Here is a 55,528-nt window from a genome sequence, read left to right on the forward strand (position 1 = left end):
CCGGGTTAACTGATAGAGCCAGGCCCAACATCGTCCGGGTTAACTGATAGAGCCAGGCCCAACATCGTCCGGGTTAACTGATAGAGCCAGGTCCAGCGTCGTCCGGGTCTGGCCGGTGTAGGCCGTCGTTGTAAATAACAATTTGTTCTTAACTGACTTGCCTAGTTAAATAAAAGGTAAAATTTAAAAATAATTTAAAAAAAGGCCCACCATAATAATAATAATAATATATAATAATATAATAATGTTAGAACTGTCTATCCTCAACAGCAAATGTCAGGTCTTTGATTATAAAGATGCCCTGAAAATGTATTTGATGTCATATTTCTTTACTTCCTGTAAAGCGGAATTAGGAATTTTGAAATATGATCTGGGTATATACCTGAGGTTGTGACCTCCATGTTATCCCTAACTGACACTATTCTGACATTCATTTGTTAGTATTTGTATACAATCAATTTAATTTATCATATCAAATGACTGTTATAGAACAAACATGTAAAAAATAAACACTGTACTGCACTCAAATAAGGGTTATACAGTTGAAGTCAGAAGTTTACATACACCTTAGCCAAATACATTTAAACTCAGTTTTTCACAATTCCTGACATTTAATCCTAGTAAAAATTCCCTGTCTTAGGTCAGTTAGGATCACCACTTTACTTTAAGAATGTGAAATGTCAGAATAATAGCAGAGAGAATGATTTATTTCAGCTTTTATTCCTTTCATCACATTCCCAGTGGGTCAGAAGTTTACATACACTCAATTAGTATTTGGTAGCATTGCCTTTAAATTGTTTAACTTGGGTCAAACGTTTTGGGTAGCCTTCCACAAGCTTCCCACAATAAGTTGGGTGAATTTTGGCCCATTCCTCCTGACAGAGCTGGTGTAACTGAGTCAGGTTTGTAGGCCTCCTTGCTCGCACACACTTTTTCAGTCCTGCCCACAAATGTTCTATAGGATTGAGGTCAGGGCTTTGTGATGGCCACTCCAATACCTTGACTTTGTTGTCCTTAAGCCATTGGTGTTCTTCGGCTTGCAAGCAACCCCCTTTTTCCTCCAAACATAACGATGGTCATTATGGCCAAACAGTTCTATTTTTATTTCATCAGACCAGAGGACATTTCTCCAAAAAGTACAATCTTTGTCCCCATGTGCAGTTGCAAACCGTAGTCTGGCTTTTTTATGGCAGTTTTGGAGCAGTGGCTTCTTCCTTGCTGAGCGGCCTTTTGGGTTATGTCGATATAGGACTCGTTTTACTGTGGATATAGATACTTTTGTACCTGTTTCCTCCAGCATCTTCACAATGTCCTTTGCTGTTGTTCTGGGATTGATTTGAACTTTTCGCACCAAAGTACGTTCATCTCTAGGAGACAGAACGCGTCTCCTTCCAGAGCGGTATGACGGCTGCGTGGTCCCATGGTATTTATACTTGCGTACTATTGTTTGTACAGATGAACGTGGTACCTTCAGGCGTTTGGAAATTGCTCCCAAGGATGAACCAGACTTGTGGAGGTCTACACATTTTTTTCCTGAGGTCTTGGCTGATTTCTTTTGATTTTCTCATGATGTCAAGCAAAGAGGCACTGAGTTTGAAGGTAGGCCTTGAAATTCATCCACAGGTACACCTCCAACTGACTCAAATGATGTCAATTAGCCTATCAGAAGCTTCTAAAGCCATGACATCATTTTCTGGAATTTTCCAAGCTGTTTAAAGGCACAGTCAACTTAGTGTATGTAAACTTCTGACCCACTGGAATTGTGATATAGTGAATTATAAGTGAAATAATCTGTCTGTAAACAATTGTTGGAAAAATGATTTGTGTCATGCACAAAGTAGATGTCCTAACCGACTTGCCAAAACTATAGTTTGTTAACAAGAAATTTGTGGAGTGGTTGAAAAACGAGTTTTAATGACTCCAAACTAAGTGTATGTAAACTTCCGACTTCAACTGTATCTCTTTCCCTTTAAAAGTGTTGTTTTCCTTTTAGACTTTCCAGACATCCTTAACACATCCTCATCATGGTAGACTTACTGTACTGTTGTAGTCTGCTGAAGAATGGTTATTCAACATCCTGGCACCCCAGTCAGTTACACTGTAGAGTTACGTCCCACGTGACACCCTATTCCCTATAAAGTGCACTACTTTTGACCAAACCCATATGGTCCCTGCTCAAAAGTAGTGAACTACTGTACATAGGGATTAGGGTGCAATTTGGAACGCAGACTGGAACTCCTCTCATAACCACCATCTGTGCTGCAGTGAGTTCAGGAGGTCATAGCGCTTTAATGAACTGAAGGGAATGTGTCTACAGTAACTTTAGGAAGGTAAACACCCTCATGGTTTATCTACATGTACATTATACATGAGTAACTCTATTCACGTATAGAGTAAAAACATGTTCAGAGTGCATGTGTTTTACTAATACAGTGTGATTATGAGATTTGGCACATACAATGTGAACAAACATGAGGTCATGTGGTTTTCCTATTCTGTGGTTTGCCTAGTCTGTGAAATATGCTAAACCAGTACCTGGCCAAAATAGCATAAACATTGATCGGGAAAATTTCAAAAATAGCACTATATACTGTAATTTTGATGTTTCCAAAATGGTATCACTATAGATCAAACATATTGAAGATGTGTCCTTAAAATTACACATAATTCTAGCACTCATAGAACCATTGAAATTGAAATATGTACCTAACTGCAGCTCCCAGATTATGTGCCATTCCAGTTTGTGCAATTTTCACAGTTACCAAATCAAACTATGTATGTGCAAAATGTATGTGTAAACATTCAACCGTAGTCAATGGACCAACAAATAAATCAAGGTGAATAATATCTATTGTAGTAGCTATAGTAAATATACTGAGAATAATATCTACTGTAGTATATATACAGTTGAAGTCGGAAGATTACATACACTTTAAAACTCGTTTTTCAACCACTCCACAAATGTCTTGTTAACAAACTATTGTTTTGGCAAGTCAGTTAGGACATCTACTTTGTACATGACACAAGTCATTTTTCCAACAATTGTTTACAGACAGATTATTTCACTTATAATTCACTGTATCACAATTCCAGTGGGTCAGAAGTTTACATACACTAAGTTGACTGTGCCTTTAAACAGCTTGGAAAATTCCAGAAAATGATGTCATGGCTTTAGAAGCTTCTGATAGGCTAATTGACATAATTTGAGTCAATTGGAGGTGTCCCTGTGGATGTATTTCAAGGCCTACCTTCAAACTCAGTGCCTCTTTGCTTGACATCATGGGAAAATCAAAAGAAATCAGCCAAGACCTCCGAAATCTTTTTTGTAGACCTCCACATGTCTGGTTCATCCTTGGGAGCAATTTCCAAATGCCTGAAGATACCACGTTCATCTGTACAAACAATAGTACGCAAGTATAAACACCATGGGACCACGCAGCCGTCATACCGCTCAGGAAGGAGACGCGTTCTGTCTCCTAGAGATGAACGTACTTTGGTGCGAAAAGTGCAAATCAATCCCAGAACAACAGCAAAGGACCTTGTGAAGATGCTAGAGGAAACAGGTACAAAAGTATCCATATCCACAGTAAAACTAGTCCTATATCGACGTAACCTGAAAGGCCGCTCAGCAAGGAAGAAGCCACTGCTCCAAAACCGCCATAAAAAAGCCAGACTACGGTTTGCAACTGCAAAGATCTTACTTTTTGGAGAAGTGTCCTCTGGTCTGATTAAACAAAAATAGAACTGTTTGGCCATAATGACCATTGTTATGTTTGGAGGAAAAAGGGGGTCCCTTGCAAGCCGAAGAACACCATCCCAACCGTGAAGCACGGGGGTGGCAGCATCATGCTGTGGGGGTGCTTTGCTGCAGGAGGGACTGGTGCACTTCACAAAATAGATGGCATCATGAGGAAGGAAAATTATGTGGATATATTGAAGCAATATCTCAAGACATCAGTCAGGAAGTTAAAACTTGGTCGCAAATGGGTCTTCCAAATGGACAGGGAACGTTTACTTGGATTAAATGTCAGGAATTGTGAAAAAAGTTTAAATGTATTTGGCTAAGGTGTATGTAAACTTCCGACTTCAACTGTAGAGTGGCTTGCGAAAGTATTCACCCCCCTTGGCATTTTTCCTATTTTGTTGCCTTACAACCTGGAATTAAAATGGATTTTTGGGGGGTTTGTATCATTTGATTTACACAACATGCCTACCACTTTGAAGATGCAAAATATTTTTTATTGTGAAACAAACAAGAAATAAGACAAAAAAAACAGAAACCCCCCCCCCCCCCCAAGTCAATACTTTGTAGGGCCACCTTTTGCAGCAATTACAGCTGCAAGTCTCTTGGGGTATGTCTCTATAAGCCTGGCACATCTAGCCACTGGGATTTTTGCCCATTCTTCAAGGCAAAACTGCTCCAGCTCCTTCAAGTTGGATGGGTTCCGGCTGGTGTACAGCAATCTTTAAGTCATACCACAGATTCTCAATTGGATTGAGGTCTGGGCTTTAACTAGGCCATTCCAAGACATTTAAATGTTTCCCCTTAAACCACTCGAGTGTTGCTTTAGCAGTATGCTTAGGGTCATTGTCCTGCTGGAAGGTTAACCTCCGTCCCAGTCTCAAATCTCTGGAAGACTGAAACAGGTTTCCCTCAAGAATTTCCCTGTATTTAGCACTTTCCATCATTCCTTCAATTCTGACCAGTTTCCCAGTCCCTGCAGATGAAAAACATCCCCACAGCATGATGCTGCCACCACCATGCTTCACTGTGGGGATGGTGTTCTCGGGTGATGAGAGGTGTTGGGTTTGCGCCAGACGTAGTGTTTTCCTTGATGGCCTAAAAGCTCAATTTTAGTCTCATCTGACCAGAGTACCTTCTTCCATATGTTTGGGGAGTCTCCCACATGCCTTTTGGCGAACACCAAACGTGTTTTATTAATTTTTTCTTTAAGCAATGGCTTTTTTCTGGCCACTCTTCCATAAAGCCCAGCTCTGTGGAGTGTACGCCTTAAAGTGGTCCTATGGACAGGTACTCCAATCTCCGCTGTGGAGCTTTGCAGCTCCTTCAGGGTTATCTTTGGTCTGTTTGTTGCCTCTCTGATTAATGCCTTCCTTGCCTGGTCTGTGAGTTTTGGTGGGAGGCCCTCTCTTGGCAGGTTTGTTGTGGTGCCATATTCTTTCAATTTTTTAATAATGGATTTAATGGCGCTCCGTGGGATTTTCAAAGTTTCTGATATTTTTTTATAACTCAACCCTGATCTGTTTGGAGAGCTCCTTGGTCTTCATTGTGCCGCTTGCTTGGTGGTGCCCCTTGCTTAGTGGTGTTGCAGACTCTGGGGCCTTTCAGAATAGGTGTATATATACTGAGATCATGTGGCACTTAGATTGCACACAGGTGGACTTTATTTAACTAATTATGTGACTTCTGAAGGTAATTGGTTGCACCAGATCTTATTTAGGGGCTTCATAGCAAAGGGGGTGAATACATACAGGGGCGGCAGGTAGCTTAGTGGTTAAGAGCATTGTGCCAGTAAACGAAAGGTCGCTGGTTCTAATCCCCGAGCCGACTAGGTGAAAAATCTGTTGATGTGCCCTTGAACAAGGCACTTAACCCTAATTGCTCCTGTAAGTCGCTCTGGATAAGAGCGTCTGCTAAATGACTAAAATGTAAAATGTAAATGTACATATTCACGCACCACTTTTCCGTTATTTATCTTTTAGAATTAAAAAAATATAAAAAATAATTTCACTTCACCAATTTGGACTATTTTATGTATGTCCATTACATGTTATCCAAATAAAAATCAATTTAAATTACAGGTTGTCATGCAACAAAATAGGAAAAACGCCAAGGGGGATGAATACTTTTACAAGGCACTGTAGTAAATATACTGAGAATAATATCTACTGTAGTATATATAGTAAATATACTGAGACACAGGGACACAACTCTCCTATTCCTATGCTGTAGCCAGCTCCTGCAGTCTCTCAGAGCACTCCTCCTCCCCAACCTCACTCTCCCTCGCTCTCTGAATGGCAAAGCAGTGATAAAGCATGCAGCCAGGCTCCTGCAGCTCTGGGTCTTCCCCGTGCCGTGCTTTGCTTTTTTTTCTTTCTGTCAGAGTTTGCGTGCCGTTTTATAATGTTTTCATTGATGTCAAGACCTTGGTATAAAACATGACTAGCACTGCACTAATTCCCCTCGTGGTCCCCTGTGTCCTACCCTACCTTCCTCCATCAGCAACTGACATAGCTGCAGGACTATTTACTCTACGCCTTATTTCCCCTTTATCTTAGATGTCCCAAGATGTCAAAGGCTGTGAATTTAATATTGATTTTATAAAGTACTTTTACTGTAACATGTCAGTTTGGATTAGGCTCAGAGGCAGCCAGGCTTACGCAGTGAGCTGGGTTTGCACGCAATGTGGCTCTGCCTGCTCTCATGGAGTGGCTAGCTGGAGCGAGCGCTTTATTTATTAAAGTGACAGTCTACTGTGAAAGCAGGGACAGCACACAGCTCCCAGCTATCTCTGTGTGTTGTGTACACAACGTCCGTGGTCTGTGTATACATTATGCCCCAAGACGAGAGTGGATTGGAGAGACATATCATTAGCTGCTATGTAAACAGACAGATGAGTTTATAGATTGTATTAAACCCCAGTGGCTTTATGTGGACTGGCGATGGAAACAGGGGGCATGCAGGGTGGCTTGCTGTGTGACCTGAGTTCCAGTGCCTCCCCCAATCTCCCCCTCGTCACCCCTCTCTTCCCCCCCACTCTTTCCCCCTCTTTTCCCCTCTCCCCCTCTGTGAGCTGTTGGGGTGGAGGATATTGTGTGTGGCAGCCATCACATCCCCACAGTCCTGATACACACTGATGATGTCTACTGGTGGGGAAGGCTGCTTGTTACAGCGCTGACCATATCAACACACCCTCATATCCAAAACAAACATGATATCCCCTGGGCTCACACATCAAAAGGTTATCTGGGATTCGGGTAAACACAATTTACATTCCTATTGCTACAGTACACTTCAAACCATATTGCATGCAGCTGTAATTGGAATAAAGCTAAATGATAACTACAAATATACATTACAAAAACATTGTCACAAATTCGCTATTTCAGATTTGGCAAATCTATGCGAAACAGTCAACAAAAAAAGACCCAAAAAAAAGACAAGCACCACTATGCTCATGTGACTGGCTGTTCGCTAATTGCTAGTTCTGCTGGTGGTGTCAGCCCACCCATCAAGTGAACTTTCCTCTGCCAAGTTCAAATATTTTTCTGGGAATCTGGGTTGAGGAAAAGGCGGTAGAAGGCAGCTTATTGAGCCATACTGCCACCAGCCAACACAGTTTTAATTATATTTCAGATGTAGTTAAGACAAACTGACATTTTCATAATTAACTAACATTATAAACCTGGATAGAAAAATAGAAGGTAATTTGTTTAGTTTTTCTATACTCTAAGATGCAGTGTTTTACATGGGTAGATACAAATGATAGAAGATAGAATAACATGTCAACATGCATAATGAGGTTGAGGATGAGGGGGCAGTGCTGCCAGCAAATCCTTCTTCAACCACCTCTGGCCCTGAACATAACCCCTCAGCACGCACGCTTATGAAATATGCAGCACATTGCATTTTAGATGCAGCCCAGTTTATACACAGCAGCTGTCCAAGGGACTCAGATCCTAGACAGAGACTGGAAGATGGATGACATCCTGCTCTCTTGTCTATCAGTGCACAAATCCCAAAATGCCAAAACTCAAATCAAATCAAATTTGATTTGTCACATGCGCCGAATACAACAGGTGTAGACCTTACAGTGAAATGCTTACTTAAAAGCCCTTAACCAACAATGCAGTTTTAAGAAAGTATACCAAAACAAATCACAAAAAAATACAATATCAAATAATACGAAATAAAAGTAACAAATCATTAAAGAGCAACAGTAAAAATAACAATAGCGAGGCTATATACAGTGGGTACCGGTACCGAGTCAATGTGCGGGGGCACCGGTTAGTCGAGGTAATTGGGGTAATTTGTACATGTAGGTAGAGTTATTAAAGTGACTATGCATATATAATAAACAGAGAGTAGCAGCAGCGTAAAAGAGGGGTGGGGGGGCAATGCAAATAGTCTTGGTAGCCATTTCATTAGATGTTCAGGAGTCTTATGGCTTGGGGTTAGAAGCTGTTTAGAAGCCTCTTGGACCTAGACTTGGCGCTCCGGTACCGCTTGCCATGCGGTAGCAGAGAGAACAGTCTATGACTAGGGTGGCTGGAGTCTTTGACAATTTTGAGGGCCTTCCTCTGACACCGCCTGGTATAGAGGTCCTGGATGGCAGGAAGCTTGGCCCCAGTGATGTACTGGGCCATACGCACTACCCTCTGTCACGATCGTCATACACAGAGGACCAAGGCGCAGCGTGGAATGCGAACATACTTTTATTTTTAATGATCACACGAACAAAACAACAAAACGATACGTGACGTCCTTGGCAATAGACACTAACCAAACATGGAACAAGATCCCACAAACACTGTGGCAAAACAGGCTACCTAAGTATGGTTCCCAATCAGAGACAACAAGCAACAGCTGATTCACGTTGCCTCTGATTGAGAACCACACCGGCCAACATAGAAACAAATGAACTAGATAAACAACCTAGCACACAAAACACATAGAAACAACCCACCCTGGCTCAACATAACAGAGTCCCAGAGCCAGGGCGTGACACCCTCTGTAGTGCCTTGCGGTCGGAGGCCGAGCAGTTGCCATACCAGGCAGTGATGCAACGAGCCAGGATGCTCTCGATGGTGCAGCTGTAGAACCTTTTAAGGATCTGAGGACCCATGCCGTTTCAGCTTGTTTCTATTCAATTGGCAGTTACTCTTAACTGAATTGAGACTTTTTTTTAAAGGAGTCCTTGTGTTGTGTCCCTGTCTCTTTACACAGTACATGATATTCAAAAACAGATTAAGAACATGTTCTGTCAAATATGGAGAGAATCTTCTGCAGATCTCTGTCTAAGACAGTGTTGTCGATTTGAAGAGGGGAGGACCTATACCGACATTGCAAGCCATACAACTCTCCAAGCTCTTCCTGATGGAAATATTGTTTGACAGACACTATCAAAGGGAGGGAAAAAAAGAGAGAGGAGATGTCCCTTGTTCTCTCCCTCTATTGTGTGTTCTCTGAGGCGTGTTGTATTATAAACACATGTCCATTTTGTAGTAGTGGTGGGGGGGGGGGGGGGGGGGTTCAGAGTATTAAAGTCTCTGCTCTTATCCATGCTTCATTAGGCTGCAGCCAAAACTGGTATGTGGTCTTCTCACCCAGGAATGCCCCTTGGCAGGAAGAGGGAGGCAGGGGAGGGCAAGGGGAGACAGGGGAGACATGGGAAGGCAAGGGGAGACCGGGGGAAGCAGGGGAGACCGAGTGAAGCAGGGGAGACAAGAGAGACCGGTGTAAGCAAGGGAAACCGGGGGAAGCAGGGGAAACAGGGGGATGCAGGGGAAACGGGGGGAATCAGGGGAGACCGGGGGAAGCAGGGGAGAGCAGGAGGAAAGAAAGGAGAGACCAGGGGGAGAGCGAGTCGGGCCAGCCCAGCCTAATAAGGTCTGGAAGTCAGGGAGCCTGGACGTTTTATAATCCAGAGAGGAATTCCAGCGGGGCATCAGTCCCGAGTGGTTGAGGTTTATACACTATAGCTGGCAGAGCTCTGATCCGTGTTCTTCCCATCATTAGCACCGATCCAGGCCTGCAGAGCCTGACCTGGCAGAACAAATTAGTCCACCTGCAGGCCCCCTGCCAGGTTAAGACCAAGGATCCATCTTGTCAGGTTAGCTGGGGCCCTCATGGTCGGCTTATTTATGAGTACGTCTTTTCATCCAGAATGAGCTCAACACTCGACTCTCTCTCTCTCCTCATTCAAATGGATTTCTTTGCTCAAACTTTTTTCTAAAACATAGTGATGCTGTATTGACTGAACTATTCCTCATCCTAACCACCATGTTGTGCATATGCTCCCCCAGAACCCTTACTGATTCCGCCAACACTTGTCATAACACAAACAATAATGCATGTACAACAAATTGTTCAAGTGTCAAATCAGATTTGGCTATGCATCAGTATGTTTCGTTTCAGTGCAGGAGGAGGCACAGCTGTGTATGTTGGTTGGTGCAGCAGTACAATTTGGGTTGTGTTATTTAGGCACCAAACGGGCGAAAAAGGATTGAAACAGAGAGGGACTACCTAGATTTATCCAATAAGAAGTGATCATTTTCATTTTCCATTTTGCAACAGTGTGCCCTAATGAATATGACACTGCTTGTCCACTATAGTGGAACACTGCGAAGCATTTGGTTGAGACCTTGAGTGCCCCAGACACCCGATGGTCCCACCAAAACCCTCAATATTTCATTAAAGCAATTAAGAGGGCCGGCGCAGATGCTCCCCGTTGACAGAATCACTCACTGTTGAGAAACGTCCGCACTATGATGTGTTGCCTGAACCAAACCATTAAAAGAGCATGAAAACAATTGCCCTGTTTGCACCAAGTCTGCTCCTCAACCACAGCTCAGAGCTATTGATGTCAAGTTGGATTAAGAGCGCAGCATTGCGCTCTGGGGCCCGGGTCGGACTGTTTTTGCATGTGAATTTACCCATGATGAAGCTGTGGTTCACTAATCTCTTAAAAGCTGATTAACAATACACAGGAATTCAACTTAACAAGGCTGAAAAGACCAGTCCTAAAATACAGGGTAAAGAGAGGCTGTGACCTGGGGCTGGAGAGGACAGGAGGAAGGAAGGGGAATATACTGTATAATCCCATTATAGTGGGTGGTGATCCAGCAGTGATTCAGACAGTAATTTCTCACACGCATGACGCTCATGATTTCAGTACCTCTTCTCTGAACAGTTTTGGACATACACCATAAATTCCCTTTTTATGTAATCAGTTACATACATACATACATATATACATACATCCATACACACACACATATCCTTTTTTAAATTATATTTCCCTTCATTACTTTCCAACCCCACCACCCCTTCCCCAATTGGAGTAAACTAGTGAACAACAACGCTTAGGCCTCTACTTCCAGCCCATACATACTATATACATTTTATGGACACAGTCAAATTCTACAATATATTTTGTTTGTTTTTACTCCTGAACTTCCTCTGATCATTTTCATGATGTCCATCTGGTTTGCTTCTATATGCCATATTTTTCTAACTGTGCTCTTTCACAAAAGCTCTGACCCATTATTTTAGTAGATACTGTATTTGAAAATGAATGGTACTGGTGTTGGAAACAGTATCCCAAGTATGGATTTCCCATGGCATTCCATTCCATCACAGTGAATGAGATTACACAGGAATAAGGGTATTACCATCTCACTGTACAAGTTTCTAATCTTCCTGTTGAGCATGACCCCAATTGAAACAATAAACAATTTACAGAACTTGATTGTGTGGCATTGTTTTCCAAATGGCGGGCGTCTAGCCTAAGCTGTGGGTGTCGCTAGTTTTCCAATGTTGTCAATAAAAACATAATGCCTGATTCTAAAAGCCCAGATAATCCAGGGAATTGCCTGCCAAAACGAAGGCCCAAGTGGAGCGAACTTAACCTAACCTCCGCTTCGCACTAAGCACCCCTGGCTTTACCCAGCTGTGTGGAAGAAGAAGGCACGCTTGGAAGACTGAGCCCTGGTTAATTATGCATTGCTATGTTGGTACTGTATTTATAGAGCATTTAAGTGATTGGAAAGCAGCGAGAGACAGAGAGAGAGCGAGAGAGAGAGAGAGCGAGAAGGGCCATTTTCCCTGACTGGGGCACATTTGACTTTGCCCTATTCATTAGATGGCTGAGGGATGGAGGGCTATTAGGGGCTGTAGCTATCTGCGTAGTTAATGAATAACATTCTGATTCTGATTGGTGCTCCTCGAATAATGTTTGTCTCGAACAATGACCTTGGAACGACCTCAATCTAGGAACTAGCAAATTTGTCATTATAATAATAACTAGTAGTAGTACTGCTAGAGTCAACCAATCAAGCTTTTTATTCTATAGATGAAGTATGACAGTGAAATGAAAGACAAATATGTTGCCCATGTTAATGACTTTAATTTCAATAACTTGACAAAGCATTCACTGTGGAATACAGGCATGATGTTTTTCTTTTCAAATGGTTTTCTTTGTTCCTTCTTTATTTTTAGTTCAAGGTCCCGCTCTCTCTATACGCACCTTTCCTTGGTTTATCCAACTTGATCCAAGGTGATTCTTGCTCATAGGGAGAAAAGGAGGAAAAGAATGAAACTCAAACAACACAATAATAAGAATATGCATTCTATACTAGTAGGCTTGAGCATAATAGCTATGGCTTGTGGCAAGAACAATGCATTCAGTGAAATGGACATATGCACAATATTGCTTTTGTTGTGGCTTATACAATGCTGCTCATCACAAAAGTATGATATTATTGTCAGCACCCCTCATCTAGAAAGTAATACACAATAGCTGGGAAATATGTTGCTGTTGCCAATGGTTACCGCCAACAGTTCAAACAGGGGCACATTGTGTTTTCATCCCTCCATTAGTTTCTAGGCAACATATTACTGCCCTTCCTCTTTCAAACTGTCCCACTGATACTTTACTATGGCAACAACACATTATTACGGTAGTTACTATGTGCCTGATATTCTTGGATTGAATTTACAGTATAAAAATTATTGATTATAAATATTAGTAAGTATTGTCTTGACTTGATATGTTAACAACATTGCTACATGTAGCTGTTATAAATGTAGTAACAGTGTAACAGCTCCATTTGTCAATGTTGTTGAAATTACCATATCAAGACATTACTTATCAATACTGTATGTCATTGTTCATACTACATACACAAAGTCTGTTAAAACCTAAGGGATACTTCTGTACTCTGTGGGAAAATGAAAACACATTTGCAAAGCTGAAAATCTCCCTACAAAAAGGCACTGTAGTGAGTGCAACAGTTATAACAGTCTTATGTCATTATGACATAACAAAAGCCTAACAATTACAGTGGGGGTTTTAGATCAGCTTTATTTCTGGCACAGACAATTCCTATTTTTTCCCACAGTTTGATATAAAACTATGTTCTTAAAGAAATATTCCACTGTGCTCCAAGATAAATACTAAGGGAGGACTCCTGAATCAAAGGCTGTGCCACGGTTCCATCAAACATTGATGTCTAACTATATTTTTACATCTCGGCTACAGTATTCTTGTTGCTTGTTGTATAAACATACAAATATTTACCTCAAAACAGAAAATTGTTTCTGATATTAGAATGGGCAAAATATTTATACCACCAGATAGTCATATCTAGCTGCATGATTTGCTGTGGTGCAGGCAGGATTTTAACCATATTAACCCGATAAAGCTTAATCAACAGGGATAGGGATTGGCCATGCCAGCTCAAGTGCAGGCCATGTGCTGATCTCTTTGTGGATTTCGATTAAGGGGCTCAATGCTCACAATGGTCATTACTCTGAACCGAAGGGGGTTTAACCAGAAGCACATAGCAGCCGAGGGTTGAGTTAAACAGGAGGCGTGCAGTACCGTGGGGTCACAAGGTCATGATTAATGTGTAAAGGCTGCCAAAAGAGGGTGTCTGCTTAGCACAAGCAGCCCCAAACAATGGTTAATGCTAAGTAAGCCAACCGACCCGACCCGACCCACGTCACCCGACCAACTGATGAGGAGAAAAAAGATGACTGGACGATTGTAGTCCATCTGGATGACTGTCAGTTATGATGAATGATAAGCTCTCATGCATACGGATAGATTATTAACGACTGTAGTATCTCAAATCAAATGTATTTTTCACATGCGCCGAATACAACAGGTGTAGACTTTCATGTGAAATGCTTACTTACGAGCCGTTTCCCAACAATGCGGAGTTAAAAAGTAAGAAACATTTGCAAATTTAAAAAAGGAAATAGTAACAAAATAAAATAACAATAACGAGACTATATATAAGGAGCACCTGTACTGAGTCAATGTGCAGGGGTATGAGGTAGTTGAGGTAATTGACATAATATGTACATGTAGGTAAGGGTAAAAGTGACTATGAAATCAGGTTAAACAAACAAACAGAGTAGCAGCTGCGTATGTGAAGAATGTGAAAGTGTGTCTGTGTGATGCACGGACCGGTTTGATGCATGGACCGGTTTGGGTTTTTACTTTAACTTCTATAACGGTATTTGAATGTTTGGTTTGTTTAATGTGATATGCCATGTGTAATGTACATTTTGGTAGTTTACAACGCTACTTGAGTCATCCCTCTCCTCTCTCGATCTCTGTCCATGCCGCTTTCGACACAGACCTAGCCCCGCCCCCTGTCACTCAAGGAGTGCATTTGTTGTTGCTTGACCACGAGACACTTGCGTTCAGTCTGCATGGTCAATGCAGCACATGCAACAATGTTGATGACAATGATGCGGCTTCCACTTTCTCTAATATAAATCCACAAGCGTTCTATAATTACACTATTCGTTTGTGTTTCTTACATCGGCAAACAGCTAGTTTGTCTTTCCTTAGCAAGTTTTAGCTAAATCGTGTTAGCCACTAATCGCTAATTAGCTAGCTAATAAATGTCCTGAGTCAGAGCAAACGTAGCTAGCTAATACAGCCTGATACCAGTGCTGGTGTAGGCCTAAATCAGCATGTTGTTTGTGCAACAGTATCTTCTAACAAAGAGGAATAGGTGAAGCATGAATATGTTGCCTACATGGGCTGCGTTTCAAACCTATAAAAGACACACCCTCCTCCACTTACCCTCACCTTATGCCCTTGGGGGAATCCCCGCTGCCATCTTTGCCGCGGCCACAATTAGCCAAGCAAGGGAAGTTGGCAAAGTAAGCCCCTCAGCTCTCATTTATGATAGAGTTTGCGAGTGTACAATTCTGTTCACTCCGGGGCCTGAAACGCCCCATAATTCAATTCGCGATGATTGTACATCCGCTAAGAAAAGTCTTCCAAAACATAAAACCAACATCAATATGGAGAAGTCAACATACAAGTGTAAGTAAAAATGAATATAAATAAGTTAGAAATGGTGCTACTAATGCACATGACGGCACAAACACGTATCGTAAAAGTAATTCTATTTTTGTTTGGTTTGCTTTTGGAAACGTTAGCTAACGCATACAACTTTACAATATTAACTTTCCCTGACATTTACTTATACATTGTCATTTTCGATTTACCTGATATCGTCAGATGGCTAGCATTCGATATCTGCGAATGCGTTGTCTTCTAGCCAAGATATGAAATGCAATCATAATTGACTGTAGTGCATATAATGCACACAACAGCTACCGGTGGTTCCATGATGACTGAAAACACAACCGTGGGACAAACGAGTGACACATTTCCGGGCAAGGGTGGTCCATTTAAAATTAATGTATTCTTCCCTCGCCCTTTGCCCTGCAAGTGTCAACTCATTATACGTCATCAGAAGTGTCCACTTAATTTGAGGGCTGAGGGGAGAGGGTGTGTCTTTTACGTGTTTGGAATGCAGCCATGAAGAAATGTTTTATGTAGCCAAAGATCAAATCAAATCAAATTGTATTGGCCACATGCGCCGAATACAACAGGTGTAGAAATTACAGTGAAATGCTTACTTACAGCCCTTAACCAACAATGCATTATTTTTTATTTTTTTATTTTTTATATAAAGATTATAGGGTCGCCTAGAAAACACTGACCAACACTTTGGTTCCTACCCTGTCGCAATCACTCCTCCCTGGCATTTTCATTCGTTGTCATGTCAAACAACAAAATGCCCACTATTATTTATATTATAACTATAGAATTAGAATAAACATTCTATTTCCATGATTCCAACAGTTCACCCAAGTGTTTTGATCTAAATCGCAAGTCAAATCGCAATTGCAACATTTGGTTAAAAATAAGGCCTAGATTGTTTGCCGTATCGTGCAGCCCTACGTGGCAGTATGGAAATGATCTCAAATGAGTGGATGAGGAAATGCAGAAATAGATGAAAATGCAGGAAATTATTTTTGGTTGAAGTTGCATTATGTTATTATAATTGTATTATTCAAAAACATAAAATACTGTCAAATACAACAACAACAAAAAGAAACATACAGTGATATATTTTTGCCATATCGCCCAGCCCTATGTGTGTGTGTGTGTGTGTGTGTGTGTGGCATCAATATGCGTATGTAGAGTGTGAGTGTATATTGGAGTGTCAGTGTAGTATGTGTGAGTATGTGGGTAGAGTCCGGTTACTGTGCATAGAGCCAGTGCAAGAGAGTCAGTGCAAAAAAAGGGGGGTCAAGCAAATAGTCAGAGTAGCCATTTGATTAACTGTTCAGCAGGCTAATGGCTTGGGGGTAGAAGCTGTTCAGGAGCCTTTTGGTTCCAGACTTGGCGCTCCGGTACCGCTTGCCGTGCAGTAGCAGAGAGAACAGTCTATGACTTGGGTGTCTGGAGTCTTTGACAATTCTTAGGGCCTTCCTCTGACACCGACTAGTATAGAGGTCCTGGATGGCAGGGAGCTCAGACCCAGTGATGTACTGGGTCATACGCACTACCCTCTGTAGCGCCTTGCGGTCAGATGCCAAGCAGTTGCCATACCAAGCTCTGATATAGTATAGAGAAATGCATTGTGTGTCCTGATTTTCATTTGAACTGTATTAATTTACAAATGACTGTCCGCAAACCTTACATTTAAAATCCATATTTGAGATATCCTGAGGATAAGTCCTCTGCTTGCTGTGTAACACACCCTGTGACTCAGACTAAACTACTAATCCATGAGGCTGAGAGAAAATTTACCAGTTTTCAAGCGATTTTTTTCCATGGCTTATGACCTGTTCGTGTGCTATCTGGCGGGGCCCCCAACTGACGTGTTCATATGCTATCTGGGGGTGCCCCCGACCTCCAGGGGGCCCCCAACCGACGTGTTCATATGCTACTGGGGGGGGCCCAACCTCCAGGGGGCCGCCAACCATGGAGGTTGGGGCTACAGGGGCACGTGCCCTGCGTTCCAGGTTGGTAATTCAGCCCTGATGCTACAGACAGCCCCACAGCTGCTGTCTATCCAGCATGATAGGACTGGGCATGTTATGTTTTGAGGGACTATACATATGGCTCATGTCAAATGCAGAGTCAATTTAAAAAGCGTTTTACAATAGCCCTCATCATTTTCTGGGGAAATAGTGTATTATGTGCATTATTTAATAATGTAATGTGAGCATGAAGTTACAGATACTGTTACAGATACATTCTAATGTTGAAAAGTACCCTGAGATCATTTAAAAATGCAGATTAAATTCAAGTTTGTAGCATTGTCTTTTCCCTATATGTTACAATAAATGTATAGCAAGTTATGCCTTTTCCCAGAGGCTTTGACCCGCTGCAGTTCAGTCTAGCTCCATACCAGAGCTGATCAATTTTTTCACCATGCATGCTGTTAAATTAATCATATTTTTACTATTTGACACTTTAAACATTTTGACAATGATAAATTATGTCTTTGGATATTAATTTGCAGTCCTTAGAAAGTGTTTCACTCCTTTCTCTTTGGTGATTGCACAGGTGTTAACATGTAGGGCTAATTGACAAGCTGAACCAATTAAGGCTCGGCAGAACTGAATAGTAGCTCTGCTGTACCTGCATAGCTGCATATGGGATGGTTAAACGTGCAGAGAGGCACAACAATTATCTGCATTTAAAGACTATTTACTTACCTACTCACTGTCTAAATAAGAATTTCCGTAACTTTACTAACTTAGAAGTTATTCTATCTGACATAACAAGGGCAACTGATATCATAATTCTTTACTGCCAGGAGGACCTAGTCTTAGTGATTGTTACAACTTCAATAAATATTTTTATAGGCAAGGATTGCCTACTATTATCTTTGACTGCTCTCTTTTTGACACTTTTCTCTTATTCCCTTTTCACACCATTGAGCCAACCAGGACTGTTTTGTGTTGGCTTTGGTATTTTATTTTCTGCATTGTCCTTTCCAGCATGGTTCCAGCAACTATGCTGGATGCGTAACTAGGCCAGCACAGTACAGCTTAGCTTTCCTCAGCTTGGCTCAGTATGGTGAAAAGGGCATTACAGTCCTGTCTGTCTCCAAGCCTGAACCTGTCAAACCCCAAACCCACCAATCCCAGCTCAGCTCCTCCCTCGGCCTGGCCCGGAGCGGTTGCTATGAAACAATCTTGCATAATTCATTTACCAAGCTGCATGCAAATATGTGGACAATTAACCCCTTTTGTTTGCATAATAAATGTGTATATTTAATGGGAGCTCATCTGCACGCACGCTGCTGGCAGGAACAACACAAAGCAGTGGCATTGTGAGAGAGGCAGAGCACACACCCCATTCCCATCCTCTCTCTCTGCAATCATTCTCCCCCCAATACCTGATGTTAGAGAAGCGCCAGATAGAGACGGAATTAGCCCTAGCACTGCCACACTACTGTAATTACAACCCTGCATGATGCACCAAGAGGCCCATTGATGTGCAGATGAAGATGGACTATGTGTGTTGCGCTGAAAGAACCCATGTTTTGGTTTTGCTCCGTCAAAAGAACAGCTGGGTTGCCATTTTCTCTCAAATTAGATTTCCACTGAAGAAAAAAATTCAATGGCGCATTATCAAAGTTGTTCCCCTTTAATTTATTATAAAGAAGAGTCATGAGGGCAGAGTGACAACTAAATCTCGAGCAATTCAAATTTGGCAAAAGGAGGGAGAAGCTATATCCTCTTTATTATAAAGTTGAAAGGTTGAAAAGGTAAATGGTGGCTTCTATAAGTTTCCCGTCATACACAAAGCAGCTGGTTTGACTCTGGGGATTTGGACCTAATCTGAAAACGATATTAACTTGAAATTAACCAGTACATATCTGAAATTAACAAGGACATATCTGGGTAAACAATAAAAAAAGACCATGAATGACAAATGTAAAATCTACTGCTAACATATTAAATTGCTATTCTTCAATGTGTGGAAATAAACACCAACTGATTAGTTGCCAAACCATTAACTAACCAAGTGTTTCTCCAGTCTTCTCAATTGAGATGACATACTTAAATATATCCCACTCACACTATCTCAAACCAAAATAAAACAAATGTTAATCCAAAACAGCTGAAATGTTGAAGAAAAATCCAAAACTGAGTAAGAAGTTAGTTAATGAGTGATAGTTTAAAACTCAGGTAAAGGTATTACCTCTCTGCAGTATCCTGGGCTCTCAGCAGTCTGTGTAGCTTCTCTCCCTCTCTTCCTCTGTTTGTTTTCATATGGCAGTTTAAAAAAAGAGGATGTTTCTCCTTTGTGGGGAAACAGTGGTCAGTGATACCCCTGCCATCACGTGGAGAGACACTGTAGAGCCCAAACATAGGCTCCACCCTCTTCGGGAACTCAGTGCCCTGAGGATGACATGCAGGGTTAGGGTTAGAGGATAGGGGAGAGCAAGCAGAGCTCAACCCCCCTGAAACCTCACTGCCATCAGGCCATCCCCAGTCCCAACCCTGCCTGTCACACAACCCTTACATCCAATCATAACAGTCATAACATCGCAGTAATCAACAGAACACTGGATGTGTAGTATACTCCCTCACGTCCAATCATAAGACAGTAATCTACAGTGCAACCCTTTTACTCACATATGCGGCAAAATATTTTGCTGTGCGACGCATAATTTTTTATTTGGGAGCACCAGTGCACATAGAAAAATGAAGGATTCAAGCGTTATTACATCAAATACATTTCTTTGTGTGCGCACCTACATTTTTCAACGCACACGTGCTCCTTGTAAAAAAATTGTCCTGCACAATATAGTCATCTACGTAATACTGATTATGTGTCTCTAATTACTTGTTTATTAGGCTACATTAAGGGAGGTCTGACAGAGTACGGTATTATCTACAAGAGATAAGACATTTTTCATGCACATAGTATCTGTGTGATCGTATATCTGTGGAGAGGATTTTACCCCAAACAATTTGCAAATGCACCATTTTACAGCCTTTCGGCCAACACTTTCGTTTTGATCAATGTTCATATTTGCCTTTTCGGCTACTGTGACAAATTCATACCACATAAAGTGGTACATATCGAATATGGATATGAAACACAAATGCAGAGTTTTAGAACAATTATCAAAATGTGTTACTGTTATTCAAACAATGCTACCTTATCATCTTGTGATTAACCACAGGTATAGACACAGATTTGCTTACATGACAGAAACCATAGACAGGTTGTAATAAGAGTAGGGTTTTGAAAGGAGAGTCAAATAGTGTGACTGACTATAGCCTAGTGTGATTTGGATTTATTCAGTGGAAATAAAGAGAAAGAGAGACACACAGAGAGAGAGACACAGAGAGAGAGAGACACAGAGAGAGATAGACACAGCAAGAAAGCTAGAGAGAAAGGGACCTGGTGTATCAGGGCTCAGAGCCTTTTCACATTTCTGATTAGCAGTCGATTGTATCACTCCATAGACAACTCAATTTTCATTGAGGAGAAGAGGAGGCAGGCAGAGCTGGAGAGATGACATGGCGACCCCAGTGAGCCGAGAGCTGATAATTAGACTTGGGGTCAAAGGGACATAATTATTTGGCTTGTATAGACAGCAATCTCCTCAAGCCACATGAGATATCACAAGCTGTTACAAATGTGCACCAGGAATACATGCGAGCGTGGTCAAAGTCAATCTTATATTCTCCACAGAAATACGAATATTGAAAGCTCCAACTATCTAGGGACCAAATCATTTAATTTGACTCCTTTCGAAGGGAAGGGCTGTCCCTCAGTCTCAGCCTTGCCTTCAATTTCAGGGTCTGGTTGAGTTCACAGCTCTGACATAGCCTGATAATCATGTCCCATTCCTCCTCGCTTTATTTCAGACAAGTTGGATCCCGGGTTACGGTTGGTGGTCATATGACAGTCATGTCACTCTCACTCATCAAACGTGGTTGACGTTAATGATGGGTTTGATGTCTCCTGTGTATACCCATAAAAGGTGTATTTCAGTGAGCTATGCCTATATAGGATACTGTACTGTATGTGGATATGAGTGGAACCTTGTGTCCATGCAAACTCGCAACAGACTTGAATAGATTATGGAAGCACATGTATCCCAATCTATGAATCCATAGTCAACATGACAAAGACATCATTTATACATCCTTTTCACTATTGTTTTTCATATCAATGTACTATACTTTGTTTTTGTTGAAGGTAAGGTTGGTTGAGACCCACATAACAAACTACTGCCTTCTAGTTTGTTGAAACAAAAATTAATTTCTGTGTTAAGTCAAACATACAGGTAACTGCCAAAATAAAGGACACACAAACATAAAGTGTCTTAACCTCAAAGTCTAAGTCGTTGGGGGGTGCGGGGGAGTGGGTTCTAAGCTAACATGGAATTGTTTTAAGATGGTCATACCAATTTTAGGACCCCTTTAGGTATTTATAAAATATTGAATTTGGCCTTTACATTTAGCATTGATATGTATATATATATATATATATATATATATATTTATTTATTTATTTATTTTTTACACACATTTAATCCCTTTTTTTTGGGTAGGCACAAAACTACCATGCTTCCATTCAGTTTTTTAACCGGTAGCGGTTACCTTCATGCAAGCTGTTGAGCAAAACGGAGAACACCACCATGTTCGTGAGAATCTCATCTTTCCATAGAGTGGTCATATTAGTTTGTAGGCCAGCTCGGCCACCTTCCACCGCAGATGCGGAAGGCCGCCATAGGCGGATGTGGTGGATTGGGCAGCAGCCCATGCAAAAAAACAGATATCTCTAGCTTAAACTGAGGATTTTTATGGGGATTTTTTTATTATGTTACTTAGTTTGACACACCAATAGACTCTAGGTGGTTTTAATAGGGCGATGGGCCACCATGAGCCGCCAGAACAGCTTCAATACACCTTGGCATAGATTCTACAAGTATCTGAAACTCTATTGGAGGGATGCAACACCATTTTTCACAAGAAATTCCATACTTGTGTGTTTTGGTGATGGTGGTGGAAAACGCTGTCTCAGGCACCGCTCCAGAATCTCCTGAAAGTGTTCAATTGGGTTGAGATCTGGTGACTGAGACACACACATCCCCTTTAAACCCCCTATGCTCCTTTGAGACCCCTCTTTCAAAGTCACTGAGACCTCTTCTTCTAGCTAAGGTAGCCAAAATAATGAGCAACTGGGCATTTTTATACATGACTCTAAGTTAATTGCTTAATTAACTCAGGAACCACGCCTGTGTGGAAGCACCTGCTTTCAATATACTTTGTATCCCTTATTTACTCAAGTGTTTCCTTTATTTTGGCAGTTACTATGGCTATTTGACCATTGTTATGTAAACAGTAATTGTGCTTAAGTCTTATAGACACTTCTGCACATTAGTTGCATGCACATGTTGTGAACAATGTATCCCCTGTTACTATCTAAATGCTGAACAGTATTACAGTACCATGATTGGACAGGTAAGATCACACCAAATAAACATTTTCATCTGAGTGAATTTGTGTCCATCATAGAAAATCTATTGAATCTTCCAAACAAAAGAGAAACCATGAAACTTTCCAGCACACAACCAACTCCCTCCTCTCTGCAGGCAGCATTGTATTTTGTCAGTCCAATACAACAAAATGATATTTTCATATAAAGCTGTTTTGCAGCGAGACAGAAGCTAGTGAAAAGGCACAGGAAGCTAACAGAGGACAGATGTGTAATTATTCTATTTTTACTGCCAGGAGCACAGTATGTGAGAGGGGAATTAGCATCACACCTGTGTATAATTGGCTAAATTAGCTTGTATAATGCCAGCTCTGAATAGTGGTGGACTTCAGGGGGAGGTGTGTGCAATGTTGGAAATCCAGGTTGTTGTTTAGACTCCCTTAGGAAACGTGTCAGGGAGGAGAGGAATGGTCTGTAATCTTGAGGCTCAGGGCAAAGGAACACTTGTGTGTCCTCACAGTGGTGTTGACAAACACAAGGTAAATCAGGTAGTTCAGATAGCCGTACAGTAATGCTCATGTTACACTTCAGAGAGAGAGAGAGAGAGAGAGAGAGAGAGAGAGAGAGAGAGAGAGAGAGAGAGAGAGAGAGAGAGAGAACTCAAGTGGCTATATAGTTCAGTGTTTGAGACGCATAAACTGAGTCTCATTACAATGTACAATGCCTCGCTTCCCAATTAAATGAATCAGACTTTGCATAGTCCTCCTGTATACTCATGGATTCATGGCAGGTTCCAGTTACTGTGTAGGATGGCTACTGTACATCATCTGGTCAATGAAATAGGTGATAAACTGAAGAAGGGATAGGGAGGGGAGATCATTATAGTATTATCTTATATTAGAATGGGACTTACATACTTTACTAACGGAAGTGCAATGCGCCAGACGATGGCATGCCATAGCTCTCTGTTGTTCATGACAGCTGGTAGGTCCTCTGTTCTGAGACCAGTGTCTCGGCAGATGTTGCCCACGTTTCATGTGGTCATCCTGGAGGTCTTCGCCCATCAGGGTACCCACAGTACGAGACTGCTGGTGGCCAGCTGGGAATGGGACATGAAAGGGAAACTTGGACATTTCTCTGACTTTCATCAGCTACATATGGTTCAAGGGATGTTTATGAATTTGCAAAAGATCAATCTTGCCAAAGATCCATTTTTGGTCCATGATTTTGTTAATTCTGATCAAATGTCTCAGATTATGCTCTCCCAAAAACGACACTTCCAGAAACTTAACCCACCCTATTTTATAATGTGACAAAGAGAGAATTGTGAAAAGAGGATATTCTGATACAGTATGCCAGTTTAATGTTTGTCAAACATCCTTTAAAAAAACTATTCAGAAAATTATGAAAACTGTTTTTTTTTTGGCCCTTGACACTTTCAAAAGCCTGAAATAAAGGTAACTATCAAAAGGAATGTCTTGTCTATTAGCGCCATCTAATGGTGCAGTGAGACCAAAACCTTTGGCGATACAGAGATAATCATTTCTGTCCACCAGATGCAGAACATAGCCTAGTGTACATACAATTAATTTAATCATAAAGAAGTTAAGGAGCTCTATAAAGCAATGTATTTTTAGAGCATAGACAATTTTGGTTTTATGTAACAGATACATTTTTGTTATTTAATCATATGTTCTAATTAATTGACATATTTCCTTTGACATGTGCAACACACCATTACTTTTTCACAGTACAAGAGTTCACAGTACCGGTATTTCAGACAAAAATATTTATCTGAGTAAGCCTATATAAAAATACCCTAGTATGCCTTTGAATAAAGCATACTTAGAACATTGTATATGCTAGATAGCAAGTCATAGGGCCTATGTCTCCGTTTTTTTTAGCTTGATTATGTATTGCTTCAGGGCTGGCTTAGCGACCCAACTTACTGTTGAGAGTTAGAATAGTAGAATTCACAAGGTGCAAGTTCGAAATGTGGTTGTGCATCAGCAATCTTTCTGTTATGTCAGTCACTGACTGTCACTCAATTACCCATGTCACAATTTTTAGATTGGGAAGTTAGTCTAGCCAGCTATCTAAACTTGTAGTAATCATGGCCAAATACTGACCAGGCACATGCCCAGGGGCCCTGAACTCCAGGGGAAATGTTTTGCATGCGAGGTTGGGGGGGGGGGGGGGGCAGCCAACAACTCCATCTAAACGTGAATAGATTCTCAATTGCGATACGGTTCTAGAAACATAAAGCCCTTTACTTTCATATCACATCAAAATAATTTCACAAATTAAAAATATACACTTACTGTACACCAGTGTGCCATTTAAGATGAGGGAGGATGATACATTTTTTTAATGAACATGGCCTTATTTCTATTACAGCATAATGGATGACTGTCATTCATATTCCATTCACCCAGCTCAATGTAACGTCGATAGGTTTAGGCTACTACATGATACTCACATTTTCTCTGTACCCATCATGAGGTTGCTACAACCTAGCCGATGAATGAAAGTTTACACCGTCAAGGTTACAGACAGTGACACATTCAATACCGCCTTGCACACTCTTGCCTGCATCTAGCTGATCTAGGGTGTAATCATTAGTCCAACAGTTGCAAATTAGAGTTTCTATTGGACAAATTCAGGTATGTTTATCCCCGTTTCATTTAAGAAACGTTTTTCAACAGAATCGGGCGGAATGAATACACCCCCTGATCACACGTAAACACAGTTCACTTTCATAGCAGCCACATAAAAACAGTATGATCACTTTGCTCGTTGTATATATAATTCCTTCTGCAACTATCTATCCGCTCTCCTCCTCTCACCTTTTCCCTTCGCTTGTGGACTTCAGTGCACAACACATCAGCTGTCTGTGACCAGGCAAAAATTACTTTCTAAGCCGAACCTTCATATCATGCATGCTAACCACTACACACAGCCTACATCGTTGTCACCTCATAGTCAACTTAGTAGAATTCAAATCAAATCAAATTGTATTTGCCACATGCGCTGAATACAACAGGTGTAGACCTTACAGTGGAATGCTTACTTACAAGCCCTTAACCAACAATGCAGTTTTAAGAAAAAAAGTGTTAAGTAAAAAATAGATAAGTAAAAATAAAAATAACAAATAATTAAAGAGCAGCAGTAAAATAAAATAACAGTAGGGAGGCTATATACAGTAGGGAGGCATTAGTAACCCCCTACAATCATGCAGTACAGTCAGAAAGCAGTTTAGCAGCTACACTGGCAGGCCCTGGTGGCAATACATTAATACAATCAAAAGCTTACCTTGACTTGGAAGTGTTCCAGTGACTTGGAAGAGTTCCCATGTTGGATAGCCATAGCCTGCTAGCTAACATAGCATCCCTCTCTGTTTGAGCCAGGTGTTTGAGTAGGATAAACTAGGTAGCTGCATTCACTAGCTCAGTGAAAGTGAACGTTTAAAAAAACAATACAACCAAATATAGCTAGCTCTCTCTCTTTGTCTCTCTCGCTTCTCCTTTTTGTTCAAAACTGTTCAACTATTGTCTTTCTCTCTCTTTGAGTCAACTACTCACCACATTTTATGCACTGCAGTGCTAGCTAGCTGTAGCTTACGCTTTCACTACTAGATTCATTCTCTGATCCTTTGATTGGGTGGACATGTCAGTTCATGCTGCAAGAGCTCTGATAGGTTGGAGGACGTCCTCCGGAAGTTGTCATAATTACTGTGTAAGTCTATGGAAAAGAGTGACAACCATGAGCCTCCTAGGTTTTGTATTGAAGTCAATTACATTTTACATTTACATTTTAGTCATTTAGCAGACACTCTTATCCAGAGCGACTTACAGTTAGTGAGTGCATACATTATTTTTTATTTTTCATACCCCCCGTGGGAATCGAACCCACAACCCTGGCGTTGCAAACGCCATGCTCTACCAACTGAGCTACATCCCTGCCGGCCATTCCCTCCCCTACCCTGGACGACGCTGGGCCAATTGTGCGCCGCCCCATGGGTCTCCCGGTAGCGGCCGGCTACGACAGTGATGCAGTGACTTAGACCACTGCACCACTCGGGAGGATAGGGGTCAATGTACCCAGATGTGGACAGAAGCTAACTGTCCTCCGGCTACACCGTGGTGCTACCCTACAGAGTGCTGCTGAGGGTACTGTAGACCCTTATTGCAACACATTGTGTTTTAATCAATTATTTGGTGATGTGAATATATTTAGTATAGTTTTATCTAAAAAGGATAACTTTTTAAATGTTTAACTATTTTCATTTTTATGAAATTCCCTGAAGAGGATTGTCCTTCCCTTCCTCCTCTGAGGAGCCTCCACTGTTGTACACTGTTTTAACCGGCTTTATCGCAATCGCAGCCTACAATATTTTTCAGTGTCAACACATTTCTGGCCACGCTTCTTCCATTACACACAGGTGTTCGGAACTAGATAGCTAATTAGCACAAGTGGTCCCTCTTCTATAAACACGCGCTGTAACATGGAGATATGGCCATGTGGTACACTAACCCTAAAAAAATTTGTGTATCAATTTAACATTCTGTTTTTTGAAAAGTATTTATTGCTGGTATGAAAGATAAGCAGTGCTTGACTTGGGCAGGAGCTCACCGGAGCTGAGTACCGGCACCTCAAATGTTCTACTGCTTGAGCTCCTGTTCCTCTTATAGAATATTAGCTCAAAAGTATTGTGGAGCTCCTGCAGCTAAATATAAACAGTACCGGCACCATAGTTCAGTCCAAGTCAAGCACTGAAGATAAGGTCCTTATGCTTCCAAAACCGTACCGCAAGCGATGCTTGCACACCGAGCGTCAGGGCTCTTAACAAAACTCCACCTTACAGAAGACGCCTTCTTCCAATGACTCTTATGTGTAATGTAATGGAACTGAGTCATGATCAAGGGCTAGACCCGGCCCTGTATTGCTTACTTAGCCTATATTTCAACATGACTAGAATTTAATTAAATCAAGTCTAATGGCAATGCACTTTACGCTCCCCACCCAGATCTCGTAGAAACATGCGACATTTTTTGTTGTTGTTGTTTGTTTTACTTCTTTGCATTTTCAGATAGGCTTTTATTTTGAAAAGCTTTTGCCGATTCTACCGGAAATCAACGTTGTGACTCTTCCCATTTCCGAATGTTTTGGTTCGGTTTGAAATTTCCCCTCCAAAGACGAAGGGCGACGAGGGAAATTTAAAATCATGGAAAAACAAACCAACTAGATTAAGTCCATAGAAATCGAGTAAAAGTAAGATGCACGTTGCAAAACACAAATGCACTCAATTTGTAAAGTAGTTAGCTAGATTTTAGCTATGCACGTCTGTAACATAGTTTACTAATTAGCTAGCTAGTTAGCAAGCTAACGCGTTAACTAGCTAACATATCATTGTCGTGTATTTTTTGAAAGAACTAGCTTTAGCTGTGAATTCTATCTAAATATCGAGAACGTTATTGGGTCATTACACGAATGCATAAGTGTCGTTTCTACATGTATAATACAGATAACTACTATATGAGGAAGACTTGAAAAAATATGTATGTAAGAGCTGAAGCTATCTCGAAATGCGCATGCATACGCATAGCTATGATTCACATCGCTACAACAACAACAATATGCTCTGGCACGTTTCCCCCAGTTTTGTTTAGTGATCGTATTCAATATACTTAAGTAACTCACTAACGTAAAGATGTTGCTAGAGTGAAAAAAATTCTCTGCTCAATTTTCTCTGTCCACTAAAACTTTTGGGAACTTTGTCAGCTGGTCCACGCCTCAGATTAACCATATTTGGCTGTGTGCAACTGCAGCCCGCAATTCTGGGCGTTCCTACATGTGGACATTCCTACATCTGCAGGAACGCCCCCCCTCGAGCATCCCATTGTGTGACACTTTTGAATGTGGGTCGAAAGCTAAATTTACATTTTAGTCATTTAGCAGACGCTCTTATCCAGAGCGACTTACAGTTAGTGCATACATTATTTTGTTATTTTTCATACTGGCCCCCCGTGGGAATCGAACCCACAACCCTGGCACTGCAAACACCATGCTCTACCAACTGAGCTACATCCCTGCCGGCCATTCCCTCCCCTACCCTGTGCGCCACCCCATGGGTCCATGATTCGAACCAGGATCTCTAGTAGCACAGCTAGCACTGCGATGCAGACTGTTTGTTAACTTGGCTGTCAAATACTTTCGAAAGGCAGGGCAGGATGGATATAGGTCTGTAACAGTTTGAATCTAGAGTGTCACCCCCTTTGAAGAGGGGGATGACCGCGGCAGCTTTCCAATCTCTGGGGATCTCAGACGATACGAAAGAGAGGTTGAACAGGCGGTGATAGGGGTTGCGACAATTTCGGCGGCTAATTTTAGAAAGAAAGGGTCCATATTGTCTAGCCCAGCTGATTTGTAGGGGTCCAGATTTTGCAGCTCTTTCAGAACATCAGCTATCTGAATTTGGGTGAAGGAGAAGCGGGGGGGGGGGATTGGGCAAGTTGCAGCGGAGGGTGCAGAGCTGGTGGCCAGGGTAAGGGTAGCCAGGTGGAAAGCATGGCCAGCCGTAGCAAAATGCTTGTTGAAATTTTCGATTATCATAGATTTATCAGTAAAGACAATGTTTCCTAGCCTCAGTGCAGTGGGCAGCTGGGAGGAGGTGCTCTTATTCTCCATGACGTTTTGGAGTTAGTGCTACAGGATGCACATTTCTGTTTTAAAAAGTTAGCCTTTGCTTTCCTAACTGATTGTGTATATTGGTTCCTGACTTCACTGAAAAGTTGCATATCGCGGGGGCTGTTCGATGCTAATGCCGTACGCCACAGGATGTTTTTGTGCTGGTCAAGGGCAGTCAAGTCTGGGGTGAACCAGGGGCTATATCTGTTCTTAGTTCTGAATTTTTTGAATGGGGCATGCTTATTTAATATGGAGAGGAAAGCACTTTTAAAGAACAACCAGGCATCTACTGACAGAATGAGGTCTATCCATCCAGGATACCCAGGCCAGGTCAATTAGAAAGGCCTGCTTGCTGAAGTGTTTTAGGGAGCGTTTGACAGTGATGAGGGGTGGTCGTTTGACCGCGGTCCCATTACGGACGTAGGCAATGAGGGAGTGATCGCTGAGATCCTGGTTGAAGACAGTGGAGGTGTATTTAGAGGGTAAATTAGTCAGGATGATATCTATGAGGGTGCCCATGTTAACAGATTTAGGGTTGTACCTGGTAGGTTCCTTGATAATTGGTGTGAGATTGAGGGCATCTAGTTTAGATTGTAGGACGGCCGGGGTGTTAAGCATATCCCAGTTTAGATCACCAAGCAATACGAACTCTGAGGATAGATGGGGGGCAATCAATTCACATATGGTGTTCAGGGCACAGCTGGGGGCTGAGGGGGGTCTGTAGCATGCGGCAACAGTGAGAGACTTATTTCTGGAAAGGTGGATTTTTAGAAGTAGAAGCTCAAACTGTTTGGGCACAGACCTGGATAGTATGATAGAGCTCTGCAGGCTATCTCTACAGTAGATTGCAACTCCGCCCCCTTTGGCAGTTCTATCTAGACGGAAAATGTTGTAGTTGGGAATGGAAATTTCAGAATCTTTGGTGGCCTTCCTAAGCCAGGATTCAGACACTGCTAGAACATCAGGGTTGGCTGAGTGTGCTAACGCAGTGAATAACTCAAACTTAGGGAGGAGGCTTCTGATGTTAACATGCAAGAAACCAAGGCTTTTGCGATTACAGAAGTCAACAAATGATAGCGCCCGGGGAGCAGGAGTGATACTGGGGGCTACAGGGCCTGGGTTAACACCTACATCACCAGAGGAACAGAGGAGGAGTAGAATAAGGATACGGCTAAATGCTTTAAGAACTGGTATTCTAGTGCGTTGGGTACAGAGAAAACAAGGGGCCGATTTCCGGGCGTTGTAGAATAGATTCAGGGCATTATGTACAGACAAGGATATGGAAGGATATGAGTACAGTGGAGGTAAACCTAAGCGTTGGGTAAAGATGAAAGAGATAGCATCACTGGAGGCACCAATTGAGCCGGTCTCCGCGTGTGTGGGGGGTGGGACAAAGGATATATCTGAGACAGGTTGAACAGGACTGGGGGCTCTACATTGAAAAAGTACAGTTAGAACTAACCGAAACAGCAATAGGCAAGGCATATTGACATGGGAGATAGGCATAAAGCAGTCACAGGTGTTATTTGAGAGAGCTAAGACAACAGCTGGTAATGGCGATGAAAGTTTGAGCTGAGCCTGAACAGATCAACAGGATGGGGTACCGTATAAAGGAACAGTCCAGCAGGCATCAGCTGTGTAGCTGAGTGATCATAAGGTCCAGTGAACAGCAATAAGTAAGTCTGGGAGCACTTCAGTGGCTGCTACGCTACAGGCACGGCTGTTGATTGCGTGTGCTAGCGGGCCGGGGCTAGCAGATGGATCTTTGTGGTCGTCGCAACGGGAAGCCTGATGAAACCACATCAGACGATTACGTCGGCAGACCAGTCGTGATGGATTGGCGGGGCTCCGTGTCAACATTAGGAGGTCCCGTCCGGTTAACAGAGAGGTAGATAGCCGGGAGATGGCCCTGGCTCGAGGCTAGCTCAAGGCTAACTGGGGTTAGCTTCAGGACAGTGGTGATTAGTGGTGATTAGCCAACAACGACAACAGCCATTCGTTTGCAGCTAGCTAGTTGCGATGATCCGGTGTTAAGGTCCAGTGATTCCTGCAGAAAATCCGATATGCTCTGGCTCGATAGCGCGATGTGCAGACTGTGCAGACTGGCCGATAATTGTCCAGGCTAGAGCTGGCTGGTAGGTAGTGCAGGCCACGGACAGTGGTGAAGACCGCTAACGGTGGCTAATAGCAAGTAGCTAGTTAGCTGGCTAGTTTCAGCCAGAGGTTCTGGATAAAAATGTATGAAGAAATAATAGAATCCGTTCCACATTGGGTGAGGCGGGTTGCAGGAAAGGATATTTAGTTAAAGGATGGAAAGTGAGATTGAGAAATATATACGAAAAATACTATTTACATGAGGACACTACAGAAAACACGACCAAACACGACCGCACTGCTATGCCATCTTGGATATAAGCCTCTACCTGCTGTGTACTGGAAAAAACCGTGCCCGGCAGGTTGGGGCGAAGGACACTTTCTACCGGTGTCGCCTGCCTACCGTTAGCTACTCTGGTACACAGCAGGTGGGAGGCGAGGGTGACACCGTGTGCTAGCGACACATTGTGCTAGCTTGCTAGCACACGGTGTCGCCCCCGCCTGCTGTGTACCGGAGTCCTCCTTAGGACTTGCTGGCTAAGCTAGCACACAGGGTCCTTCGCGCCAGCCAGCTGAGCACCTGCCCTCGTTGTCGTTAACAGAACTGCGGGAAAACAGTGCCCGACAGGCGGGAGCGGTAGCTAGCTAACGTTGTCCGCCCTGCCTCTTCTTCTGTGGGGTTTATTAGCGGTTGGCATCCAAAGTTATGGTGCATTACCGTCATCTAGGTTACTGTTCTGGAGCGCACCTGCCTCCCGCCTATGTACTGGAGTTAAAGCTTGAAAATGGACCAATAAATGTATAAAGATGGGTTCCTGCAGATGCAGGAATGCCCACATGCAGGAACGCCCCGAATTGCAGGTTGCAGTTGCATCCTTCTCGCTGCATGCTCATCCGACGCATATGCATGTGTAACAGTGTTGCTTCCGTCCCTCTCCTCGCCCCTACCTGGGCTTGAACCAGGGACCCTCTGCACACATCGACAACAGTCACCCTCGAAGCGCCGTTACCCGTTACCCGTCGCTCCACAAAAGCCGCGGCCCTTGCAGAGCAAGGGAAACAACTACTTCAATGTCTCAGAGCGAGTGACGTCACCGATTGAAATGCTACTAGCGCGCACCGCTAACTAGCTAGCCATTTCACACCGGTTACACATGGACCAAAGCTAACACACCCACAGAGAGTGGGCCCTGGCCCACCAGCATAAAGTAAACAATTGAGCCAATGTATTCCGGACAGTTTCACATGCAAATAGCTATGATTATCTGTAGTGCCCAAGGAATGACATTCCATGCAACAGTAAGGTATTTGAGGTGCGCTCAATTCAGCTTGGAGTTTGCACTATTCCATTCGTTCCATTCTACAAGGCAAACTAGCATAAGTTAAGCACAGCTCCAGTATTTGACATGTATTAGACACAGTCTGGTATCTTGAAAGTTCGCTGATAGAGCTATGACATTCCTTTTTCAGGCAATTTCCACGTGAGGAATCAAGGTCCTCTTACTATTGAAAATGAAGAGGAGGATTCGGAGATCCAGGCAGGAATACTTAATAGACTGTGAGTGATCAGTATGAAGGTCACTATGTTGTTGTAGTATAAAATTGTATCACTTTTTTTCAACACTTTGACAATGGTAAGCACACGCATGATCAAACCACCCTACCAGAAAGTTAAGGTACCTATTTATTTACATTGAACTTGAAATGTCTTCTCTCTATTTTAAGGTTGTGCACTTTGTAAACGCAGTGAGAATTGTCCAGACAAATATGGCGAGAAGATCACACTTAAGTCACAGGAACTCACTGTGCACTACTTTTGCCTGGTAAGAGAGAGAGAGTGTGTGTGTGTGTTAGAATTATTCATTGTTAAATTAATTATGGCGTAGCTTAAACCAAAATATCTTGTCATTGCGGAATAATATTACTCAAACAGTAATCATCTATTTGTTTTGTCATTCAGTTGTTTACTGAAGGCATCTTAAATGTACAAAATGTTTACAATGTCAGATGAAGGGTTGCGAAACTTAAATTCCCTGGTTTTCCAGAAATCCTGGTTGGAGGGTTCCGGATTTCCTGCTTTTTCCCTCCTGATTCTGTAAGCCTCCAACCGGGATTTCCGGAAAACCAGGGAATTTAGTGAAAGTTCCCGGAATTTTGCAATCCTATTCAGATGTTTTCATATTCCAGCTGATGTCAAGCGGCATATATCAGCGTGGAGAGGAAAACGAAGGGATCTATGGCTTCTTGGTGGATGATATTAAACAGGAGGTTCGCAGATCCTCCAGACTAGTAAGTCAATGTGTTCATTCATATTGAGGGCGTATTTATTTATCCTACTTTCATTATAGGGTAGGTACCATTTAGCCCTTGATCATGACTCTCAGATCCATTACATTACAACATATCGTTTCAAGTTTTAATGTCACATGTAAAAGTGCAGTGAAATGCCTTTCTTGCAAGCTCTAAACCCAACAATGCAGTAGTCAATAACATTGTAATACAAAAAAGAACATAAAACCACAAGAAATAGGAAGAACGTCAAAAGTAAGAATACTGTATATAGGGTCAGTCAGTTCCAGTACCATATTTACAATGTGCAGGGATACTGGAGTGATAGAGGTAGATACTTTTGGTAATGTAGTGTATGTGGACACCTGCTCGTTGAACATCTCATTCCAAAATCATAGGCATTAATATGGAGTCAGTCCCCCCTTTTCTGCTATAACAGCCTCCACTCTTCTGGGAAGGCTTTCCACTAGATATTGGAACATTGCTGCAGGGACTTGCTTCCATTCAGCCACAAGAGCATTAGTGAGGTCGGGCACTGATGTTGGGCGATTAGGCCTGGCTCGCAGTCTGCGTTCCAGTTCATCCCAAAGGCCTTCGATGGGGTTGAGGTCAGGGCTCTGTGCAGGCCAGTCAAGTTCTTCCACACGATCTTGACAAACCATTCCTCTATGGACCTCGCTTTGTGCACAGGGGCATTGTCATGCTGAAACAGGAAAGGGCCTTCCCCAAACTGTTGCCACAAAATTGGAAGCACAGAATCATCTAGAATGTCATTGTATGCTGTAGCGTTAAGATTTCCCTTCACTGGAACTAAGGGGCCTAGCCTGAACCATGAAAAACAGCCCCAGACCATTATTCCTCCTCCACCAAACTTTACAGTTGGCACTATGAATTCCAGCAGGTAGCGTTCTCCTGGCACGCTCCCGACTAACAGTTTTGTCCTGACGTTGCTTCCAGAGGCAGTTTGGAACTCGGTAGTGAGTGTTGCAACCGAGGACAGACTATTTTTACGTGCTTCAGCACTCGGCGGTCCCGTTCATCACTTCGCGGTTGAGCTTTTGTTGCTCCAAGACGTTTCCACTTCACAATAACAGCACTTATAGTTGACCGGAGCATCTCTAGCAGGGCAGAAATTTGACAAACTGACTTTTTGGAAAGGTGGCATCCAATGTTTGTCTATGGAGATTGCATGGCGGTGTGCTCGATTTTATACACCTGTCAGCAACGGGGGTGGCTGAAATAGCCGAATCCACTAATTTGAAGGGGTGTCCACATACTTTTGTATATATAGTGTATGTATAGGGGTAAGGTGACTAGGCATCAAGATATATGATAAACAAAGTAGCAGCAGCGTACATAATTATTGTATGTAAGTGGGTGTGCGTGTGTGTATGTGTAGAGTCAGTATAAATGTATGTGCATGTTATGTGTGTGAGGAAATGATGGAGTGAATGTTTGTGTGTGTTGGGGTGTCAGTGAGTGTGTAGGGCCCTGTGAGTGTGCATAGAGACTCAAAATAGAAGGCTCAACTCAGATAGTCTGTGTAGCCACTTTGTTTGCTATTTAGTTAGCTATTTAGCCAGCTATTTAGCCGTCTTATGACTTGGGGATAGAAGCTGTTCAGGAGCCTGTTGGTGTCAGCTGAAGGACTTTTTGAGGATTTGAGGGCCCATGCCAAACCTCCTGAGGGGGAAGAGGCGCTGTCACGCCTTCTTCACGACTGTGTGCGTGTGTGTGGACCATTTTAAGTTCTTAGTGATTTGGACTACGAGGAACTTGAAGCTCTCGACCCGCTCCACTGCAGCCCCATCAATGTAGTCCACGATCAACTCCTTGGTCTTACTGACATTGAGGGAGAGGCTGTTGTTCCGGCACCACACTGCCAGGTCACTGACCTCCCTGTAGGCTGTCTCATCATCGCCGGTGATCAGGCCTACCACCGTCGTGTCGTCAGCAAACTTGATGATGGTGTTGGAGTCGTGCATGGCCACGCAGTCATGGCTGAAAATGCAGTACAAGAGGGGACTAAGCACGCACACCTGTGGGGCCCCTGTGTTGAAGGTCAGCGTGGCGCAGCTGATGTTGCTTACCCTCACCTCCTGGGGTCGGCCCGTCAGGAAGTCCAGGATCCAGCTGCAGAGGGAGATGTTCAGTCCCAGGGTCCTAAGCTTGGTGACGAGCTTGGAGGGGACAATGATGTTGAACGCTGAGCTGTAGTCAATGAACAGCATTCTCACATAGGTATTCCTCTTATTTAGGTGGGTGAGGGCAGTGTGGGGTGCAATTGAGATTGTGTCGTCTATGGATCTGTTGGGGCGGTATGCAAATTGGAGTGGGTCTAGGGTGGCTGGTATGGTGGAGTTAATGTGTGCCATAACCAGCCTCTCAAAGCACTTCATGAGTGCTACAGGGCGGTAGTCATTGTGGCATTAAGCCAGCTGTTTTGCGCATGCTCTGAGAACACGCCCTGGAATACTGTCGGCCCGAAGCCTAGCGGGTGTTGACCTGATTAAAGACTTTACTCACGTCGGCCTCGGAGAGCCGGCCTTCACAACCTGCACGATGTTGTTATTGTCGAAGTGTGCATAAAATGCATTGAGTTCATATAGTAGAGAGGCATTGTTGGGCAGATCACGGCCGGGTCTTCCTTTGTAATCCTTAATGAACTGTAGCCCTTGCCACATGCGGTGGGCGGAGGAGCCTGTGTAATATGGTAATGTTAGGCTCCTTAAGAGTACATCTTGGGCTAGGTACCATTCAACCTCTTCAGCTCAGGTAGGCACTTTGATTGATGCTTGTCACCATGGAGATATAGTATAAAACAAACACAATATGTTTTATTTAATTATGCGCTTGCCATGGCCAACATGGTCTCAGATGTTTTGGTAGAGGAGAGTTTGCGCAGAGTGGCTTGACACACCAGGTAGAGGTCAGGAGCTTGATCACTCACCGAGCAGAAACTCTTCTCACCTGCTGAGAGACCAAGGCTGAAGGGCTTACTCAGCACCAGCAGTACTGCTGTCCATACAAGTTATTTAGTATGATGTATGGTTGTATTAGTGTTACCCTAATCCTGGAGTGTTTGTCCACTCCAAGCCTAAGCAGCACTTTTATCACAAAACACATACAGTACATATTTTAGATGTTGCCTTCAAAAACATGATTGTGTCCTAAATGTAATTTTTTGCTTTCTCTGTACCCTGTGTTTAGAGATGTGCAGTCTGCAAGACGAATGGTGCCTCAGTTGGGTGCTACATCAAAAGCTGCCAGAGAAAGGTCCATTTTCCGTGTGGCAAACAACACCAATTCATCTTTCAATTCACAGACTTATTTCCGTAAGTGACGATGATTATATATCACCAGTAGGTATTAGAGCTGGGACATAATCCGAAAATTATCAACACCGATCAGTGGAGGCTCCTCAGAGAAGGAAGGGGAGGACCATCCTTCTCAGTGAATTTCATTTATTTTTATTTTTATGTAAAACATTGAAAAGTTATCATTTTTAGATACAACTATACTAAATATATTCACATGTCACCAAATAATTGATTAAAACACACTATTTTGCAATTAAGGTCTACAGTAGCCTCAACAGCACTCTGTAGGGTAGCACCATGGTGTAGCCGGAGGACAGCTAGCTTCCGTCCTCCTCTTGGTGCATTGACTTCAATACAAAACCTAGGAGGCTCTTGGTTCTCACCCCCTTCCATAGACTTACACAGTAATAATTATGACAACTTCTGGAGGATGTCCTCCAACCTATCAGAGCTCTTGCAGCATGAACTGACATGTTGTCCACCCAATCAAAGGATCAGCGAATGAACCTAGTACTGAAAGCATAAGCTACAGCTAGCTAGCACTGCAGTGCATAAAATGTGGTGAGTAGTTGACTCAAAGAGAGAGAAAGACAATAGTTGAACAGTTTTCAACAAACTAATTTCTTCAAAAATGAAGGAGAAGCAAGAGAGAGATTTCATCTTTCTTTCTTTTTTTGCTTTCAGTTTCACTTACTTAGCTAGCAAATGCAGCTGGTTAATTTAGTTTTTTTGCCTGTTCACATACAGCTGGGAAAAGGTGAGAGGCGGAGAGTGCATAGAGGCGAGAAGGAATACAATGTGGCTGCAATGAAAGTTAACTGTGTTTATGCGTGATCAGGGGTGTATTCATTCAGCTGATTCTGTTGAAAAACGTTTCTTAAAATGGAAGCAAACGAAACGGGGATAAAAATACCTGAATTTGTCCAATAGAAACTCTTGTTTGCAACTGTTAGACTAATGATTACACCCTAGATAAATTAGGTGCAGGCAAGAGTGTGCAAGGCGGTATTGAATGTGTCACTGTCTGTCCATGTGTCACTGTCTGTCATCTCACATTTTTTCACTCGACCTGTGTGCACCCGCGTTGTAAACTTTAATTCATAGGCTAGGTTGTAGCAACCTCATGATGGGTATAGGGACAATTCGAGTATCATGTAGTAGCCTAAACCTATCGACGTTACATTGAACTGGGTGAATGGAATATGAATGACAGTCATCCAATATGCTGTAATAGAAATAAGGCAGTGCTCATGAAAAAAAACATCGTCCTCCCTCATCATAAATGGCACTGACCGCCACTGACACCGATATTGCCTTCCTCTTACCGAAGCATTTTGCGTATGTTGGTAATTTTGCTACACAACGTTCCTGTAGATTGTTCTATGGTCAGCAGTAATAGCCTATGCATTATGTTGAGTCCTGCTATGAAAGTGTGTGCCTGTCCCGGTTTTGCTGTAGGCTGCTGACTCTCACTGCTTGTGCATTCTGAGAAGCACAAGCATATGACTGTTGCTCAAAATGCAGTTGTGGGTAAAATACAGTTTTACTAATATAATCTATTTCTCAGCTCATAATATTGAGTTCATGACACCACTTTACAACCAGAGTATGCTGTAGTATGGTTTGGATGCGCCCGCGGAGGAGAGCGAGCCATTTGCAGTGAATAGGCCTACATCAATAGCCTAGACCTAGTGCTGGGAAGTTTTTGTAGGACATTAGCCTACATTTACTGATATATGAATCAATTAGTTTACATGGCTATCTAGCAACAATATCATATTTAGAGTTAGCAATCTAGCTGTCTTTTGAGTTCCCACTTCCTCAGGTGGTGAATAATATAGTCTATAGGCCAATATACACAAAGATGTCGTCAAATTCTCTGAAGAGCCTAAAATAAATCTGATCAACTGGATCCTATTTTGACAGGCTGCATATCAAAATATGAATCATGCATTCCCTGGATATGTTCGATGAAATAGCTTACTTTTTGAATAATAGGCTACCATCTCAGGTGTCTAACTTGGCACTGGGGAAACAAATATAGAGCCCTGCCACTAATGTAAAGTAACTGTCCATAAAAAAAAGGTTTTTATAGTTGTATTTATTGTTATCCAGCAAAATAATGACATTTATTACGATATGACTTTTTGTCCATATCACTCAGCTCTAGTATGGGTTGTGTCTAGAGATTCTAAACATAGTAGACAACAGCCATGGCAAACGTAGTAACAGGAGAGAATTAGGCTCGGCTCTTGTTTTTGAGATTAGTAATATATAATTCATTCAAAGAAAATAAGTAATATTGACCTTCATCAGAATGAAATGAGAGCTGTGCCTATTTCTCCTTGTGAACTTTTAATTTTGGCTACACCTCTACATAAAGTTGGTTGAAGTACTCTTATCTCACAGAAACATTAGCAACAAGCCATGCTTTATGCTTTGGTGCATCTCTGATTGTATTCCCCCAGGTCCTACTGCAAGGATCACAGTCCCACCCAGTCCTTGCCAGTATCGGCTTCTGTCAATGAGCCCATGTCCTGCTCAGTGTGTCTGGACCCCATAGAGCCTGTCCTCTCCTACTCCATTCTCAAATGTCCTGCCTGCCATGGCAGCTGGTTTCACAGAGACTGTGTGCAGGTAGCTACATCCCAGACTAGCTATGACCCTCTTGAGTGAATGTGGGAATAAATTATTTTTCATACTATATAAAAGGTGTTTTAACAGTTCCTTGCAATGTGGTCCTTACAATGTGCTACAGTGTGGCATAACCCTTATTTCACCCTCTATATAGCATTACATTTGCATATATGGGATTTGTGAAGCATCTATGATGGCCTTATAAAGAGTTTATGAATGCTTGTAAGTGACTGCCGGCATTCTCTTATCTATTTCCAATGTATTCCTCCAGAACCAGGCTCATAGTGCTGCCATGTTCTTCTTCAGATGCACTCTGTGCAACAACAAGGACATGTTCCAGCAGGAGATGCTCCGGATGGGAGTCCACATACCTGAGAGGTATTATTTACCTTCTAGAACATTATTTATCACTGCCCTATACCTTTTCCAGTGTCTACTGTATGTATGGTCCAGCGTCTCTGATTGTGTGTTGTGTGGGGCGGGGTTGACAGCAGTCACAGCACAGCAGAAGACACATTTCTGATGTAACAGTTGGACAAATAAAGTACTCTTGCATTAGTGTTGTGGCGTTATGAGTTTTAACTAAAGTATTCTGTATGTGTGTGCCATAGAGATGCATCCTGGGAGCTGGAAGAAAATGCCTATGGAGAGTTACTGCAGGTGTACCAGCACTGTGATGCCAAAAAATGTCTCTCCCACAATGGTCGGACATGCTCTTCACGCACTGGGTAAGCTCTACTGTAGTGTGTGTGTGGCTGAAATGGTTGACTGACCAAAATGTGTTTATCGCTAAAATGAATTTGAGTCTCACTCGTATGTCTTTTTGGTTTTCAGATGGTTTCAAATACTGCGCTGTGCCCTCTGTGGCTCTAGTGGCACCCATCGAAAATGTGCTTCCCTCAAACTTGACGAGACTAACTGGGCTTGTGAGGACTGTGCAGCAGCTGTGGATGGGACAGGTAGGTTATTTGCCATACTGCGTTTGTTTTGGTTTAACTGGGCAGTGAAGTTATGACCAGACCAGTTATGATAGGAATGAAGAACTGCTTTTATTATGGTCTTTATGAAGTCTACTCTCTCTCTCTGTGATAATCAGTGTTCTTTTTTGTTTAGCTTCACTCGCCAGACACACTGACTCTCCACAGCCCGGTGGGCAGAGAAGAAGCAGGTCTTCTAAAAGGAGTCTTACCCTGACCCCTCGCCAATCACCCATAGTCTGTAAAAGGTACAGTACATTATTGTTTAGAATTTTTTCACACAAAAATCCTTGGCGCCTTTCAGCCGGGGGCTGGTCTATTGATAGTGACTATGCATTGCACCTGGAGGCATGGGTTCAAACCCTGACTGCGCCACTCTCCATTCCAAGTCCCCTCTCTCCCCATCTCAATAACTTATCCACGGTACCTATCAATAAAAATATAAAATACGTAAAAAATATATATATACTTGCCGCCATAGACCAAGTCCAAATGTTTTCTAGGGGAATTGTTTTTTGGTCTTTCCTTATACTCTACCAGTCAAAAGTTTGGACACACCTACTCATTCAATGGTTTTTCTTTATTTTTACTATTTCTTACATTGTAGAATAATAGTGAAGACATAAAAACTATGAAAAAACAGATATGGACTCATGTAGTAACCAAAAAAGTGTTAAACAAATCAAAATATATTTTATATTTGAGATTCTTCAAATAGCCACCCTTTGCCTTGATGACAGCTTTGCACACTCTTGGCATTCTCGCAACCAGCTTCATGAGGTAGTCACCTGGAATGCATTTCAATTAACAGGTGTGTCTTCTTAAAAGTTAATTTGTGGAATTTCTTTCCTTCTTAATGCGTTTGAGCCAATCAGTTGTGTTGTGACAAGGTTTACAGAAGATAGCCCTGTTTGGTAAAAAAACAAGTCCATATTATGGCAAGAACAGCTCAAATAAGCAAAGAGAAACAACATTGCATCATTACTTTAAGACATGAAGGTCAGTCAATACGGAACATTTCAAGAACTTTGAAAGTTTCTTCAAGTGCAGTCGCAAAAACCATCAAGCGCTATGATGAAACTGGCTCTCATGAGGACCGCCACAGGAGCCGAAGACCCAGAGTTACCTCTGCTGCAGAGGATACGTTCATTAGAGTTACCAGCCTCAGAAATTGCAGCCCAAAGAAATGCTTCACAGAGTTCAAGTAACAGACACATCTCAAGATCAACTGTTCAGAGGGGACTGTGTTGATCAGGCCTTCATGGTCGAATTCCTGCAAAGAAACCACTACTAAAGGACACCAATAAGAAGAAGAGACCTACTTGGGCCAAGAAACACGAGCAATGGACATTTAAACGGTGGAAATTTGTCCTTTGGTCTGGAGTCCAAATTGGAGATTTTTGGTTCCAACCGCCGTGTCTTTGTGAGACGCGGTGTGGGTGAACGAATGATCTCCGCATGTGTAGTTCCCACCATAAATCATGCATGTGTAGTTCCCACCATAAATCATGGAGGAAGAGGTGTTATGGTGTGGGGGTGCTTTGCTGGTGACACTGTCTGTGATTTATTTAGAATTCAAGGCACACTTAACCAGCATGGCTACCACAGCATTCTGCAGCGATACGCCATCCCATCTGGTTTGGGCTTAGTGGGACTATCATTTGTTTTTTAACAGGACAATGACCCAACACACCTCCAGGCTGTGTAAGGGCTATTTTACCAAGAAGGAGAGTGATGGAGTGCTGCATCAGATGACCTGGCCTCCACAATGAACGGATTCTATTATTGACTTACCTTTTATCTAGAATCTCCAGTGAAACTAGCTAGCCAGCTAGCCAGCTAACTAGCTACTTGCTATTAGCCATAGCTAGCGGTGTTTCACCCAGAACATTGGATTTGTTTCTGCGGGATTAATTTTAATCACTGGACATTGATCACCGGATATTCGGCCAGTTTGCACAGCGCGTTATCGACCCAGAACATATCAGTTTTTCCGCCGGAATCACTGAATCACTGGACCTTTAACTCCGGATTCATCGCTACCAGCTGGCTACAACAAAACGGACGCTGTGGTCTGGCTAATCATCCTGAGCTAGGCCCATCTCCCGGCTATCTACCTCTCTGTCAACCGGACGGGACCACCTAGTGTTGACACGGAGCCCCGCCGATCCTACACGACTGGTCTGCCGACGAAATCGTCTGATGTGGTTACGACGTTAACCACGAAGATTCCATCCATCTGCTAGCCCTGGCCCGCTAGCACACGCTAGCCGTGGCCTCTTACTCACTAGTACTTCACCACCGGACCTTATGATAACTCAGCTATACAGCTGATATCTGCTGGACTGTTCCTTTTTACAGGTACTACATCCTGTTTATGTATAGCCTCAGCCCAAACATGGTTAGTTTATTGTTGTTTCGGTTATTTCTAATTGTACTATATCACTGTAGACCCCCCAGCCTAGCTAAACCTGCCTTAGATAGCTCCTTTGCCCCTCCCCCAATACACGCTGAGACCGACTCAATTGATGCCTCCAGCGATGCTATCTCTTTCATTGTTACCCAACGCTTAGGTTTACCTCCACTTTACTCATATCCTTCCATATCCTTGTCTGTACATAATGCCCTGAATCTTTTCTATAACACCCGGAAATCTGCCCCCTTTATTCTATGTACCCAACGCACTAGAAGACCAGTTCTTAAAGCCTTTAGCCGTATCCTTATTCTAGTCCTCCTCTGTTCCTCTGGTGATGTAGAGGCTAACCCAGGCCCTGCAGCCCTCAGTATCACTCCTACTCCCCAGGCGCTATCATTTGATGACTTCTGTAATCGCAAAAGTCTTGGTTTCTTGCACATAAATATCAGAAGTCTACTTCCTAAGTTTGAGTTATTCACTGCGTTAGCACACTCTGCCAACCCTGATGTTCTAGCAGTGTCTGAATCCTGGCTCAGGAAGGCCACCAAAAATTCTGAAATTTCCATCCCCAACTATAACATTTTCCGTCTAGATAGAACTGCCAAAGGGGGTGGAGTTGCAATCTACTGTAGAGATAGCCTGCAGAGCTCTATCATACTATCCAGGTCTGTGCCCAAACAGTTTGAGCTTCTACTTCTAAAAATCCACCTTTCCAGAAATAAGTCTCTCACTGTTGCCGCTTGCTACAGACCCCCCTCAGCCCCCAGCTGTGCCCTGGACACCATATGTGAATTGATTGCCCCCCATTTATCCTCAGAGTTTGTACTGCTTGGTGACCTAAATTGGGATATGCTTAATACCCCAGCCATCCTACAATCCAAGCTAGATGCCCTCAACCTCACGCAAATTATCAACGAACCTACCAGGTACAACCCTAAATCCGTAAACATGGGTACCCTCATAGATATCATCCTGACTAACATACCCTCTAAATACACCTCAGCTGTCTTCAACCAGGATCTCAGCGATCACTGCCTTATTGCCTGCGTCCGTAACGGGTCCGCGGTCAAACGACCACCCCTCATCACTGTCAAACGCTCCCTAAAACACTTTAGCGAGGAGGCCTTCCTAATTGACCTGGCCCAGGTATCCTGGATGGATATAGATCTCATTCCGTCAGTAGAGGATGCCTGGTTGTTCCTTAAAAGTAATTTCCTCTCAATCTTAAATAAACATGCCCCATTCAAAAAATACAGAACTAAGAACCGATATAGCCCCTGGTTCTCCTCAGACTTGACTGCCCTTGACCAGCACAAAAACATCCTGTGGCGTACAGCATTAGCATCAAATAGCCCCCGCGATATGCAACTTTTCAGGGAAGTTAGGAACCAATATACACAAGCAGTCAGGAAAGCAAAGGCTAACTTTTTCAAACAGAAATTTGCATCCTGTAGCACTAACTCCAAAAAGTTTTGGGACACTGTAAAGTCCATGGAGAATAAGAGCACTTCCTCCCAGCTGCCCACTGCACTGAGGCTAGGAAACACTATCACCACCGATAAATCTACAATAATCGAGAATTTCAACAAGCATTTTGCTACAGCTGGCCATGCTTTCCATCTGGCTACCACTAACCCGGCCACCAACTCTGCACCCTCTGCTGCAACTTGCCCATGCCCCCCCCGCTTCTCCTTCACACAAATTCAGACAGCTGATGTTTTGAAAGCGCTGCAAAATCTGGACCCCTACAAATCAGCTGGGCTAGACAATCTGGACCCTTTCTTTCTAAAACTAGCCGCCGAAATTGTCGCTACCCCTATTACTAGTCTGTTCAACCTCTCTTTCATAACGTCTGAGATCCCCAGAGATTGGAAAGCTGCCGCGGTCATCCCCCTCTTCAAAGGGGGTGACACTCTAGATCCAAACTGCTACAGACCTATATCCATCCTGCCCTGCCTTTCGAAAGTATTCGAAAGCCAAGTTAACAAACAGATCATCGACCATTTCGAATACCACCTTACCTTCTCCGCTATGCAATCCGGTTTCCGAGCTGGTCACGGGTGCACTTCAGCCACGCTCAAGGTCCTAAACGATATTATAACCGCGATTGATAATAGACAGTACTGTGCAGCCGTCTTCATCGACCTGGCCAAGGCTTTCGACTCTGTCAACCACCGCATTCTTATTGGCAGACTAAATAGCCTTGGTTTCTCAAATGACTGCCTCGCCTGGTTCACCAACTACTTCTCAGATAGAGTTCAGTGTGTCAAATCGGAGGGCCTGTTGTCTGGACCTATGGCAGTCTCTATGGGGGTGCCACAGGGTTCAATTCTTGGGCCGACACTTTTCTCCGTGTATATCAATGATGTCGCTCTTGCTGCTGGTGACTCTCAGATCCACCTCTACGCAGACGACACCATTTTGTATACATCTGGCCCTTCATTGGACACTGTGTTAACAAACCTCCAAACGAGCTTCAATGCCATACAACAATCCTTCAGTAGCCTCCAACTGCTCTTAAACACTAGTAAAACTAAATGCATGCTTTTCAATCGAACGCTGCTGGCACCCGCCCACCCGACTAGAATCACCACTCTCGACGGGTCTGACCTAGAGTATGTGGACAACTACAAATACCTAGGTGTCTGGTTAGACTGTAAACTCAACTTCCAGACTCACATAAAGAATCTCCAATCCAAAGTTAAATCTAGAATCGGCTTCCTATTTCGCAATAAAAACTCCTTCACTCATGCTGCCAAACACGCCCTCGTAAAACTGACTATCCTACCTATCCTTGACTTCGGCGATGTCATTTACAAAATAGCCTCCAACACTCTACTCAGCAAATTGGATGTAGTCTATCACAGTGCCATCCGTTTTGTCTCCAAAGCCCCATACACTACCCACCACTGTGACCTGTACGCTCTTGTTGGCTGGTCCTCACTACATGTTCGTCATCAAACCCACTGGCTCCAGGCCATCTATAAATCACTGCTAGGCAAATCCCCGCCTTATCTTAGCTCATTGGTCACCATAGCAGCACCCACCCGTAGTCTGCGCTCCAGCAGGTATATCTCACTGGTCATTCCCAAAGCCAACACCTCCTTTGGCCGCCATTCCTTCCAGTTCTCTGCTGCCAATGACTGGAACGAATTGCAAAAATCTCTGAAGCTGGAGACTCTTATCTCCCTCAATAACTTTAAGCATCAGTTGTCAGAGCACCTTACCGATCACTGCACCTGTACACAGCCCATCCGAAATTAGCCCACCCAACTACCTCATCCCTATATTGTTATTTATTTTGCTCTTTTGCACCCCAGTATCTCTATTTGCACATAATCTCTTGCACATCTAGCATTCCAGTGTTAATACTATTGTAATTATTCTGCACTATAGCCTATTTATTGCCTTACCTCCATAACTTGCTACATTTGCACACACTGTATATATATTTTCTGTTGTATTTCTGACTTTATGTTTTTTACCCCATATGTAACTCTGTGTTGTTTTTATTGCACTACTTTGCTTTATCTTGGCCAGGTCGCAGTTGTAAATGAGAACCTGTTCTCAACTGGCTTACCTGGTTAAATAAAGGTGAAATAAAAAAATAAAAAATCCCCCGACCTCAACCCAATTGAGATGGTTTAGGATGTGTCGGACGGCAGAGTGAAGGAAAAGTAGCCAACAAGTGCTCAGCATATGTGGGAACTCCTTCAAGACTGTTGGAAAAGCATTCCAGGTGAAGCTGGTTGAGAGAATCCCAAGAGTGTGAAAAGCTGTCATCAAGGCAAAGGGTGGCTATTTGATATAAAATATATTAAAAATATATTTTTTGGTTACTACATGATTCCATATGTGTTATTTCATAGTTTAGATGTCTTCATTATTATTCTATGTAGAAAATAGTAAAAGTAAAGAAAAACCCTTGAATGAGTAGGTGTGTCCAAACTTTTTACTGGTACTGCATGTTGTGCTAAGATCACATCAACAAATTGGAGATAAACATAGATTATTTAATGATTGGCAGGCCATTTTTGTTGGGAGGCTCTGCTAGAGAGATCCTACAGGAGCTTGCCAGTCAGACATCACAGCACCAACTATCCATGCCAGTGGTGGTGAATGGAAACAAGGTCCTGGAGGCTGCCATGGAGCTAGTGAAGAGGAGTGACTTCAACCCGTCCCATGCCCTTGCGGTGAGGTTCACAAGCAGCAAGCACAATTCCAGCCCCGACACCTGCCCTGGCAACACCCGGCACTTCCTCAGGCTCCTGGTGCAGCAGCTGCAGAACACTGTCTTTGAAGGTCCGGATGGTGCCAAGACCCTGACCCTCAACGCACGAGGTAGGGCAATACCCCCCCTGTTCAAAACACTCTCCAGCTCTCTATCATAAACTCACACTAGCACCATCACTTGCTTGTTGATAGAAGTGTTGGGTCATGAACTCACATTCATAGTTACATTTGGGAGTTATATTGTTATCAAATACTGGGGATGTGGTTTTGTGCTTGACTTGGACTGAAATAGGTGCCGGTACTTATTTTGGGTGCTGGTACTATTTATATTTAAAGTTGAAGTCGGAAGTTTACATACACCTTAGCCAAATACATTTAAACTCAGTTTTTCACAATTCCTGACATTTAATCCTAGTAAAACTTCCCTGCCTTAGGACAGTTAGGATCACCACTTTATTTTAAGAATGTGAAATGTCAGAATAATAGTAGAGAGAATGATTTATTTCAGCTTTTATTTCTTTCATCACATTCCCAGTGGGTCAGAAGTTTACATACACTCAATTAGTATTTGGTAGCATTGCCTTTAAATTGTTTAACTTGGGTCAAACATTTCGGGTAGCCTTCCACAAGCTTCCCGCAATAAGTTGGGTGAAGTTTGGCCCATTCCTCCTGACAGAGCTGGTGTAACTGAGTCAGGTTTGTAGGCCTCCTTGCTCCCACACGCTTTTTCAGTTCTGCCCACAAATGTTCTATAGGATTGAGGTCAGGGCTTTGTGATGGCCACTCCAATACATTGACTTTGTTGTCCTTAAGCCATTTTGCCACAAATTTGGAAGTATGCTTGGGGTCATTGTCCATTTGGAAGACCCATTTGCGACCAAGCTTTAACTTCCTGACTGATGTCTTGAGATGTTGCTTCAATATATCCACATAATTTTCCTTCCTCATGATGCCATCTATTTTGTAAAGTGCACCAGTCCCTCCTGCAGCAAAGCACCCACACAGCATGATGCTGCCACCCCTGTGCTTCACAGTTGGGATGGTGTTCTTCGGCTTGCAAGCCACCCTCTTTTTTCTCCAAACATAACGATGGTCATTATGGCCAAACAGTTCTATTTTTGTTTAATCAGACCAGAGAACATTTCTCCAAAAAGTACGATCTTTGTCCCCATGTGCAGTTGCAAACCGTAGTCTGGCTTTTTTATGGCGGTTTTGGAGCAGTGGCTTCTTCCTTGCTGAGCGGCCTTTCAGGTTATGTCGATATAGGACTTGTTTTATTGTGGATATAGATACTTTTGTACCTGTTTCCTCCAGCATCTTCACAAGGACCTTTGCTGTTGTTCTGGGATTGATTTGCACTTTTCGCACCAAAGTACGTTCATCTCTAGGAGACAGAACGCGTCTCCTTCCTGAGCGGTATGACGGCTGCGTGGTCCCATGGTGTTTATACTTGCATACTATTGTTTGTACAGATGAACGTGGTACCTTCAGGCATTTGGAAATTGCTCCCAAGGATGAACCAGACTTGTGGAGGTCTACAATTTTTCTTCTGAGGTCTTGGCTGATTTCTTTTGATTTTCCCATGATGTCAAGCAAAGAGGCACTGAGTTTGAAGGTAGGCCTTGAAATACATCCACAGGTACACCTCCAATTGACTCAAATTATGTCAATTAGCCTATCAGAAGCTTCTAAAGCCATGCCGTAATTTTCTGGAATTTTCCAAGCTGTTTAAAGGCACAGTCAACTTAGTGTATGTAAACTTCTGACCCACTGGAATTGTGATACAGTGAATTATAAGTGAAATAATCTGTCTGTAAACAATTGTTGGAAAAATGACTTGTGTCATGCACAATACATTTGTGGAGTGGTTGAAAAACAAGTTTTAATGACTCCGACCAAAGTGTATGTAAACTTCCGACTACAACTGTAGGTGCAGGAGCTCCACAATACTTTGAGGTAATATTCTGTAATAGGAACAGGAGTTCAAGCAGTAGAACATTTGAGGTGCCGGTACTCAGCTCCGGTGAGCTCCTGCCCAAGTCAAGCACTGGCTTCTCTGTGTTGTCTCATTTCTACGTCCTGTTTCCCTAGCTCTGAGGGAGGACATCTACTTTGATGTGGGGTGTCTTCTGTCCCTGTGTCTGGTCCACGGGGGACCTCCTCTGGGCTTCTTCTCCAGGGCTCTCTACTTGTGTCTGTTCAACTTCCCCATGGATACACCTCTCACTGTGGAGGACATGGGCAACACTCTGTTCACAGACAAAGTCAAGAAGGTACATATTTTAACATGACTCTTTACTCTCTTAGATGCTGAATATATTGTTTTAGTTGGACATTCTAATGTTACAAAGGTTTTAAAGGATTGGTTCACTATTTATGAACTAAATCTCAATTTTTCATGTAAATGGCATGTTATAGAAGGGTCCAGACACTTTTTCGCGATTTCACTTGGTTTTGAGACACTATCCCCACGCGCAATAGACTTCCTCATTGCTCGTTCTGCAATATGGGGGCTACGGAAAAACATGAACAAGGGCTCCAAAAACACCCAAATATGTCCTTTTGGAAAGGTTCTTCTCTGTGTAGCCCGCGCAGAACAGCTGGTAGGGGAAAATGCTTGAGTCGCACAAAATGGAACATAACATTGCTAATAAAGTTAGGAATTACACAATTTCATGTGTACAACATCTAAAGACCTGCGTCACTATACTGAGAGCTTTGCCGTTACTAAAAGGACATATTTGGGTGTTTTAGGAGCCTTGTTCATGTTTTTCCGTAGCCCCCATAATGCAAAACGAGCAATGAGGAAGTCTATTGCAGGTGGCGATAGTTTCTCAAAACCAAGTGAAATCGCTAAAAAGTGTCTGGACCCTATAACATGTCATTTACATCAAAAATAAAGATTTGGTTCAAAAATGGTTAACCAATCCTTTAACTCATTTGCCAACTCTTCTGGTTCAGATTCAGGAATCCAAGTCCTTAGAGGAATTGAGAGAGGCAATGGAGTCAGCTTCAGAATACCTGGAAGTGGCTGGGTGCACAAGACCAGTTGAGAGCCTTTCGGACAAAGACACACTCGTTAAAGACATTGTAAGCTTCCACCTAATAACAAGAATGCAGTTACCTGTCCAAAGGTTTGTATATCTATGGGTATTTCATTTAGAATAAGAGTACCTTTTTGACCCTGTTTCACCATCTCAAAATATTTGATCATTGCTCGAACATATAAACATAGATTATTTGTATTTTAAACTGTCACTAGTATTCTACTGTAACTATGTTTAAGACATTGTACAGTGAGGGAAAAAAAGTATTTGATCCCCTGCTGATTTTGTACGTTTGCCCACTGACAAAGAAATGATCAGTCTATAATTTTAATGGTAGGTTTATTTGAAAAGTGAGAGACAGAATAACAACAACAAAATCCAGAAAAATGCATGTCAAAAATGTTATAAATTGATTTGCATTTTAATGAGGGAAATAAGTATTTGACCCCCTCTCAATCAGAAAGATTTCTGGCTCCCAGGTGTCTTTTATACAGGTAACGAGCTGATATTAGGAGTACACTCTTAAAGGGAGTGTTCCTAATCTCAGCTTGTTACCTGTATAAAAGACACCTGTCCACAGAAGCAAGCAATCAATCAATCAGATTCCAAACTCTCCACCATGGCCAAGACCAAAGAGCTCTCCAAGGATGTCAGGGACAAGATTGTAGACCTACACAAGGCTGGAATGGGCTACAAGACCATCGCCAAGCAGCTTGGTGAGAAGGTGACAACAGTTGGTGCGATTATTCGCAAATGGAAGAAACACAAAAGAACTGTCAATCTCCCTCAGCCTGGGGCTCCATGCAAGATCTCACCTCGTGGAGTTGCAATGGTCATGAGAACGGTGAGGAATCAGCCCAGAACTACACGGGAGGATCTTGTCAATGATCTCAAGGCAGCTGGGACCATAGTCACCAAGAAAACAATTGGTAACACACTACGCCGTGAAGGGCTGAAATCCTGCAGCGCCCGCAAGGTCCCCCTGCTCAAGAAAGCACATATACAGGCCCGTCTGAAGTTTGCCAATGAACATCTGAATGATTCAGAGGAGAACTGGGTGAAAGTGTTGTGGTCAGATGAGACCAATATCGAGCTCTTTGGCATCAACTCAACTCGCCCTGTGTTTGGAGGAGGAGGAATGCTGCCTATGACCCCAAGAACACCATCCCCACCGTCAAACATGGATGTGGAAACATTATGCTTTGGGGGAGTTTTTCTGCTAAGGGGACAGGACAACTTCACAGCATCAAAGGGACAATGGACGGGGCCATGTACCGTCAAATCTTGGGTGAGAACCTCCTTCCCTCAGCCAGGGCATTGAAAATGGGTCGTGGATGGGTATTCCAGCATGACAATGACCCAAAACACACGGCCAAGGAAACAAAGGAGTGGCTCAAGAAGAAGCACATTAAGGTCCTGGAGTGGCCTAGCCAGTCTCCAGACCTTAATCCCAAAATCTGTGGAGGGAGCTGAAGGTTTGAGTTGCCAAACGTCAGCCTCAAAACCTTAATGACTTGGAGAAGATCTGCAAAGAGGAGTGGGACAAAATCCCTCCTGAGATGTGTGAAAACCTGGTGGCCAACTACAAGAAACGTCTGACCTCTGTGATTGCCAACAAGGGTTTTGCCACCAAGTACCAAGTCATGTTTTGCAGAGGGGTCAAATACTTATTTCCCTCATTAAAATGCAAATCAATTTATAACATCTTTGACATGCGTTTTTCTGGATTTTTTTGTTGTTATTCTGTCTCTCACTGTTCAAATAAACCTACCATTAAAATTATAGACTGATCATGTCTTTGTCAGTTGGCAAACGTACAAAATCAGCAGGGGATCAAATACTTTTTTCCCTCACTGTAAGCCTGGTTTCTGTTAACTATATTTTGTTTAACCATTGTGTTTGTAGGTTCTGTGAGGGTCTGAAAACCCTTGGTGTGTTTGACCAGGTCCAGATGTTTCCAGGAGCCTTTGTTGGTCTGTTCTGTTCCTCTCATGACAAGCTGACTGCTGACACAATGGCAGCCCTCTTCACTGTTCAGTTCTCAGACCAGGAAGAGACCGCAGGGAAGGAGAGCACTGTGGTCACCTTCTGGAGACACTACCTACTGGAGTGTGAAGGTACTTTGACCTCCAATGACTCATTGATTGAAATATTTATTTGATAATTCAAGATATACACTACCGTTCAAAAGTTTGGGGTCACTTAGAAATGTCCTTGTTTTCGAAAGAAAAGCAATTTTTTTGTCCATTTAAAATAACATCAAATTGATCAGAAATACAGTGTAGACATTGTTGATGTTGTAAATGGCTATTGTAGCTGGAAACGGCTGATTTTTAATGGAATATCTACATAGGCGTACAGAGGCCCATTATCAGCAACCATCAGTCCTGTGTTCCAATGGCACGTTGTGTTTGCTAATCCAAGTTTATCATTTTAAAAGGCTAATTGATCATTAGAAAACCCTTTTGCAATTATGTTAGCACAGCTGAAAACTGTTGTGCTGATTAAAGAAGCAATAAAACTGGCCTTCTTGAGACTAGTTGAGTATCTGGAGCATCAACAATTGTGGGTTCGATTACAGAATCAAAATGGCTAGAAACAAATAACTTTATTCTGAAACTCGTCAGTCTATTCTTGTTCTGAGAAATGAAGGCTATTCCATGCGAGAAATTGCCAAGAAACTGAAGATCTCGTACAACGCTGTGTACTACTCCCTTCACAGAACAGCGCAAACTGCCTCTAACCAGAATAGAAAGAGGAGTGGGAGGCCCCGGTGCACAACTGAGCAAGAGGACAAATACAATAGAGTGTCTAGTTTGAGAAACAGACACCTCACAGGTCCTCAACTGGCAGCTTCATTAAATAGTACCCGCAAAACACCAGTCTCAACGTCAACAGTGATGAGGCGACTCCAGGATGCTGACCTTCTAGGCAGAGTTGCAAAGAAAAAGCCATATCTCAGACTGGCCAATAAAAATAAAAGATTAAGATGGGCAAAAGAACACAGACACTGGACAGAGGAAGATTGGAAAAAAGTGTTATGGACAGACGAATCGAAGTTTGAGGTGTTAGGATCACAAAGAAGAACATTTGTGAGACGCAGACCAAATGAAAAGATGCTGGAGGAGTGCTGGTGCATGGTGGAGGCAATATGATGGAGGCAATATGATGGTCTGGGGGTGGTAAAGTGGGAGATTTGTACAGGGTAAAAGGGATCTTGAAGAAGGAAGGCTATCACTCCATTTTGCAACGCCATGCCATACCCTGTGGACAGCGCTTGATTGGAGCCAATTTCCTCCTACAACGACAATGACCCAAAGCCCAGCTCCAAACTATGCAATAACTATTTAGTGAAGAAGCAGTCAGCTGGTATTCTGTCTATAATGGAGTGGCCAGCACAGTCACCGGATCTCAACCCTATTGAGCTGTTGTGGGAGCTGCTTGACCGTATGGTATGTAAGAAGTGCCCATCAAGCCAATCCAACTTGTGGGAGGTGCTTCAGGAAGCATGGGGTGACATCTCTTCAGATTACCTCAACAAATTGACAACTAGAACAGCAAGGCTGTAATTGCTGCAAATGGAGGATTCTTTGACGAAAGCAAAGTTTGAAGGACACAATTATTATTTGTATTAAAAATCATCATTTCTAACCTTGTCAATGACTACATTTCCTATGCATTTTGCTATATTACCTATTCAAACTCATTTCATGTATGTTTTCATGGAAAACAAGGACATTTCAAAGTGACCCCAAACTTTTGAATGGTAGTGTACATATAAAGCCAAGAAGAACAAGCAGTACAGACACTCGAAGGCCGTTCAGACAGTGTACACTACTATTACAATGATATTCTGTAATACTAACACAATCACATGATTGTCCCTGTCTGTCTCCATATATTACCCATCATCACCAGTCTCTCTGTTCTCTGGTTTCAGTTGGCAGATGTGCAACATCGCTAGAGGACGTGCTCATCTTTGCCACCTCAGCTGATGTGGTACCAGCCGTAGGGTTCAGGCCCAGCCCTACCTTATCCTTCCTCCATCCACTGGACCCGGCCGGGGCCTTCCCTATGAGCCAGCCCAGCTCCAACCGCCTTCTGCTGCCTGTGGTGCCGTCCTACCAGGCCTTCAAGAAGCACATGGAGTATGCAGTGTGCCAACTCACAGTCTTGCAGAGCATTTGATCACAGACACACAGACAGTATTGATCTATATAAGCACAACATTTCATTTGGATTTTGGACTTCAGTTGATATTTACTCGCCTCATAGAGTTTCAGGTTTGGGTAGGGTATTTCCATCATGACATAGATAATATGCTTTTTGTATTATAGGCTTTAGCTGTTGACTTTTAGAAACAATTGTACACTAATTGAATTGTCAGAAAGAGCATGACTTTAGGTGCTACAATTGTTTGAATGGTCATTTCTTTGTTTGAAATGTAATATGTTTGGTATTAAATGTTTGTTGCTTCCTCTTTTGGGATTTTCTTTTCTTTTTTGATTTATTTTATATTGTACATACTTAAGTGTCTGTGTATCAATGTTTTGCGTAAAGTTCTGTCAATTATATGCTACATTTTCAATTATTGTGATTGTTCTAGCTTCTGTTGTTTGTTATGTACTGTTCAGATTGCATGTCTTGTGTTTTTAGTAACTTCATTCTCAAGCATTTTACTCATGCCAAATTAAATGTTTGCATTTACTCTCTGAAAAATACTTGCGATGGTAGATTTTTTCTCCCCCAACAACAGTATTCAAAATACATGAGATAAGTGCATTTCAGTGGACCCTATCACTTTGCCATCATCTATCCTAGTGAGGATCTGGGAAACCTAATTGAATCAAGCAGATCAATGATATATTTTATTTCCTATTTACAAGGATCTAAGAGTAAAGTAGGGGCTACTCTCTTCATCAAAAGTTGTGATAGCGAAGCCCAGGTACACCCTCATGTACATGATGCTGCGTTCAAAACAACTCGGATCTCAGAAATCTCAGACTTCTGTCTTCAGAGCGTTCAAGACAACTGGAAAGTGGGGGGGGAAAACGAGCTCAGACTGGGAAAAATACACTGAACAAAAATATAAAAGCAACATGTAAAGTGCTGGTCCCATGTTTCATGAGCTGAAATCAAAGATCGCCTAAATTTTCCATACGCAAAAAAAGCTTATTTCTCTCAAATTTTAGAACTCTGACTTTTCTAACTGAAGATCACTGACGTCATGATTTGACCTCGTATTTTCCGAGTTCCCAGTTGTCTTGGGCTGCGTTCAAAAGAACTGGGT

The 55,528-nt window shown here is 42.7% G+C and overlaps 1 protein-coding gene across 1 annotated transcript; it reads left to right on the top strand.

Moving 5' to 3' along the window:
• The first annotated feature begins 27,686 nt into the window (after positions 1-27,686).
• Positions 27,687-54,952, top strand: LOC311102540 (G2/M phase-specific E3 ubiquitin-protein ligase-like). Its single transcript, XM_084143912.1, has 15 exons — positions 27,687-27,809; positions 32,790-32,877; positions 33,045-33,142; positions 33,507-33,608; positions 36,819-36,943; positions 39,397-39,565; positions 39,837-39,943; positions 40,177-40,293; positions 40,400-40,524; positions 40,679-40,790; positions 46,986-47,299; positions 49,283-49,464; positions 50,153-50,325; positions 52,144-52,355; positions 54,179-54,952. Exons 2-15 carry the CDS (start codon positions 32,832-32,834, stop codon positions 54,424-54,426), a joined length of 2,130 nt encoding a protein of 709 aa, XP_084000038.1. The 5' UTR covers positions 27,687-27,809; positions 32,790-32,831; the 3' UTR covers positions 54,427-54,952.
• The last annotated feature ends 576 nt before the right edge of the window (positions 54,953-55,528 follow it).

This window comes from Coregonus lavaretus (assembly GCF_964263955.1).
Source record: "Coregonus lavaretus genome assembly, chromosome: 27".
Lineage (NCBI taxonomy): Eukaryota > Metazoa > Chordata > Actinopteri > Salmoniformes > Salmonidae > Coregonus > Coregonus lavaretus.

Excerpts from the sequence above, each read along its gene's own strand:
- LOC311102540 (XM_084143912.1), top strand. The coding sequence starts at position 32,832 with ATGAAGAGGAGGATTCGGAGATCCAGGCAGGAATACTTAATAGACT. Across the intron at positions 33,143-33,506 it reads CTGTGCACTACTTTTGCCTG|CTGATGTCAAGCGGCATATA; the intron begins GTAAGAGAGAGA and ends TTCATATTCCAG. Across the intron at positions 33,609-36,818 it reads TTCGCAGATCCTCCAGACTA|AGATGTGCAGTCTGCAAGAC; the intron begins GTAAGTCAATGT and ends CCCTGTGTTTAG.